Here is a 72,089-nt window from a genome sequence, read left to right on the forward strand (position 1 = left end):
CATAGCAGGGCTCTAGACTCAAACAGGAAAATATGGATTTTTGCTGACCTGAATTGGCAGACATGGATTTTTGGTGCCATATCGCATTTAAAAGATACCTGAGGTCCCCAGAAATTAAAAACCCCAAGAAGTGACCCCATTTCAAAAAGAGCACCCCCGTACGAACATTTTAAGACACTATTTTAGACTCTAGACACTATCTTAGACCCAGATTGCTGGAATCTGCCATACAGACATGGTTTTCCGATGTATTACACAGTGAACTACAGAACGCCACAGATTATAGACACTATAGAAGGTCCAGGGTTTATTTTGGTTTGGTTTAGGTTTTGCGGTGCTGGACTTTCACCTTACCCAGTGAGTTATAACTGGGTTTGCCTGTATTGCTGGAGTGTTATAAAAGAATAAAGCAACGTTTGGACCCTGTGGTCTGCACGAGAATCTGTCATCGCCGCCCTACCTGAGAGTGTAATATATATATATATATATATATATATATATATATATATATATTAGTGGTGGGACGAATCCAATTTTTTTCGAATCCGAATCCGAAAAGGTTCTCGAATATATCGAATCTTTCAAATCTCGAATCCTACGAATCCTGTACATAATTGTGTGAACGCACGGTGTAAGAAACAAAGTCAGACCGCGTCAGTTTTTCTGAACCTCCACCTCCCAGTTACGGTCGCACCCTATATGACCACGATGACCCCTGCTCCTATCACTACAGAACATACAGGGTAATACAGCCACATACCTCTTACATCCAGTGACGTCTCTTGTAGATGTTCTCTTTCCTCATCTTCTCCTTTCAGACCTTCAGACCAGACCACCATTTTTCAGCCATTTTTCGTCTCTGCAGCTTGACAAAAAAAAAATCTTAGTTTACTACTTTTCCATCATCCTCCCATCTTCTGGACAAATCATCCTAACACCCCCAATACTGTGCAGCTGTGCTCCCCAATAATATACTGCAGAAACAGATAATACCCCTGATAATACTAGTACCACACAGAGCCCCCCATATAAAATACCCCTTCTTTGTGGCCTCAGTAGATGCCCCCATAGTGCCCCCCAATAATGTACCAATAAGAAGTGGCCCCACAGTGCCACCCAATAATGTGCCAGTAAGTGTCCCCATAGATGCCCCCCTAATCATGTGCCAGTATCAAGTGCGGAGTGCCTCTCTCCTCCCCCCATGTGCCGGTATCATAGTGCCATCTCCCCCCCAATGTGCCCGTATCATAGTGCCAACTCCCCCCATAATGTGCCCGTATCATAGTGCCACCTCCCCCCATAATGTGCCCGTATCATAGTGCCATCTCCCCCCATAATGTGCCCGTATCATAGTGCCTCCCCCCAATGTGCCAGTAGTATCATAGTGCCTCTCACCTCTTCCCCTGGCATTCACAGACCCCCCACCCCATAACAGTGCCATCCACAGACCCCCCACCCCATAACAGTGTCATCCACAGACCCCCCACCCCATAACAGTGCCATCCACAGACCCCCCCACCCCCTAACAGTGCCATCCACAGACCCCCCCACCCCATAACAGTGCCATCCACAGACCCCCCCACCCCATAACAGTGCCATCCACAGACCCCCCCCACCCCATAACAGTGCCATTCACAGACCCCCCCACCCCATAACAGTGCCATCCACAGACCCCCCCATCCTATAACAGTGCCATCCACAGACCCCCCCATCCTATAACAGTGCCATCCACAGACCCCCCCCACCCTATAACAGTGCCATCCACAGAACCCCCCACCCTATAACAGTGCCATCCACAGACCCCCCCACCCCATAACAGTGCCATCCACAGACCCCCCCCACCCTATAACAGTGCCATCCACAGACCCACCCCCCACCCCTTAAAAGTGTCATCCACAGACCCCCCCATTGCCGCTCCAGTAGTAATAAAATGTGTAATTCTGATTAATAATCATGCTGCCCCCTCTGTCTGTAGCATAACATTCAATGAATCTTACTTACAGGGCTACTGCTATCGTAATGCAGGCCGGCCGGGCAGACGAGCGGCAGAGTGACTGACTGACGTCACCTGCCTGCGCCGCCTGCTTTATGAATGAAGCAGGCGGCGCAAGCAGGTGACGTCAGTCAGTGACGCTGCCGCTCGTCTGCCCGGTCGGCCTGCATTACGATAGCAGTAGCCCTGTAAGTAAGATTCATTGAATGTGATACTACAGACAGAGGGGGCAGCATGATAATTATTCAGAATTACACATTTTATAACTGTACTGGAGCGGAGGGGCCGGAGCACAGTGAACGCACTGGCCCCCAGCTCCGCCTCCCAGTCCCTCCCACCGGATTCGTCGGATTCGTTTCAGGCAAATTACGTCGGGATTCGAGTCCACGAATCCCACGAATCCAGCAAGATTCGAGGGATTCGTGGATTCGACAAATCCCCCGTCCCATCTCTAATATATATATATATATATATATATATATATATACACACATACACTCACCTAAAGAATTATTAGGAACACCATACTAATACAGTGTTGGACGCCCTTTTGCCTTCAGAACTGCCTTAATTCGACGTGGCATTGATTCAACAAGGTGCTGATATCATTCTTGAGAATTGTTGGCCCATATTTGATAGGATAGCATCTTGCAGTTGATGGAGATTTGAGGGATGCACATCCAGGGCACAAAGCTCCCGTTCCACCACATCCCAAAGATGCTCTATTGGGTTGAGATCTGGTGACTGTGGGGGCCATTTTAGTACAGTGAACTCATTGTCATGTTCAAGAAACCAATTTGAAATGATTCAAGCTTTGTGACATGGTGCATTATCCTGCTGGAAGTAGCCAACAGAGGATGGATACATGCTCTCATTCTGTTTACGCCAAATTCGGACTCTACCATTTGAATGTCTCAACAGAAATCGAGACTCATCAGACCAGGTAACATTTTTCCAGTCTTCAACAGTCCAATTTTGGTGAGCTCGTGCAAATTGTAGCCTCTTTTTCCTATTTGTAGTGGAGATGAGTGGTACCTGGTGGGGTCTTCTGCTGTTGTGCGTGTTGTGGCTTCACAAATGTTTTGCTGCATACCTCGGTTGTAACGAGTGGTTATTTCAGTCAACGTTACTCTTCTATCAGCTTGAATCAGTCGGCCCATTCTCCTCTGACCTCTAGCATCCACAAGGCATTTTTGCCCACAGGACTGCCGCATACTGGATGTTTTTCCCTTTTCACACCATTCTTTGTAAACCCTAGAAATGGTTGTGCGTGAAAATCCCAGTAACTGAGCAGATTGTGAAATACTCAGACCGGCCCGTCTGGCACCAACAACCATGCCACGCTCAAAATTGCTTAAATCACCTTTCTTTCCCATTCTGACATTCAGTTTGGAGTTCAGGAGATTGTCTTGACCAGGACCACACCCCTAAATGCATTGAAGCAACTGCCATGTGATTGGTTGACTAGATAATTGCATTAATGAGAAATAGAACAGGTGTTCCTAATAATTCTTTAGGTGAGTGTATATATTTACATACAGACAGAGTGGATATAAAAAAAGTCTACACACCCCTGTTAAAATGTCAGGTTTTTGTGCTGTAAAAAAAATGAGACAAAGATAAATAATTTCACAATGTACCACTAAACTGTAAACTGTACCACTCAATTGAAAAACAAACTGAAATCTTTTAGGTGGAGGGAAGAAAATAAAAAAATAAATAAAAAAATAATGTGGTTGCATAAGTGTGCACACTATCTTATAACTGGGGATGTAGCTGTGTTCAGAATTGTATATACGTATAAAACTACCACTAACTGCAGATCTTTTTTCACAAAAAAAGTAAAAAAATATATATATATAAAAAATGTGCAGATGTAAATGAGCACAGATGTGGAAAAAAAAAGTGCAAATAATAATCCCCAAGTGTAAAAAAAAAATAAAAATGGCATGGACCAAATGGCGTCAGTAAAAAAAGGATGGGTGTGGGACAGGGGTGGACGGGCAGAGGGAAGGGTCAGGGACGGAGGGTGGTTTAAGGATCTGGAATAGCTGCAAATGAAAATAAAATATAAAAGTGCAGCAATTCCAGATGTTGTTCACAGAACCTCTCTGCATGCAATCACCAGCTATAATGGCTGCACGCAGGGAGGTTCTGCCCTTTCCTGTGAAGCTATAGTGTTGCCATTGGCTGGAGTGTTGCTCCAGCCAATTGCAGCACTGGCAGGGGACCCCAAACACTGTTGTTCCCTGCCTCACCTCGGAGGAGACCAGTGCTGACCAGTTAAGCTAAGTTCAACTCCCCCTGACCCCCACAGCTTCTGGCACTGCAATGTGATATTGACATTATCAACTTTAACAGTAACGTTTACAGTACCCCACCCCTTTAACAGTGACCTCAATAGCGGCCTTCCCCCTTAACAGTAACATCCATAGCACCCTCTCCTTTTACAGTGATCTCCACATCGGTGGCCCCTTTATTAGCGACCTCCATAGTACCGCGTCTCGTTAACAGTGATTGCCACAATAACCCGCCCCCTTAACAGTGACCTCCACAGAACTCTGTTCCCTTAAAATGTGACCTCTACAACACCCCGCCCCTTAACACTGACCTGCATACCGGACCATCCCCTTAATTGTGACCTCCACTGTTACCAGAGACCTCCACAGTGCTCGCCCCCTTTAACAGTGACCTCCACAGCATCTCGCCCCATAACAGTGACCTCCACAGCAGCCTGTCCCTTTAACAGTGACCTCCACAGTGGATGCTCCTTTATTAGTGACCTCCACAGTACCCCATCTCCTTAACAGTGATTTCCACAACACCCCATCCCCTTAACAGTGGCCTCTACAGCAATCTGCCCCTTAACACTGACCTCCATAGTGGACCATCCCCTTAACTGTGACCTCCACAGCAGCCTGCCGCTAGGGTGGCCAGAGGTCCAGTTTTAGTCCGGACAGTCGGGCTTTCAGACTTCCTGTCCACCGTCCGGCGCAGGGCCTGGACGGAAACAGGGATGTCCTTTTAAACTACTCACTCTCAGATAGCAGCACTGTGTTGTCTGAGCGTGAGCTGCAGGGAGATAGTCACCCTCCCTCCCACCCCTGCAGCTCACAGAACAAATTTTTCCTAAAATGGCTGCTGCACGTGTGAGGACATGGAGTGAGAAACTCTGGGAAGGTGGGATCACCCACAATGCCATGCATGCAGCCAATTAGTAGCCAGCCCTGTAATGTCACAGCCTTATAAATAGGACAGCCACCTTATATTCTGCCATTCACCAGCGTACTTCGTGTAGGGAGAGACATGTCTGCATGCACTAGGGACAGTGATAAAAAAAAAGTCATTGTGCTGAAAAAAATTATTTACAAGTGCAGGCTAAAATTATTCAAGGTGTAGGGAAAGGATAGGGAGGAATCAATCCACAGCATTTCTGTTGAACAGGGTTCAGTAGGGGAAGTTACAGCCTGGGTAATAGGAACATTCTCATTAGACCTTGCAGCACTGACTGGGGATCCAAATTGCCATTATACAGGTCTGTAATTCCAGCAAACCGTTGTTATTAGGGTGCAAGTGCTGTTTGATACAGGCATTAGCAGGGGTTATTACAAGGAAATTTTTCCACGTTTTATTTGCCCTAGTGCGGTGCAGTTATATGTTCTAAAGCATTTTTGGGCTTGTATTAGTGGAAAGAAAGGGCTCATTAGCCGTTATGTGGTGAAGTGTGAAAATTACATCCCTTTTTGTCATGTATTAGTGGCAAAAGTAAAATATATTTGCCGCCTAGTGGTGTAGTTATCTGTTTTAAAACCCTTTTTTGCTTGTATTAGTGTAAAAAGGAAAAACATCTTTGCCGCCTTGCGGTGCAGTTATCTGTTTAAAAGCCCTTTTATGCGTGTCTTAGTGGAAAAAGAAAAATATATATTTGCCGCTCAGCGGTGCAGTGAAATATTTTACAGCCCAGTTTGCCGTGTTTATTGGTGAAATACAAATATATTCGACTTTCATTGTTGCACTTATCTGTTGAAAAGACTTTTGTGTAAAAATTTAAATAAATTAGGGCCTAATTGTCATTCAACGATGCAGTGAGATATTTTACAGCCCAGTTTGCCGTGTATTACTAGTGAAATATAAGTATGTTCCCCTTTCATCGTTGCACTTATCTGTTAAAAAGCCTTTTGTGTAAAAAGTAGAAAACAATTAGGGCCTAAATGCCGTTCAGTGGTGCAGTTATATGTGATGATGCACTTTTTGCGGGATGGACCGAATTACGTAGTGGTAAAATTTTGGGGGGAAAATTGATGGGTGATAGACTTTTTCCTGTATGAACCGAATTCCATTATCCTTTCATTGGTGATTTTTTTTATTTCAACCATGTTTTCATTGGGAAAATTGATGGGTAATTGTACAACTCCTTTTACGGTATGGACTGAATTAAGTAGTGGTGGAACTTTTAATGTGAAATTAGCTTTTTTTGGAAAATGTGACGTGGCGCATAGATAGATGGCGGCAGACTTTGATACGTTTGTCTGTCAATATCTCTGTTTACAATCAGTGAACGGGAACTTAATTTATCGCTTGGATATGCAAATACCAACCGATGGGGTGTTAAACGCCTGAAGTATGTAATCGGCATGAAGGAGCAGCCATTTTCACAGCTGAGGGTTTCCTCCCAGAAGCTTGTCTAACAGAAAAATCCTGCAGTGCACCCACTTGGAGGAAACTCTGGATCTGGCACAGGCTGCTTTGCGCCTTCAAAAACAATGGACTCTGTACAGCGTGACACCGATTTATAATTTCTCATACACCAGACAGAGTTTTCCAAGCACCTGTCTGCCCACATAGCTGCCGAGAAGCAGAAGGGTCTTGCCTTTGAAGTGGACTCAGAGCTGAACCTAAAAGCCAATTTTTTGGTTTACCTGGACTCAAAGGAAAGGACAGAGATCCACTGGCTGTACTCATACAGATTTTATCAAAGCCTCCACTCACCAAGGCAAGCACAGAGGACCGGATTGTGTGGACAAGTTGGTTCTGTGGGACGTACACAGAGGACGATCTATTGGAGGTGTTACCAAAGACATTTACTTGCCTCCCGCTTTTCCTGTATAACGGCTCTGAGGCGCTCACAGCTATCGTAGGGACATGGTTCCAAAGAAACTTTGATTGTTGTTTGGGTGAGCTGGTGAGGTGATCAGTTCTCAGGACCTTACTTGACTAGCAGCGATGACGTGTCTGGATCAGTGTCGGCTACAGAGCTCGTTTTGTCTGTGCCCGTTGAACCTTGCATGGACATTTCTTATGCCATCCACGCAGAGGAATTCAAAACTTTATGGAATGATATTCCTAAATCAAAGGACGAGGTCACTTTGGAGGGAGTGGACAATTTATTCCTATGTCTTTACTCGCATTTCTTCAGACACTTTAGAATCCACTTATCAGAAACCCATCTCATCACGGAATGAGCTGGAGTCGGCTTGTTTGCTGGACTGTCCTCCATTATCAGCCATAACCCCATACATTTCTATATATATATATAATTGGTTTGTGATTTGGTAGCCAAAAGCAGGAGTTGGTACAAAACACAGAAGACATGCAACTATTCTGGCCACACGTCATCTCTGTTTTGGATCCAATCCTGTTTTTTTGGAATTAGCAATACTGATTGGTTACTGACCAAATGCTGACCAATGCTCCACAGACAGGATCTGTTTTTTTGGGGTTATTGTTCTGATGGATCGGAGGAAGGGCAAAATAATCAGTGATGTCAACACAAACTTACTGCTGACACCCTCTCCACTCTGTCGGGGGGCTCTGCTTGTATACGCGTTTAATAGAACAGGGTCTGTAGACATCTATGTGGAATCAGCCGATGACAGTGTAAAAGGAGTGTGCTTCTTCTTGGCGCTTACATCGACCTGTAAGGCTGAGTTCATACTTAATTTATTTGGTCAGTTTTGGCCCCATGACTGCCCAAATAAATTAAGCGTGCAGTGATTCTAAGAGCGACGTCTGTCATCTGCATGTCATACAGACTCAAAGTATTATTTCACTACCACAGCAGACTCCCTATGCATGTTACTGCAATGCACAGTGTTCTACACCATTATAAAGGCTCTCTGAAGCCAGGAAATTGCCGTTTTTTAAATGTAATTTGACGCAAATTTATTCAGATCAAACTTAATTTTTCCAAAAAATAAAAGTAGGCGAACCGGCAAATAGAATTTTTGAAAAATTCACTCATCTCAAATTTTTACCTTCATTTGTTAAATTCCCATCGGCTGCGGAGTGGGAAGGGGCGTGGCCTAACCAGTCAGGCATGGCTTAGCGGGAACTGAAGGTGGGGTTTTTAAGTCCGTATTTTGCCCCCTTAACTGTGACCTCTACAGCAATCCGCTCCCTAAAGAGTGTCATCCAGAGCGCCCTGCCCCTTTAAAGCTGAACTATGGCAGTGAAGAAAAATGGCTGGATTGTTATGGAAAACTCATGTAAAACTATGTGTATGTGGAGACTAAGGGCCTGCGAGCTTCTATTGGCTGAAAAGGTACATGTGATCAGACTTCTATTGCATTTTTTTGGGAACGGTGCTAGAGAGCTGAGACCCGGTCTAAAACCTTCCCGGACACCTGATGTACCTGTGTGCCAAATTTTGTGATTGTAAATGCGGACATACACACATACATATGCTCAGCTTAATTTATTTTATATATACCGTATTTTTAGCCCCATAAGGGGGCGAATAATAATGAGCCGCTTCCATTATGGAAGTGCTCATTAGTACCGAAGGACCCGGAAGCGGTGATGGCTCTGTACTCACCGCTTCCTGGTCCTCGGCTGTCGGCTGTGAAGTCAGCGCACAGCGTGAGTGCACTCTGTGATCTCACGCTGTAACGGGGTGCCGAAGGTGCACTCGGTCGCCCATTGCCCGCAGAACTGTTGCTTAGCTTTGGGGATGAGGATCTGTGTTTGACCTCATTCCCAGGGTGGCTTTACTAGCTGGGTGGCTCCCTGCTCCTAGTCTGCCTTGAGCGCCGAGCTGATCACTCGGTGCTCGACTGGTTGGTCTGTCGGTCATGTGACGCTGGCCACGTCACATGACCCTCACTCCCCACTATAAATACAGGCAGCCTGCTGGCCACAGGTTGCCTGTTAATTTAGGTTCCACCTGTGATTTGGTCTTTCCTGGCGTACTTACCTCCTGCTGAATTCCTGATGATACTCTGCCTGCTCCTTGTGTACTTTGCTGCTCTCCTGGTATTTGACCACGGCCTCCTCCTGACGATCCTCTGCTGACTCCTTTGGTACTTCATGTCTCTCCTGGTATTTATGACCCCGGCTTCTCCTGACAATTCTCTGCTTGCTCCATTTGTACTTTGTAGCTTTCCTGGTATTGACTCGGTCCGTTCACATCCTGTTATTTGTCTGTCTGTCATCCCTGCACTTATTCCAAGTTAGGGATTGCCGTCCAGTTGTCCCCTGTCATTAGGACTCGCGAGGCAAGTAGGCAGGGCCAGGGGTAAGGGTGGAGCGCAGTGGTCACTTCCCTCCCCCCTGTGTGTGTGTGTACGCGACCGTTACACACGATGTACGTAGCCTTCACAGCACAGCCGACGGCAAGATGAGGAGGATCACGCTGTGGGTGAGGAGCGGCGAGCAGGAGAGGTAAGTGTTTTTTTATTTTATGATCTGAGGCTGATGGGGCTGAAATATCACTGGCTGGCGGCTGATTATTCACGGCTGGGGGCCGATATGAGGCATGGGGGTCTCATCTGAGGTCTGATTGGGGATCTTCTTTATATTGGGCTTTGATCTGAGGTCTTATTAACATTGGAGATCTGATTGGGACTGTCAGATGAGTTCTGATTAATATTGGGGGTCTGATTGGTGATCTGATTAGAGATCTAATGAAAAATATTTTTTTTCTTATTCTCCTCCTATAAAACCTAGGTGCGTCTTATAGGACGAAAAATATGGTGTATACATATATTACATACTAGACATTTTGGGGAAGATTTACTAATCCTGTCTATAATGTAGATTGTGTAAACTGAGATAGCCTCTCTAGTGTTCCAGATTTATTATAGTAGCTCAGGCTGAATGATGAGTTTGGTACATGGCTAGATGCTTTTGTCTAAGTATATACCGTCCCACCTATTAGAATTTTGTGGCAGAATTTTTGCACAATATGTAGCTTTTCTACAAAGCCATGCTCCTTTCTTCCTAGGCTGACAAAGCACACTGAATTATTCTTTTTGGTTTAATTGCTTCATAAAATTGTCTAATATGAGATACATCAGCAGGTTAGGTGCAATAGATATATAGAAATCCGCAGCACTCTTCCAGTAGTGAAAAAATCCGGTCTTGCAGCATAATAAAGCAATGTTTTTGTCAAGCAAAGACTGGAGACGGTCGAAACGTCGCTTTATTATGCTGCTGGTTTAATTAAAGACCTAAGTATTTTCTGTCCTCCGACAACCACTATCAATATGTAACAGTTGTTAAATAAATTGTCTTGATAGTTGCACCAATCTAATATGATAATCAATTTGAATAAAATGTTTGTGATTTAGTCATTGCTCTCACTTAGCAATAGTAATAGAGATCAGAAGGTTTCCCATATTTGGGACTAGCAGGAATTTCATGTAAATGGAGAGCTGACAAAAATGTCATAATTGTTAAAGGGGTTGTCCAAGTTATTTTTATTTATAACTTGTCCTTAGGACTATACTGTAGCAATGGCAAGCAGGTAAACAATGAAGAGAAGGCATTGCTGGCATGGTGCGCACCTTCTCTTCAACCAGCTGATCAGTGGGGGTGCCAGGAGTTTGATCCCTGCCAATCTGATATTGATGGCCTATCTTCAGGATAGGTCATCAATAAAAATAACTTGGACAACCTCTTTAATGAAGTCAAGGTTCAAAACTAGATGACTGGTCATGATAACTGGAATAAAAAATAAAATAAAAACTACTACTTTCTTCAATCTGCAAAACGAGAGATATATTAACATAAATTAACAGTGAAATTATGATAATCATGTAACTAAACTGTTCGGCTTCAGCACATGCAAATTAAAAAAGTGCAATATTTTCACAAAAAGAACATCTGCTCATGTGCTCATTGATGAACAGTGAAGAGTTCTAGCTCAGGTAATACAAGCAAAGGATCTAACAACTAGCACTGTAAAAGGATTTGTGTAACCCGACTGTAAAGGGATTGTTTTTAAGTGGCTTAAATGGAAAATCCTAAATCACCTTTGTTATTCAAAGCCACAGACCTTTAAAATGAAGCTTGGAAGGCTTGAGCCATTCTGTATTTTCTTCTCAAAGACTTTATATTTTACTTTAATCTAAAGTCTTTATCATCACTATCTAAATAGAGAAATCACATAGGCTAAACTTAGGTCAATTGCCATGAGAGTATATACATGAGAATTAGAAAATAGCTCTGCTCATTTGCCCAGTGGCCTTTGCAAGTCAACTAATTAAGTGATTAAGTCATTAGAAGGATATGTGCATCTCAATAGGCATGACTGAAATCAAAGGAGATAAAGACAAGATACTTTTTTTATTCTCTTTTATCGAAAAGGTAATTAATCCCTTTACTTTGTCCTGGCAGTACTTTTCTTTAGTGTGGTGGAAAATGAAGGAAGATAGCCTTTCAAAAGGCCTTTCAAAACATGCTAGTATGACAAGTGATCCATTCTTTGGCACATTATACAAAAGAGGATCATTTTAACCATTGTAGATAAAACTTAGGCAAGAAATCATCAAAACTGGAATAAATTTAGCAAAGCTCAGGAATTTTGATTACCTGTACAAACTGTAATTGAAATTCCCAAGAAATTGAATATAGAATTTCATAGAACAGGTTAATGACTAATTGCCATTTAATTTAGACAAGTTAATATGTTGCTTTTTAAAACAAGATTTGGGTTCACTTAAAATATAGTGCAAGACCAAGTTCACATACCATGGATGTTATTCAGCTTTGTTTTTTACATCGTGCTCTTTTGTTGTAAAATTGGGATTAATTAACATATTAGTGATGAGGAAATCAATTCTAAATTAACTGGATGTGTTTTTCTGATTCTCTTCAGATGAATCTTTTAAGATAGTGTGCATTGCTAGAATCTGAATTGAGCCTCCATGCCCCATCTATAGTCCCTCACACTACCCATTCCTAGTTCCTCCCTTTGTCCCTGTCTGACCATTCCTCCATGAATAGAGATGTCGCGAACATAAAATTTTCAGTTTTCGAACGGCGTATGGCCCAGAAACAACCTCTGTGCTCTCACCTGTCCTGCAACTGCCTCTATTTTTTGCTGCTCCTTCTGCTTGGGAAGTAATACATAATGCCAGCTCTGCTCCGCTTTTCAGCATGGACAAGCTTACTGAAGACAGTCAGCAGCTACAGGCTGTTCTAGACTTGGAGAAGAGGTCAACTGTGTCCTCCCTTATGCATGCAACTAGTGATGATGACAGTTGGATGGGAGCACATGTTGCAAGTGGTCAGGAACGTGTGAGACATGTGAGGGTGACAAAAGTGATGAACAGACAGTAGTGGATGATGATGTAGGCAATAGAGATGTCGCAAACATAAAATTTTCCGTTCACGAATGGCGAACGTGAATTTTCGCAAATGTTCGCGAACGGGCGAACTGCCATAGACTTCAATAGGCAGGCGAATTTGAAAACCCACAGGGACTCTTTATGGCCACAATAGTGATGGAAAAGTTGTTTCAAGGGCACTAACACCTGGACAGTGGAATGCCGGAGGGGAATCCATGGCAAAACTCCCATCGAAAATTACATAGTTGACGCAGAGTCTGGTTTTAATCCATAAAGTGCATAAATCACCTAACATTCCTAAATTGTTTGGAATAACGTGCTTTAAAACATCAGGTATGATGTTGTATTGATCAGGTAGTGTAAGGGTTATGCCCGCTTCACAGTAACAGACCAAACTCCCCGTTTAACGCACCGCAAACAACCGCAAACAGTCCTTTTGCACAACCGCAAACTCCCCATTTGCACAAGGTTGGATACCAAGCTAGTCATGTCCCGGTCCTTGTCCTCACTGACGTCATTGAAGGTCTCTTCCTCCACCCAGCCGCGTACAACACCAAGGGTCCCCGAAATGTGACAACAATCCCCCTGAGACGCCTGCTGTGGTTGGTCTTCCACCTCCTCAAAGCCACCTTCCTTCTCTGACTCCTCTTCTTCAGACTCCTCTCTCTGCGTTATTATAAGGTTTGTTAACTAGTACTATTCCTATCAGTTTGATACCTGTTACGTCCCCTATCAGGGGACATGTACAGTACAGACCAAAAGTTTGGACACACCTTCTCATTGAAAGAGTTTTCTTTATTTTCATAACTATGAAGGCATCAAAACTATGAATTAACACATGTGGAATTATATACATAACAAACAAGTGTGAAACAACTGAAAATATGTCATATTCTAGGTTCTTCAAAGTAGCCACCTTTTGCTTTGATTACTGCTTTGCACACTCTTGGCATTCTCTTGATGAGCTTCAAGAGGTAGTCCCCTGAAATGGTCTTCCAACAGTCTTGAAGAAGTTCCCAGAGATGCTTAGCACTTGTTGGCCCTTTTGCCTTCACTCTGCGGTCCAGCTCACCCCAAACCATCTCGATTGGGTTCAGGTCCAATGACTGTGGAGGCCAGGTCATCTGGCGCAGCACCCCATCACTCTCCTTCATGGTCAAATAGCCCTTACTTTCAAAGTTTTCCCAATTTTTCAGCTGACTGACTGACCTTCATTTCTTCAAGTAATGATGGCCACTAATTTTTCTTTACTTAGCTGCTTTTTTCTTGCCATAATACAAATTCTAACAGTCTATTCAGTAGGACTATCAGCTGTGTATCCACCTGACTTCTCCTCAACGCCACTGATGGTCCCAACCCCATTTATAAGGCAAGAAATCCCACTTATTAAACCTGACAGGGCACACCTGTGAAGTGAAAACCATTTCAGGGGACTACCTCTTGAAGCTCATCAAGAGAATGCCAATAGTGTGCAAAGCAGTAATCAAAGCAAAAGGTGGCTACTTTGAAGAACCTAGAATATGACATATTTTCAGTTGTTTCACACTTGTTTGTTATGTATATAATTTCACATGTGTTAATTCATAGTTTTGATGCTTTCAGTGTGAATCTACAATTTTCAAAGTCATGAAAATAAAGAAAACTCTTTGAATGAGAAGGTGTTTTCCAAACTTTTGGTCTGTACTGTATATGGAATCGATTTTAGGAACCGGGAGATGGAAAAAAGATGCTTGGTCGGTCCTCCTACCTCCAATTTGGGGCACTGTGCGTGCAATCTACTGTGCCACCAGATAGGAGTTGTGTGTTAAGTAGTACTATTCCTATCAGTTTAATCCCTGTTACGTCCACAAGTAATAATAATAATAATAATAATAATAATTATTATTATTATTATTATTATTATTATTTTTGTTATTATAAGGTGTGTTAAGTAGTACTATTCCTATCAGTTTAATCCCTGTTACGTCCCCTATCAGGGGTATGGAATAGATTTTAGACAACCGCAAAGAGTTGTCAATATACAGTCAGGTCCATAAATATTGGGACATCAACACAATTCTAACATTTTTGGCTCCATACACCACCACAATAGATTTGAAATGAAACAAACAAGATGTGCTTTAACTGCAGACTGTCAGCTTTAATTTGAGGGTATTTACATCCAAATCAGGTGAACGGTGTAGGAATGACAACAGTTTGCATATGTGCCTCCCACTTGTTAAGGAACCAAAAGTAATGGGACAGAATAATCATCATAAATCAAACTTTCACTTTTTAATACTTGGTTGCAAATCCTTTGCAGTCAATTACAGCCTGAAGTCTGGAACGCATAGACATCACCAGATGCTGGGTTTCATACCTGGTGATGCTGTGCCAGGCCTCTACTGCAACTGTCTTCAGTTCCTGCTTGTTCTTGGGGCATTTTCCCTTCAGTTTTGTCTTCAGCAAGTGAAATGCATGCTCAATCGGATTCAGGTCAGTTGATTGACTTGGCCATTGCATAACATTCCACTTCTTTCCCTTAAAAAACTCTTTGGTTGCTTTTACAGTATGCTTTGGGTCATTGTCTATCTGCACTGTGAAGCGCCGTCCAATGAGTTCTGAAGCATTTGGCTGAATATGAGCAGATAAAATTGCCCGAAACACTTCAGAATTCATCCTGCTGCTTTTGTCAGCAGTCACATCATCAATAAATACAAGAGAACCAGTTCCATTGGCAGCCAAAAATGTCCACACCATGACACTACCACCACCATGCTTCACTGATGAGGTGGTATGCTTAGGATCATGAATAGTTCCTTTCCTTCTCCATACTCTTCTCTTCCCATCACTCTAGTACAAGTTGATCTTGGTCTCATCTGTCCATAGGATGTTGTTCCAGAACTGTGAAGGCTTTTTTAGATGTCGTTTGGCAAACTCTAATCTGGCCTTCCTGTTTTTGAGGCACACCAATGGTTTACATCTTGTGGTGAACCCTCTGTATTCACTCTGGTGAAGTCTTCTCTTGATTGTTGACTTTGACACACATACACCTACCTCCTGGAGAGTGTTCTTGATCTGACCAACTGTTGTGAAGGGTGTTTTCTTCACCAGGGAAAGAATTCTTCGGTCATCCACCACAGTTGTTTTCTGTGGTCTTCCGGGTCTTTTGGTGTTGCTGAGCTCACCAGGGCGTTCCTTCTTTTTAAGAATGTTCGAAACAGTTGTTTTGGCCACACCTGATGTTTTTGCTATCTCTCTGATGGGTTTGTTGTGTTTTTTCAGCCTAATTATGGCTTGCTTCACTGATAGTGACAGCTCTTTGGATCTCATCTTGAGAGTTGACAGCAACAGATTCCAAATGCAAATAGCAGACTTGAAATGAACTCTGGACCTTTTATCTGCTCTTTGTAATTGGGATAATGAGAGAATAACACACACCTGGCCATTGAACAGCTGAGAAGCCAATTGTCCCATTACTTTTGGATCCTTAACAAGTGGGAGGCACAAATGCAAACTGTTGTAATTCCTACATCGTTCACCTGATTTGGATGTAAATACCCTCAAAATAAAGCTGACAGTCTGCAGTTAAAGCACATATTGTTCATTTAATTTCAAATCCATTGTAGTGGTGTATAGAGTCAAAAATTTTAGAATTGTGTTGATGTCCCAATATTTATGGACCTGACTGTAGTTGACACACATGACATAAATTTTATACCTCTATGCGTCAATCTTGGTGTAGTGATGACTGTGCTCGTGCGGACGTTTGGGATATTGCAGGCGATGGGGTTTTTTCAAAGCCTATGGTCGTGCTGAGGTAGTTCAGTGACAGTTAAGTGACCCAGAAAACAATGATTCTGCAGTGTGGGCCCATTGTTGACCTAGTAGGCTTTAATGATCACCTTAGATGATCACAAAGAAAATTAATGTTTTTTCTATGCAAAATTATCCAGCCGATCGCTTTTGGTCTGTTCACAATGAAGCAACGACCTTATCATCTGGGGTGTGCCAACATTGCCAACACACTCATAGAGATGATCGCTTCATTGTAATACGCAATAGTGTTGATAACGAATATTCGAATTTCGAATTTTTATCGCGAATATAGGTACTTCGAAAATTTGCGAATATATCTAATATAGTGATATATATTCGTAATTTCGAATATTCGATATATATATATATATTTTTTTTTTTTTTTTTTTTTATATTCAATTTTTTTTTTTTAATCAGTACACATGATCCCTCCCTGCTTCTAGCTTGTGGGCCAATAAGAAGGCTGCAATATACTTGACTTTAGGAGTAGTGTTGTTTGCGAATTTTGCTCTATATTCTTTTTTTTTCGAATATTCGCTATATTGCTATATATTCTTGTTTTAGCAATATAGCGAATATTCGAAAAAAAAACCTAATATAGAGCAATTTAGCTAATATAGTGCTATAATCTTTTTTTTATAATTGTAATTTTTTTCCAATCTGAACTTCAGATGAGAAAAAAATTACAACTAATAGACAAAGAAGATTATGCACTATATTAGCTAAATTGCTCTATATTCGTTTTTTCGAATATATGCTATATTGCTATATATTCTTGTTTTAGAATATTCCGAATATTTAAAAAAACTAAGTTATAGCAATATAGCAAATATTCAAAAAAAACGAATATAGAGCAATTTAGCTAATATAGTGCTATAATATTCTTTGTCTAAAAGTTGAAAAATTTGCAATAAAAATTCGAAAATTGGAAAATTCTAATAAGAAAATTTGCATATTACACGATCATTACCTTGCCGATATTTTTGGGAAAAAAATCGTAGAATATAACGAATATTCGAATTTGCGAATATTCTACGAAATATTCGCGAAATATCGCAAATTCGAATATAACTCCTGCCGCTCATCACTAATACGCAAGCCCCTTCACCACAACAAGGTAACGATCACGAAGGGGAATTGACACATGTATGTGCCTTTTTTTATTTTGGTTTTTGAAGCCACAGTGCAGCACAAGAGGCCCGAAAAATTAGGCATGTACACATGCCTGAAAAATTAGATATTGTTGCAGCCACTGTAGCAGCGCCCAGAAAAATTGATGTTTCCCAGGCAGAAAGTGCCCTAAAACATTGCGGCTTGAACCCTAGTTGGTGGCGGATAAGTCACGCAAGTCATCCGGCATTCAGAGATAAAATACAGCAGCGTGTGGATCATTTTTAGCCCAAGGCAGCTCATCTCATCAGGCCTTTTTTAGTTGAATGTATCGCCCACTGTCAGTCCCTTCGGGATCCATCCATCATTCATCTTAATAAAGGTGAGGTAATCTAGACTTTTTTGACCTAGGCGACTTCTCTTCTCAGTGACAATACCTCCTGCTGCACTGAAGGTCCTTTTTGACAGGACACTTGAAGCGGGGCAGGCCAGAAGTTCTATCGCAAATTGGGATAGCTCAGGCCACAGTTCAAGCCTGCACACCCAGTAGTCAAGGGGTTCATCGCTCCTCAGAGTGTCGATATCTGCAGTTAAGGCGAGGTAGTCTGCTACCTGTCGGTCGAGTTGTTCTCTGAGGGTGGACCCCGAAGGGCTGTGGTGATGCGTAGGACTTAAAAAGCTCTGCATGTCCTCCATCAACAACACGTCTGTAAAGCCTCCTGTCCTTGCCGGCGTGGTCGTGGTAGGACGAGGATTACTTTCACCTCTTCCCCTGTTAGATTCCCGTTGTGCTGTGACATCTCCCTTATACGCTGTGTAAAGCATACTTTTTAATTTATTTTGGAACTGATGCATCCTTTCCGACTTCCGGTAATTCTGTAACATTTAAGGCACTTTCTGCTTATACCGGGGGTCTAGTAGCGTGGCCACCCAGTACAGGTCGTTCTCCTTCAGCCTTTTTATACGAGAGTCCCTCAACAGGCACGACAGCCTGAAAGACCCCATTTGCACAAGGTTGGATGCCGAGCTACTCATGTGCCGTTCCTCGTCCTCACTGAAGGTATGTTCTTCCCCCCCAGCCACGTAAATACCACGAGTACCAGATAGGTGACAATGAGCACCCTGGGATGCTTATTGTGGTTGGTCCTCCTCCTCCTCCTCAAAGCCACATTCCTCCCTTTGACTCCTCTTCCTCACACTCCTATTCCAGCGTTGCCGCAGGTCCAGCAAGCGATGCTGATAAGGCTGTTTCTGGTGGTGATGGTGACCACAACTCTTCCTCTTCACGCTCATCTACGGCCTGATCCAGCACTCTTTGCAGGGCACGCTCCAGGAAGAAAACAAATGGGATGATGTCGCTGATGGTGCCTTCGGTGCGACTGACTAGGTTTGTCACCTCATCAAAAAGGACGCATGAGCTTACAGGCATTGCACATGGGCGTCCAGTAATGTGGCAAAAAAATTCCCAGCTCCGCAGAGGCTGTCCTAGCACCCAGGTCATACAAATACTCGTTGACGGCTTTTTCTTGTTGGAGCAGGCGATCGAACATTAGGAGTGTTGAATTCCAACGTGTCGGGCTGTCGCAAATCAAGCGCCTCACTGGCATGTTGTTTCGCCGCTAGATATCTGAAAAGTGTGCCATGGCCGTGTAGGAACGCCTGAAATGGCCACACACCTTCCTGGCCTGCTTGAGGACATCCTGTAAGCCTGGGTACTTATGCACAAAGCGTTGTACGATCAGATGACACACATGTGCCATGCACAGCACATGTGTCAACTTGCCCAAATTTAATGCCGCCAACAAATTGCTTCCGTTGTCACACACCACTTTGCCGATCTCCAGTTGGTGCAGAGTCAGCCACTGATCCACCTGTGCGTTCAGGGCGGACAGGAGTGCTGGTCCGGTTTGACTCTCTGCTTTCAGGCAAGTCAACCCCAAGACTGCGTTACACTGTCGTATCCGGGATGTGGAATAGCCCCTGGGGAGCTAAGGGGGTGCCGCAGAAGAGGACAGAAGAAGAGGACTCAGCCGAGGAGGTTATGGAAGAGGATTGAGTAGGAGGAGTAGAGGAGGTGGCAGCAGGCCTGCCTGCAAGTCGTGGCGGTGTCACCAACTCCTCTGCAGAGCCACGCATTCCATGCTTGGCAGCCGTCAGCAGGTTTACCCAATGTGCAGTGTAGGTGATATACCTGCCCTGCCCGTGCTTTGCAGACCAGGTATCAGTGGTCAGATGGACCCTTGCCCCAACACTGTGTGCCAGACATGCCATTACTTCCTTTTGCACAATCGAGTACAGGTTGGGGATTGCCTTTTGTGCAAAGAAATTTCGGCCGGGTACCTTCCACTGCGATGTCCCAATAGCCACAAATTTTTGGAAGGCCTCAGAATCCACCAGCTTGTATGGTAAAAGCTGGTGGGCTAAGAGTTCAGACAAGCCAGCTGTCAGACGCCGGGCAAGGGGGTGACTTTGTGACATTGGCTTCTTACGCTCAAACATGTCCTTGACAGACACCTGACTGTGGGCAGATGAGCGTGAACTGCTCAAGGCGAGAGACGGAGTGGCGGATGGTTGAGAGGGGGCAAGGAGGACAGCAGTGGTTGACATGGCTGAAGATGCTGGACCAGGAGGAGGATGGCGGCTTTGAGTTTGTGTGCTGCTTGTACTCATGTTTTGATCCCATAGGCGTTTGTGATGTGCGATCATGTGCCTTCGCAAAGCAGTTGTACCTAGGTTGGTGTTGGACTTCCCACGACTCAGTTTCTTTTGGCACAAGTTGCAAATGGCATCACTGTTGTCAGAGGCAGACACACAAAAAAAATGCCACACGGCTGAGCTCTGCAATGACGGCATTCTGGTGGTGCCAACAGCATGCGTTGATTGGCGTGCTGTCTGGCTGACCCAGGGTGCCGATGCATGCTGTTTGACTGTGCCACTAGCTCCTTAGGACGACCTCCCCCTGCTTCCAACTCGTCTCCTCCTCCTCTCTGTCTCCCCATCTGAACTTTCCCCCTGTACTTCTTCTCTTTGAGCGGGCACCCACGTGACATCCACGGACACATCGTCATCATCAACCGCTTCACTTGTATCTGACAACTCAGCAAAGGATGCAGCAGCGGGTACAACATCATCATCATCACACCGTATATCCATGTGTGTAATGCTGCCTGACTGAGACATATCCCTGTTATCTACATCCTCTGGCAATAATGGTTGCGCATCACTCATTTCTTCCAACTGATGTGTAAATAACTCCTTTGACAGATCAAGTGAAGCGGCTGTGGTGCTAGTGTTGGTGGTGGCGGCAGGCGGGCGAGTGGTAACTTGAGAGGTGTCCGAAGCTGAGCTGGAGGAGGATGGTCCGTCAAGGTTCCGAGCGGAAGCTGTAGAAGATTGGGTGTCCTGTGTTAGCCAGTCAACTATGTCCTCAGAACTTTTCGAGTTCAGGGTATGTGAAGGGAATCACAGCACCACGACCAGGCAAGTGGGCACAGTATACGCTGTGAGCCTGACACACACGCTGGCAGGCAGGCACCTGCAATTAGATTACACAGGGGAAAAAAAAAAGCAGAATGATGTTCTAGCCCTAAAAAGGGCTTTTTGGGGTGATGTCCTCACAGCAGAGATCAGATGAGTCTTTCAGGACTGTAGTGGACACTGAATACACTAGCCTAGCTATCAATTTCCCTATTAAATCAGCAGCAGCTACACTGTACCTCCTCTCACGAAGAATGCAGCTTCCAAATGAATCTAAAATGGATGCTGTCCAGCAGGTGGGAGGGTCTGGGAGGGAGGGTCTGCTGCTGATTGGCTGGAATGTGTCTGCTGACTTTGAGGTACAGGGTCAAAGTTTACACAATGATGACGAATAGGGGGAGGACCGAACATTGCATGAGTGCTCGTTTCCTTACTCTTATTCATATTTGCTACATTGAGGCGGGGTGTCCTCAATTTTTAGCTTGTAGCACCGTACCACCCACTAACAGCAGTGAGCCAATTTATCTAATTAACTACGAACATTGCATATGTTCGCCCGCCGCGGCGAACAAGCTATGTTCGCCGGGAACTATTCGCCGGCGAATAGTTCGGGACATCTCTAGTAGTCAAGTGCATGTGAGAGCCAGAATGAAGAGGGGCATTATCATCATCAGGGGTTGAGGGTGGCAGCAGGTCCGTGAGACAGCAGCAGTGTGGCAGCATGCCGATGAGCCAACAGGGTGGTGGATGCAGTGGGAGATCTGGAGCCAAACGCATCCGGTGTAGACAATATGCTACTCAGGAGTCTACCTGTCAGGAAAAGATTTGTGTTGCACCAGTTCATAAAGGCAGCCGTAGGGAATCAGCATGAAGTGGTGGGGGTAAAATGCCATACTCAGCAGTGTGGGAATTTTCAAGTCGCTGGAGGACATTAGCATTGTAGTATGCAGGATATGTGAGCAGAAGGTAAAGTGCAGTCAGAGTGCTAATGTTGGCACCACAGCCCTGCGTCAACACATGGAGCGTCGCTATAAAGTGGCCTGGGAAAACCGTGGCACTAATGTAGTGGTACAGCCTGAGATAGCAACTGCAGCATCTCCTAGCGGCCCGCATGCATTCTTTAGCAGTCAGGGCTCCTCAACCTCAGCAGAAGAAAGCTGCTGTTCGTTCCCTTTGTCTATTGCTCCTGATGCTCCTCCTCCTCATCACGTGTTTTGCCAGCAATTGATCAATGAGGTGATGGCAAAAAAAACAACAGTATGCGTGCACTCATCCAACAGTGCAGAAGCTAAATGTGCACCTGGTCAATTTGCTGGTACTACAGTCGTGGCCAAAAGTTTTGAGAATGACACAAATATTAGTTTTTTACAAAGTTTGCTGCTAAAACTGCTTTTAGATTTTTGTTTCAGTTGTTTCTGTGATGTAGTGAAATATAATTGCACGCACTTCATACGTTTCAAAGGCTTTTATCGACATTTATGCAAAGCTTCAGTATTTGCAGTGTTGCCCCTTCTTTTTCAGGACCTCTGCAATTCGACTGGGCATGCTCTCAATCAACTTCTGGGCCAATTCCTGACTGATAGCAACCCATTCTTTCATAATCACTTCTTGGAGTTTGCCAGAATTAGTGGGTTTTTGTTTGTCCACCCGCCTCTTGAGGATTGAACACAAGTTCTCAATGGGATTAAGATCTGGGGAGTTTCCAGGCCATGGACCCAAAATGACAACGTTTTGGTCCCCGAGCCACTTAGTTATCACTTTTGCCTTATGGCACGGTGCTCCATCGTGCTGGAAAATGCATTGTTCTTCACCAAACTGTTGTTGGATTGTTGGAAGAAGTTGCTGTTGGAGGGTGTTTTGGTACCATTCTTTATTCATGGCTGTGTTTTTGGGCAAAATTGTGAGTGAGCCCACTCCCTTGGATGAGAAGCAACCCCACACATGAATGGTCTCAGAATGCTTTACTGTTGGCATGACACAGGACTGATGGTAGCCCTCACCTTTTCTTCTCCGGACAAGCCTTTTTCCAGATGCCCCAAACAATCGGAAAGAGGCTTCATCGGAGAATATGACTTTGCCCCAGTCCTCAGTAGTCCATTCACCATACTTTCTGCAGAAGATCAATCTGTCCCTGATGTTTTTTTGTTGTTGAGAGAAGTGGCTTCTTTGCTGCCCTTCTTGACACCAGGCCATCTTCCAAAAGTCTTCGCCTCACTGTGCGTGCAGATACGCTCACACCTGCCTGCTGCCATTCCTGAGCAAGCTCTGCACTGGTGGCACTCCGACCACGCAGCCGAATCCTCTTTAGGAGACGATCCTGGCGCTTGCTGGACTTTCTTTGACGCCCTGAAGCCTTCTTAACAAGAATTGAACCTCTTTCCTTGAAGTTCTTGATGATCCTATAAATTGTTGATTGAGGTGTAATCTTAGTAGCCACAATATCCTTGCCTGTGAAGCCATTTTTATGCAACGCAATGATGGCTGCACGCGTCACCATGGTTAACAATGGAAGAACAATTATTTCAAGCATCACCCTCCTTTTAACATGTCAAGTCTGCCATTTTAACCCAATCAGCCTGACATAATGATCTCCAGCATTTCAGTAATCGTCTTGTTAACTCAGGTGAGAATGTTAACGAGCACAAGGCTCGTCAACATTCTCACCTGAGTTAACAAGACGATTACTGAAATGATCTCAGCAGGTCCTTTAATGACAGCAATGAAATGCAGTGGAAAGGTTTTTTTGGGATTAAGTTAATTTTCATGGCAAAGAAGGACTATGCAATTCATCTGATCACTCTTTATAACATTCTAGAGTATATGCAAATTGCTATTATAAAAACTTAAGCAGCAACTTTTCCAATTTCCAATATTTATGTCATTCTCAAAACTTTTGGCCACGACTGTACAATCCCTCCCTTTCCATATTGTGAACATTTCAGAGAACTAATGGCTTGTGCCGAGCCAAGGTTAAGAGTCCCAAGCTGTCATTACTTCTGTAATAAAGCTACACCAGTACTGCACAAGTATGTTGAGCAGAACGAAGGCTAGTCCTTGATCCTGTCGGCATCTGGTACAGTTCAACAATGAAGATGATGCAGAGGACCCTGACAGACCATTGCAGTATGCAGCGAAGAGGGAGACAGAGAATCCCTCCTAGTTGCAAATTGCGAGATGCATGCTGAGTTGCTTGTGTAGCGACAGCCGCATTATCACCATTTGGCATATGGATGATTAATGGCTCTCCACAATATTAGACCCTCGCTACCAGTCCAAAATGAGGACCTTTTTTATACCTTTTGAGAGGAATGAAAAACTCAACGATTATCGAGACATCCTTTGTAGTTGGTTGGTCGCTGACAATGCAAGCCATCACCCATCCTCACTAAGGTCTATCCAGGGGAATACTCTGAGCTTGCACTTCACTGCCATGACTGCTGGAGGGGGCGGGGAGGCAGGAGCAGCACCAGCTCTATCAGCAGCAACTTAAGTCTTGAGACTCTTATGGGCACTTTTCTTCACCCGCCAACTTAAAAAACTGTCCAGCAGCAGGACATGGAGCAGAACCAGTCGAGTTGGTGGAGCAATTTGTGTGGTTCATTTTGATAACCAACGAGACTCCTCTTCGAAGGACAAGTGGCGTTCAGCAATAACAGCTCTTAGATGTCCAGGGCTGCACATGCGCCACACTGAAAGGATTACGCGTGTCTACCCTTTGCCGACAGGTGCGGGTAATGCAGTTTGTCATAGGGATAGGGGATTGCAATATGGACACAATAATCTTTTCGTTAACAGATCATATTAGCAATGATGAACTTGGGTCCACTTCACACTTGTACAAGTCAAAATATTTAACAAAATGTATAATTAAAATAATGGACTAAGGCCTCATGCACACGACAGTATTTTTTCACGGTCCGCAAAACGGGGTTCCGTTGGTCCGTGATCCGTGACCGTTTTTTCGTCCGTGGGTCTTCCTTGATTTTTGGAGGATCCACAGACATGAAAAAAAGTCGTTTTGGTGTCCGCCTGGCCGTGCGGACCCAAACGGATCCATCCTGACTTACAATGCAAGTCAATGGGGACGGATCCGTTTGTCATTGACACAATATGGTGCAATTGCAAATGGATCCGTCCCCCATTGACTTTCAATGTAAAGTCAGGAGTCCCTATTATACCATCGGATCTGAGTTTTCTCCAATCTGATGGTATATTTTAACTTGAAGCGTCCCCATCACCATGGGAACGCCTCTATGTTAGAATATACTGTCGGATATGAGTTAGATCGTGAAACCCATATCCGACAGTATATTCTAACACAGAGGCGTTCCCATAGTGATGGGGATGCTTCAAGTTAGAATATACTAAAAACTGTGTACATGACTGCCCCCTGCTGCCTGGCAGCACCCGATCTCTTACAGGGGGTTGTGATCCGCACAATTAACCCCTCAGGTGCCGCACCTGAGGGGGGTTAATTGTGCATATCATAGTCCCCCTCGGCCCCCCTCCCTCCCTCTATTGTATTAATTTCATTGGTGGCCAGTGTGCGCCCCCCCCCCGGGCCCCCCCCCTCCCTCCCTCTATTGTATTATTTTCATTGGTGGCCAGTGTGCGGCCCCCCCTCCCTCCCTCTATTGTATTATTTTCATTGGTGGCACAGTGTGCGGCCCCCCTGTCCCCCCCTCCCTCCCTCTATTGTATTATTTTCATTGGTGGCACAGTGTGCGGCCCCCCCGGCCCCCCTGCCTCTATTGTATTATTTTCACCCGGCTGGTCACAGACAGCGCAGCAGGTAAGTATGATGCTTCTGATATTGCTAAGTAACCATGGCAACCAGGACTGCAGTAGCGTCCTGGTTGCCATGGTTACCGATCGGAGCTTCAGCGATTAAACTGGGACACCGATCAGAACTCTCCGCTGCCACCAATGATCGGGGGGGGGGAGGGGAGGCCGCACACTGTGCCACCAATGAAAATAATACAATAGAGGGAGGGGTGGCCGCACACTGTGCCACCAATGAAAATAATGCAATAGAGGGAGGGGGGCCGCACACTGTGCCACCAATGAAAATAATGCAATAGAGGGAGGGAGGGGGTCTGGGGGGTCCGCACACTGTGTCACCAATGAAAATAATACAATAGAGGGAGGGAGGGGGGCCGCACACTGTGCCACCAATGAAAATAATACATCAGAGGGAGGGGGGAGGGGGGCCAGCACAATGGCCACCAATGAAAATACTACAATAGAGGGAGGGAGGGGGGTCCGGGGGCCACACTGGCCACCAATGAAATTAAAACTGGGGAGGGAGGGGGGTCTGCCCCCTGCTGCCTGTCAGCCCCTGATTTCTTATAGGGGGCTATGATATGCACAATTAACCCCTCAGGTGCAGCACCTGAGAAGATAATTGTGCGGATCACAGCCCCCTGTAAGAGATCAGGTGCTGCCAGGCAGCAGGGGGCAGTCATGAAGTGAAAACTCAGCTCTGAAAAAGCTTTTATGCAGACGGATCTTCGGATACTGGCACTGCACTATGAAACGCAACAGCTAACAGAATGCATTTACTATGATAAATTTGTCTCCACTGCTCATTTGAAGGTGGCAAAATATTTAAACCATGGCGTAATACTGACACTATGTCAAGCAACAGCTAAAGGAATGCATTCGTAATGATAAATTTGGCTCCATTGCACAGTTAAACAGGGCAAAATATCATACTGTCTTGGAAAACATAACTGTTTCTCTAACATATCTGTTTCACTAACATAACAGATTAACTCAGAATGTGGGTGCCGTAGAACATGCTGCACACGATGATACAGTACACCGCCTTACATGCTGAGGCACACTGGGGGAGATTTATCAAAATTGGTGTAAAGGAAAACTGTCTTAGTTGCCCATAGAAACTAAAAGAGGTCTGCAAAATGAAAATTGGAATCTGATTGGTATTAGACCGGCCTTTAACGCTGCGGCACAGTAATTCTATATATAAAATAAGAGATTAACTGGATTTGTGGCAGCAGGTGAACAAGATGCACATGGTGATATATTAGACTGACCTTTAATACTAAGGTGCAGTATTCTATATATTAACTAAATGATTAACAGGGATTTTGTCAGAAGTTGAACAAGATGCAAGCGGCAATATATTAGACCACCCTTTAATCCTGAGGCACAGTGATTCTATATATTATATAAATAATAAGAGATTAACAGGGATTGTGTCAGCAGTTCAAAAAGATGCAGAGGCAAGATGCAAGGTTCAGCAAGTGGATCCCCTTCTATTTAATATTAACATAGAGTACCCTTTCCTTCACCTTTTTTGTACACACTTTTCTCTTTATTTTGTGAAGCAAGTTAAAAAGCATTCAAGGTTTTTTTGTCTCACACTATTTATACATTTGACAATGGAATAAAATGATATTATTCACACATTGCAAATCCACCACAGAAAGATGCTGAAGATCAATCATATTTCTTTGGTAAGGATGACAAGCCACCAAAAACATTGTTTTCAGAAAAGTGCCTGCTAGAATGATCAAGCTTTCAGTAGAAGTTGATACTGGCAATGTAGAAGCTCACCTGTAGACGTGTCTGCAAAATGCTAAGAAATCTGAAATACATACAAAATACTTTCAAAGGCACAAATATGCATTATCCCATCAATGTTCAACATCCAGGATCCTAGCTGCAAAAACAAAAGGGAATAGAAAAGACTAAAAGACAGGACTTTGAAATGCCTTACAACACAGGGCTTCACATGCAACTTGTCATCCCTTGCTGATTGTATGCATTCACATTTTCAGGCTTTCAAGCACTGCAAAATAATTGGTTATATATCTACATGGTGTGTCATTACTGTTTATAAGGGCTACATATATTTATGTTTGGTCCATGTTGTGTAATGTGGCATGTTCAACGCTGTCAGTCTGGTCTTTTTTGCATCAGGAAATATAACTATGGAATCATGTACTAACTTTCTTCACTTTTTGCATAGAAAAAAAATAAAAAATCACAAATTTTGTGCCATTTGGGACAAAACGTGTGACTTTTTTAACTTTTTCCAACAGCCATACCACGGAGTGTGGGTGGGAGGTGACAGGATGAGGGCTGGTAGCTCTACGTCTAGTTATTTAACATGTGTGCTAATAAACTGGTGCACATTACACCAGAAAACGACTACAGCTCCTGGATGGAGTAGATTTCTGTTCTGGCACATAGACAGCAGAAGAGGCAACACATTTATTAAGAGGTGTGCACATCTCAATAAATTCCTCATTTCTTCCACCAGTGTGGGGGGGGGGGGGCTGTTGTAAGACCACCAGTCTTTAGTAAATTAATTCCATTCAGTATATCATATTAGACCAGGGATCAGAAACCTCTGGCACTCCAACTTTTGTGACGCTACAATGCCCAGTATGCTTACTTGCTCAACTATTCCCAAAATGCCCATAGAACTGAATAGAAGATGCTAGGAGCTGTAGTTTAACAGCAGCTGGAGTGCTGTACAGTAGGTTGCCGTCCCCTGTATTAGACTATTAGACATACCAAATATACAACATATAGTGTACTGCATACCCTGCCTTTCCCTGTTTGTTGTTTTGTGGCATAATTCAGTAATCTTAATAGTTGCACCAGGAGACATGGAGGTAAAGTATTGGCACAGTAGGTCATAATATCTATCTACAGGGTGGGCCATTTATATGGATACACCTTAATAAAATGGGAATGGTTGGTGATCTTAACTTCCTGTTTGTGGCACATTAGAATATGTGAGGGGGGAAACTTTTCAAGATGGGTGGTGACCATGGCGGTCATTTTGAAGTCAGCCATTTTGAATCCAACTTTTGTTTTTTCAATAGGAAGAGGGTCATGTGACACATCAAACTTATCGGTAATTTCACAAGAAAAACAATGATGTGCTTGGTTTTAACATAACTTTATTCTTTCATGAGTTATTTACAAGTTTCTGACCACTTATAAAATGTGTTCAATGTCCTGCCCATTGTGTTGGATTGTCAATGCAACCCTCTTCTCCCACTCTTCACACACTGATAGCAACACCGCAGGAGAAATGCTAGCACAGGCTTCCTGTATCCGTAGTTTCAGGTGCTGCACATCTCGTATCTTCACAGCATAGACAATTGCCTTCAGATGACCCCAAAGATAAAAGTCTAAGGGGGTCAGATCGGGAGGCCTTGGGGGCCAGTCAACTGGCCCACGACATCCAATCCACTTTCCAGGAAACTGTTCATCTAGGAATGCTCGGACCTGACACCCATAATGTGGTGGTGCACCATCTTGCTGGAAAAACTCAGGGAACGTGCCAGCTTCAGTGCATAAAGAGGGAAACACATCATCATGTAGCAATTTCGCATATCCAGTGGCCTTGAGGTTTCCATTGATGAAGAATGGCCCCACTATCTTTGTACCCCGTATACCACACCATACCATCAATTTTTTTGTTCCAACAGTCTTGGAGGGATCTATCCAATGTGGGTTAGTGTCAGACCAATAGCGGTGGTTTTGTTTGTTAACTTCACCATTCACATAAAAGTTTGCCTCATCACTGAACAAAATCTTCTGCGTAAACTGAGGGTCCTGTTCCAACTTTTGTTTTGCCCATTCTGCAAATTCAGTGCGCCGATCTGGGTCATCCTCGTTGAGATGCTGCAGTAGCTTGAGTTTGTAAGGGTGCCATTTGTGAGTAGCTAATATCCGCCGAAGGGATGTTCGACTAATGCCACTCTCCAGTGACATGCGGCGAGTGCCACGCTGTGGGGTCTTGCTGAATGAAGCTAGGACAGCCACTGATGTTTCTTTATTAGAGACAGATTTCATGCGTCCACATTTTGGCAAATCCAACACTGAACCAGTTTCACGAAACATAGCCAGCAGTTTGCTAACTGTAGCATGGGAGATGGGTGGTCTCGTAGGGTGTCTTGCATTGAAATCTGCTGAAATGACCCGGTTACTGCGTTCACCAGACATCAACACATCCACATCTATCCGCTCCTCACATGTTAACCTCGGCGACATGTCAATGGCTGTAAACAAAGAGAAACTTGTAAATAACTCATGAAAGAATAAAGTTACGTTAAAACGAAGCACACCATTGTTTTTCGTGTGAAATTCCCAATAAGTTTGATGTGTCACATGACCCTCTTCCTATTGAAAAAACAGAAGTTGGATTCAAAATGGCCAACTTCAAAGAGGCCGCCATGGTCACCACCCATCTTGAAAAGTTTCCCCCCTCACATATTCTAATGTGCCACAAACAGGAAGTTAATATCACCAACCATTCCCATTTTATTAAGGTGTATCCATATAAATGGCCCCCCCTGTATAATATGGCTGTGTGCATGGACACTAATTTAGTAAAATCTCCTTGCGCAATATCATGATTGCAATATTCAACTCTACAAATCATAATTGTCAGCTTAGCCATATTTATTTTCTGTAAAGCAAATTTGTCAAAAAGACAAACTGTATTTAGAAATTATACAAATCTATATATTCAATATTACTGTCCATGTCGATTAAAAAATATGTCTTTAATCAAATCATATGAATGTCATTTTCTCATTGTCCATGCCTCATATAGCTTCTAAAAGGGTGCCCTTTTTTCTATTTACTTAATTAAATATTGACATAAGTTAATGATCTTATATATTATTTCAAAAAGCACATCAATTGTGTAAACTGGAGCTTGAAATGTATGTTTTTCTTGAAATTACTGATAATAATATACTATATATTATTATCAGTATCAACTAAGCAACCAGTTAGTTCAATGTACTGCATATTATAGTAGACAATTCCACCAACCATCAAAGCAAACGTCACACTGGCCAAAAATACATTTACAGCTTCTAAAACAAAATTATACAATTTATTTGCACAAAGAGATGAAAGGTAAATATTTAAGTATCTAAAATAAATTTCCTTTCAGACACAGTAATCATTTGAAACCATTATTTGTATATCCTTGGGCAAAATAACTTGTTCACAAAAAACGCTTTATCAAATATTGACACTTTTTACATTACTTTAACCCCTTAAGAACCCTGCCATATTTCACCTTAAGAACCAGGCCATTTTTTGCAAATCTGACATGTGTCACTTTATGTGGTGATAACTTTAAAGCGCTTTTACTTATCCAGGCCATTCTGAGATTGTTTTCTCGTCACATATTGTACTTCACAGTGGGAAAATTGAGTCAAAAAAGTTTATTTTTATTTTTATTTATAAAAAAAAATTAAAAAATACCAAAAATTGTGAAAAATTTACAAATTTACATTTTTCTACTTTTATAATAGATAGTAATACCTCCAAAAATAGTTATTACTTTACATTTCCAATATGTCTACTACATGTTTGGATCATTTTGTAAATGCCATTTTATTTTTTGGAGACATTAGAAGGTTTAGAAGCAAATCTTGAAATTTTTCTGAAAATTTCCAAAACCCACTTTTTAAAGGACCAGTTAAGGTCTAAAGTCACTTTGTGAGGCTTATATAATAGAAACCACCCAAAAATGACCTCATTTTAGAAACTACACCCCTCAAGGTATAAAAAAATGGATTTTACAAACTTTGTTAACCCTTTAGGTGTTCCATGGAAAAATGGAGATGAAATTTCTGAATTTCACTTTTTTGGCAGATTTTCCATTTTGATAAAAAAAAAAATTCCACTAACAAAGCAAGGTTAACAGCCAAAAAAAACCTCAATATTTATTACCCTGATTCTGTAGTTTACAGAAACACCCTATATGTGGTCGTAAACTGCTGTACGGGCACACGGCATTGCGCAAAAGGAAAGGAACGCCTTATGATTTTTGGAAAGCAGATTTTACTGGGATAATTTTAAGCTGCCATGTCACATTTGAAGACCCCCTGATGCACCCCTAGAGTAGAAACTCCCAAAAAGTTACCCCATTTCAGAAAATTTCCAAAACCCACTTTTTAAAAGGACCAGTTCAGGTCTAAAGTCACTTTGTGAGGCTTACCTAATAGAAACCACCCCAAAATGACCCCATTTTAGAAACTATACCACTCAAGGTATACAAAACTGATTTTACTAACTTTGTTGACCCGTTAGGTGTTCCACAAGAATTAATGGAAAAATAGAGATGACATTTCAGAATTTAATTTCTTTGGCAGATTTTCCTTTTTTTACACAAAATGGTTTTTTATTTTTATAATAGAATACGACAGCAGTATATAACGCTTGAATATCACACTGACAAATGCAGCAAGGGCTGCAATATAAAGTACTATGCCCAAAATGGTTGTTTTTATTTTTTATTTTTTCAATGCTTTATTGAAAGCAATAATATATATATATATATATATATGTGTACAAACTGCAGCATTAAACAATATGCTGCATTCAAATTATAGGTAACAAAAGTTGATGTCATCTCTGAGCGCATCACATGTTCAAAGTCAACAAATCTCCTGGATCTAAGTACACCTGGATCTAAGTATAGGGGTCAAAGCACGGTCAAAGACCTCTCTAAAACTGTCTAAAATCTTCCCAACATTTCCACTGAACACAAAATCTATTGCGAGTATGGTTTTCCCAAGCGGCTATTTCGTCAAATCTGTAGATGGTATCGACCTTGTTTATCCAATGGTCAATTGGTGGGAGGTCATATGACAGCCAACTACGAGGAACTAAAAGGTGAGCTGCCATTAGTAGTTTTTTAAACAACAATCAGTGTCAGTGCCGGAAGGGGAAAGGCCTAGGAGAGCTGATTGAGGCGAAGGTAAAAACAATGTTTTGCATACCAGATTGCTGTATCTAAAAATCTCCGTCCACCACTTGTGGATTGGTGGGCAAGTCCACCAGATGTGGAAAAAGTTACCTCTCCCCTTCCCACACCGCCAGCAGGTGTCCGACCTTGCTGCATCAAACCTAGAGGTAACATCAGGGGTTTTGTACCACCTTGTGAGAATTTTATACCCATTCTCCTGTATTCTGACACACCTGGAGGAAGTTTGTGGCTCTCTGAAGAGTTTTAGTTGGTCTTCTGGAGAGAGAGACAGAGACAGAGAGACAGGCATAGAGACAGACAGACAGACACAGACTCCTAGATCTTTCTCCCAAGAGCCAACAAAAGCTGATTTTGGCACAAGAATAGGTGAATTGAGTCTCTTGTATAGTTGTGAAATTAGTTTTTTGGGGAGGATTGTGAGAAGATCAGGCTTTCAAACCAAGTTAAAAGATCTGAGTAATGTATGGTATGGAATGTATTTATATATATATATATATATATATATATATATATATATATATATGAATGGATGAATGAGAATAAGGATGGGAAAGGTTTAGCTTCAGGAAACAAAGAATAAATGAAGTTTCTTCTATCTATTTAGCCCCTTCATTGAACAGGGAGAGGACCTGAAACCTAGAGTTGCGAATCGAGGAGGGGAGACCCTGTCTCAGTTCCACCGAAGCAAGGTCAATTAGGTCCCTTATTTGAATAAGGGGGAGGGTAGTGGAATACCCCAGGCCGAGTTTTGGAATTTCTTCCAGGCTTTAAGGGTAGCTTTTAGGTTTGGGCTAATATTTTTTATATTAATGTGATTGTTCTGGGAGTTGACCAGAAGTACTCGAAAGGATGATTGGGATAGAGTTGTCTCCATTCCTATCCATGACTTATGTGGCGTCTCTCTGAACCAGTCTATGACCCTATTTAGTAGAGTAGGATTATTATAAAGTGATGGGTCTGGGAGGTTTATACCACCAAAAGACTTTGGTCTTTGAAGTACAGAAAGGGCTATGCAAGCTTTTTTCCTGTTCCATATGAAGGCTCTGATTTGCTTAGTGAGGGTTTGGAAATATGAGTTGGGGATGGGGAAGGGTAATACTTGTTGTAAGTAATTTAATCTGGGAAGAACTAATGAGGTAAACAGGTTTTTATGGCCAAACCAAGAGAGTGTTGGGAGTTGTAGGTTAGTCAGTTGGTTTTGCATGGACTGTAATAATAGGGTGTAATTGAGGTGGAATCATTTTTGAAGATCGGTACCAATTTTTCCCAGCTCTGGTTATGTATGGTGTATCCCAATAAAAGGGAAAGGCTGCTAGATCAACTCTAATTGATGCCCTTAACCCCATGCTCAAGATATGCGATTTTCTTATATTAAATTTGAAAGTTAGAAAGTGGACTAAATCGTTCCAACTGGTTGTAAATGTGAGGTAAGGAGATTATCGGGTTAGTGGTTAGTATTAGGAGGTCGTCGGCAAATGCAGCGACCTTGTGTTCGTGGTTCCCTAATTTAACACCTTCAATTTTGTTGTCCTGACGGATGGATTGGAGAAGTGGTTCCATAATCATCACAAAGACCAGAGGCGAGCTCTGGCGAGTTCCGTTCCTGATAGGAAAGGAAGGCGAGATAGATTCGTTCACAAGCACTGATGCCGAAGCATTTATATAAAAAAATAGCTTGGATAAAGGGGTCAGGAAGGTCGAATTTTACTAGGGTAAGACGTAAGAAGTCCCAGCTAATCCTATCAAAGGCTTTTTCGGCATCGTTGCTAAGAAGGATCAAGGGATGTGAATACTTTTTAGCGTGGCATATGGCATTGACAATCCTTGCCAAGTTATCTTTACCTTCTCTGCCCACAATGAATCTCATCTGGTCTCCATGATTCAATGAAGGGTGAGGAGAGATGGTTGGCCAGCATTTTAGCCAGGAGCTTTAAGTCCATATTCAATAAGGAAACAGGGAGGTAGTTTGCACGGTGAGCCGGATCCTTTCCCTCTTTAGGGATGATGGAGATATGTGCTTTCGTTATATCGAGGGTCAGGGGACAACCTTGGAGAAATTGGTTAAAAACAGCTAGTAGATGGGGGATAAGGGATTTACTGAATGTACGGTAGTATTGGGCTGGAAGGCCGTCGGGGCCCGGCACCTTACCATTAGGAAGTTGCTTGATAGCTTCATTTAATTCATCAGATGTAAAAGGGGCTCCTAGATGTCACTCTGGGACTGATCTAGTTTGGGGAGTGTTACTGATTGAAGAAATAGGTTTATGGCTTCTAAATTAGAAGGGGCACCATCTTTTGGTGTTGTCTGGGGAATGTTATATAGCGATTGGTAGAAGTCCTGAAACTGGATTGCTATGTCTTTGGTTGTTATAGCTATGTCACCTCCATTTTTTATAGATTTTGCAGATATGATTTTGTGCCTTCCTTTGTCTAATCCTATTCATCATAAATTTTGAGGTTTTGTCCCTACGGGCAAAATATTTATATTGTGAATTAAGGAAATATTTGGCCGAGGCTGTGCTCAAGTGATTTTTCAGTTCAGCACGTAGTGTATTGAGCTTGGAAAGGTGCTGTTCCAAGAGGGATTTTTTATGTAAGGCTTCTAGTTTCTGTATTTGACAGGAGAGCATCAATCCGGGCCGATTTCTATTTTTTAAGGAGAGACCCAAGCCTAATAAATTGGCCGCGAATGTACGCCTTGTGGGCATCCCACAGGATGTAAGGGGAGGTGTCAGGGAGAGAGTTTAGAGAAAATAAATCAGCAAGAGTTTTTTGAACTTTAGCCCTGCTTTCAGTTGAGGAGATTAGTTGCTCATTGAGTCTCCATTTGAAGACTTTTGGGGATACTAGAGGTGTGGTGATAGATATAAATATTGGGGAGTGATCTGAGAGGTGAATAGAATCTATACGTGGTCTAGAACATAACTGGAGATGCTCTCTAGATATTAGCAAATAATCTAGTCTCTGGTATGAACCGTGGACATTTGAGAAGTAGGTATAGTCCTTTTCGGAGGGGTTTAGGATTCTCCAAATATCAACTAAGTGTAGATTACATATCACTTTACGAAGGGAGCTAAGGGCTCTCCGTGACAGAGCGGACTTTTGGGATTAGGAGTCCAAAAAAGGGTCCAGTGTAACATTTAAGTCACCACCCATGATGACGATGCCCTCTTTGAAGGATTCAATGATCATAAAAAGATTGCAAAACCATGTGACTTGATTGACATTGGGAGCATATTTGTTGATAAATGTATACATATGGGTAGCTATAGAGCCTTTTAACATTATATATCTTCCTTCAGCATCTTGAATATGAGAGCAATATTGAAATGAAGTATGTCTGCTAAATCCTATGCTTACCCCTCTAGAAGCAGAAGAATTTGATCCGCAGTGGAACCAGATAGGGAAATTGGAGCGAGAGAGGTCCGGATAGCAGTTAAACTTGAAGTGTGTTTCCTATAGGTAGAGAATAGTACCATTTTTTTTAAGAAGGAAAAAGTTTGGCATCTTTTGGAGGGGGCATTAAAGCCCTTGACATTAAAAGAGGCTACTACCAGATCTGTCATCTCGCTTCAGTTTGAACAATGGGCCAGCCATGGTTAGCGTCAAAAGGTCTGAGTTATGCATCTGAGGAGGTATACCATTATGTGCACAAGACATTTCCCAAAAGGTGAGCATTAGATCCTCTAACAAAAGGGGGGGGGGGTGTATGAGCGTCTAGGAGGTCATCAACATAAGTGTTTTGCAATACAAACAAAAAATAAACATAAACAACAGGTTGACATAGGTATAAGAAATATCAATTGCGCAAGTGCGCGATACTTTGAGGATGTGAGTGACAGGGGAATGTTAGTGATATGTAGATATCACCCTATGGCAGGACAGTGATCCAGGTAAAACAATAGGAGGATTAATAAATGTAGGATATATATCCATATAAGGCACTAGGAAATGATGTCAGAAGTATAGAATAGATCGAATAAGGAGTTAGGAGACATAAGAACATCTAAGCTGACTCTGAGAGTGTCGTATATAGAAGAACATACACGTAAGTCATTCTCACTCTGCCATGGGTAATCTTCTGGGGGTACAGATCGAGACATCTCTCTTGTTCTTGTTGGATCTTGGAGTACGTTGCCTTTCCCATTCGACGGGTGCTGGTAAGTTTGGGAGAGATGTTAAGTCCTGGATGGGATCCCAGTTCTGTATATCCAATGGACCGATGTTTAGGTGCTCGTAGGCTTAAACCAAGTCCGCAAATGTTGATACGGTCATTCTGCGACCTTCATAGAAGAATGAGAGACCGAAAGGAAAGGCCCATCTATACGGTGCTTTATGTGATCTGAGCCAGTCGGTCAAGGGCTTTAGGGCTCTCTTCTTTTTAAAGGTTGTTTGAGCCAGATCTTGGAATATAGAAATGTCATGGCCTTCCCACATCACTTCTCTGGCCATACAAGCTTTAGACAGAATCGCTTCTTTCACCGGAAAGCTCAAACATTTGCATATTATATCTTTTGGTGGGGCAGAGGTTGCCATTTGGGTCGCAGAGCCCTGTGTGCCCTTTCCAGGATTACTTTGTGGGCTGAGTCGGGTCCCAGAAAGGACAAGCAAATCTGGATTATGGTGTGCGGGATATCGTTTGCGGCGATAAATTCTGATACGCCGCGGAAGCGGAAGTTGTTGCGCCACCCGCGATGTTCTTGGTCTTCTATAGCACAGTAGAGAGAGTTCAGATTGCTCTGGATAGAGCTTATATGGTTGAGAGACCGTCAATTGATGTCTCACTATGGCCATTTGGGAGTCTTCAAGGGATTATACCCTCTTCCCGATTTGCCGGACATCTTGCTTAATCACCGCAACATCAATGCTTAGGGGTTCGAGTGCTGAGGCTAGAGAAGAGGCTAGCATTTATTTTAGTGCCATGATTCTAAAATATAACTTTTAATATATATAAATAAAATAGTCAATGAATCCCTCTAAGTAATAGTTAATCAATCAATATAGAAAGAAAAAAGGAAAAATAAATTTGAAAACTAGGGTCAGGATGATATAAGTTGTTTGTTAATGGTTAGTAGATGTTAATGAAACCTATATTAGGGAGGTAATAGCCCTATTAAGGACCCTAACGTAGTAGCCCTACCTATTACGGAATAGCCGCCCCGATAGGGGCGATCCCGTTTCTCGTGCCTCCTAGAGTCCCTAGTTGACCCTGCAGGGACGGATGCCTATATAAGGGGGACCCTATAGAGATGCCTGGGCTATTCTACACAAGAAAAATAATAAATGTACACAGATAATAAAACCCGGTGACAAACTAGACCCAAATATGAAAATATGATATATAGAAAATACAGAAGTGAGATGTCCCTACGCGTTTCGCCTGGTTGGTGTCAGGCTCATCAGGGGACATATTTAGCAAAGAATACCTATCACCATAGAATAATACAAATATTATTACATATATATGTATAGAGATTTTTATTTCCTTTTTATATTTTTCTCCTCCGTTTGAGGGTACGTAAAAAGATTTTAGGAATTAGGATAGAATAGGCCAGTACTTTAGATTAATACTGATCAATAAAGTCAATAGGATGATTAGATCAATTGCCAACAGCTGGAGAGAAGTCGTGAAAAGATGAACAAGATGAACAAGAGGCGGTAACGATATTGATGAAAAGCCCCTGCTCATTCATCCAACTCGTGCTGAGGGCTGTGGCCAGACTGAGATACACCGAACCGTATATTTAGATATATACTAGTCTGTCTGTTACATTGAGACTCTGCCTCTAAACTGTTAACGTCACCACAAATAATGCCCATAACGGACATTAAATATCAATCAAAAATTAGAGATGGTCCTCCTGATATTAGTTAGCTATAGACAATGGCTAACATTTCAAACGGTATATATAGATAGATACCAACACCATTCAATATAGAAACTGTGGACTAGTAGCAGCTGATTTGTATCAATAATACTTGCGTGCCCAGTCGGGGCAGGATGAGTCAATGATAATGTCCACAGCTCCGGGTGTATATGGCAGTAGTAGCTTCAGAGAAGACCCTGTGGTGATGGCGTCCGGTGGATAAGCTTATCCACCGGACGCCATCACCACAGGGTCTTCTCTGAAGCTACTACTGCCATATACACCCGGAGCTGTGGACATTATCATTGACTCATCCTGCCCCGACTGGGCACGCAAGTATTATTGATACAAATCAGCTGCTACTAGTCCACAGTTTCTATATTGAATGGTGTTGGTATCTATCTATATATACCGTTTGAAATGTTAGCCATTGTCTATAGCTAACTAATATCAGGAGGACCATCTCTAATTTTTGATTGATATTTAATGTCCGTTATGGGCATTATTTGTGGTGACGTTAACAGTTTAGAGGCAGAGTCTCAATGTAACAGACAGACTAGTATATATCTAAATATACGGTTCGGTGTATCTCAGTCTGGCCACAGCCCTCAGCACGAGTTGGATGAATGAGCAGGGGCTTTTCATCAATATCGTTACCGCCTCTTGTTCATCTTGTTCATCTTTTCACGACTTCTCTCCAGCTGTTGGCAATTGATCTAATCATCCTATTGACTTTATTGATCAGTATTAATCTAAAGTACTGGCCTATTCTATCCTAATTCCTAAAATCTTTTTACGTACCCTCAAACGGAGGAGAAAAATATAAAAAGGAAATAAAAATCTCTATACATATATATGTAATAATATTTGTATTATTCTATGGTGATAGGTATTCTTTGCTAAATATGTCCCCTGATGAGCCTGACACCAACCAGGCGAAACGCGTAGGGACATCTCACTTCTGTATTTTCTATATATCATATTTTCATATTTGGGTCTAGTTTGTCACCGGGTTTTATTATCTGTGTACATTTATTATTTTTCTTGTGTAGAATAGCCCAGGCATCTCTATAGGGTCCCCCTTATATAGGCATCCGTCCCTGCAGGGTCAACTAGGGACTCTAGGAGGCACGAGAAACGGGATCGCCCCTATCGGGGCGGCTATTCCGTAATAGGTAGGGCTACTACGTTAGGGTCCTTAATAGGGCTATTACCTCCCTAATATAGGTTTCATTAACATCTACTAACCATTAACAAACAACTTATATCATCCTGACCCTAGTTTTCAAATTTATTTTTCCTTTTTTCTTTCTATATTGATTGATTAACTATTACTTAGAGGGATTCATTGACTATTTTATTTATATATATTAAAAGTTATATTTTAGAATCATGGCATCACTGTGACTATGTAATTTGTTGACCATATTCTACTATAGAATTCCCTGAACAGGAATTTGTTCAACCTGTGAATATAGCATTTATTTTAGGTAAGATCGGAAGACTATCTATTTCGTCCTCACCTCCTTGTGCTGCATTCGACAGTTCTCTTTGCGTCATCTTGTTGTCTCAGGCTGCACAAGCGGAGGCTGCTTTTTTAATGAATTTATCCATGTCTCCTCTACTTATCGCCGACCTCTGTTCTGAGGTGTCTCTGGAATTGGATCCTCCGATTTTCACCATAGCTGGATCTCCAGGCAGTATGTACAGGCTGTTAGGGCGATTTTGTACACGGAGCAGCAATCTCAGGCAGCCATTTACTGCAGGTGCTAGCTCTGCCCCCCCGGCAGATTTTCCATTTTAATCAATTTTTTCCAGTTACAATGCAAGGGTTAACTTAACAGCCAAACAAAACTCAATATTTATGGCCCTGACTCTGTCGTTTACAGAAACACCCCATATGTGGTCGTAAACTGCTGTACAGGCACACGGCATTGCGCAGAAGGAAAGGAAATCATTATGGTTTTTGGAAGGCAGATTTTGCTGGACTGTTTTTTTTTACACCATGCCCGATTTGAAGCCCCCTTGATGCACCCCTAGAGTAGAAACTCCAAATAAGTGACCACATTTTGGAAACTATGAGATAAGGTGGCAGTTTTGTTGGTACTATTTTAGGGTACATATGATTTTTGGTTGCTCTATATTACACTTTTTGTGAGGCAAGGTAACAAAAAATAGCTGTTGTGGCACTGGTTTTATTTTTAGTTATTTACAACATTCATATGACAGGTTAGATCATGTAGTATTTTTATAGCGCAGGTTGTCTCGGATGTGACAATACCCCAAAAAAATAACTTTTTGGGGTTGTTTCAGTTTTGCATAGCAAAGCATTTCTGAAAGCCGTATTTTTATTTTATTTTTTGGGCGACTGTCTTGTGTAGGGGGCTTATTTTTTGGGGATGAGATGCTGGTTTGATTGGTACTATTATAGGGACTTTTTGATCGCTTGCTATTACACTTTTTGTGATGCAAGGTGACAAAAAAAATTTTGGACACCGTATTTAATTTTATTTTAAGGTATTCACCTGAGGGGTTAGGTTTTATAGAGCAGGTTATTACAGACTCGTCAATACCTAATATGTCTACTTTTTTTATTTATGTAAGTTTTACACAATGATATCATTTTTTAAACAAAAAAAAAAATATTTGTGTCTTCATAGTAGTCTGAGAGCAATAGTTTTTTTATTTTTTGTGCGATTCTCTTAGGTAGGGTGCTATTTTTGCGGGTTGAGATGATGGTTTGATTGGTACAATTTTGGGGTGCATATGACTTTTTGATTGCTTGCTATTACACTTTTTGTGATGTAAGGTGACAAATTGGCTTTTTGATAGAGTTGAGCGAACACCTGGATGTTCGGGTTCGAGAAGTTCGGCCGAACTTCCCAGAAATGTTCGGGTTCGGGATCTGAACCCGACCTGAACTTCGTCCCGAACCCCATTGAAGTCAATGGGGACCCGAACTTTTCGGCACTAAAAAGGCAAAAGGCAGCAAAATGTAGTTAAATCCCCTGCAAACAAATGTGGATAGGGAAATGAATTAAAATTAAAATAAAATAAATAAAAATTAACCAATATCAATTGGAGAGAGGTCCCATAGCAGAGAATCTGGCTTCATGTCAGCAGAGAATCAGTCTTCATGTCATAGCAGAGAATCAGGCTTCACGTCACCCAACACTGGAACAGTCCATTGTCAGATATTTAGGCCTCAGCACCCAGAAAGAGGAGAGAGGTCCCATAACAGAGATTCAGGCTTCATGTCAGCAGAGAATCAGTCTTCATGTCATAGCAGAGAATCATTCTTCACGTCACCCAACATTGGAACAGTCCATTGTCATATAATTTAGGCCACGGCACCCAGACAGAGGAGAGAGGTCCCATAACAGAGATTCAGGCTTCATGTCAGCGACTCAGCAGAGAATCAGTCTTCATGTCATAGCAGAGAATCAGGCTTCATGTCACCCACCACTGGAACAGGCCACTGTCAGATATTTGTAGGCCCCGGCACCCAGACAGAGGAGAGGTTCATTCAACTTTGGGTTGCCCCCTCAATATAATGGTAAAATGAAAATAAAAATAGGATTAAATGAGGAAGTGCCCTGGAGTACAATAATATATGGTTAAGGGGAGGTAGTTAATGTCTAATCTGCACAAGGGATGGACAGGTCCTGTGGGATCCATGCCTGGTTCATTTTTAGATTTCATTATTTTTATTGAAAATTTTCATATAAAGTATAACAGAGTATGACAATGCAAAGCGATCTGCAGTGGACGCAGCCACTGAAAAATGATATTGTACAAATCATCCAAGCGTTAATTAACATATAAGATATTTTGCCATAATATCTGAAGAGTAGGGACAATATATAATGAGATTGCATGTAGACTAACAACATTGGATTCTATAATAACATTACAGTTGTTTACAGGTCACATTTGTTGTCTTCTTCAACCTGTTTGTTCACAAGGTAGCTATGACATCTTTAATAACCCAACCTGGGCACTTTGAAGACACTAACTAGGTGTTAAATTTCCAGTATTCTAACACGGGAACAACAGGTAACTGAAACTAATAAAGTTTTAATTAATTAAATTAAGGATCTGTCTAATAATGAGGCTTAGCAGCAAGAGGGACCTAGAAATGGAGACACCAAAAGGCATTCACGAACCTTTCCCATAGTAGGGGTTAGACTCATGAAGGTCAATCTAGTGGGAGAATCTCGGATGGACCATCCAGGGACTCCATGTGTGTTTATATTTCACAGGAGAGAGCATTGAGGGTGGAATCATCCTTTCATATCGACAAGTTGTGTTTAAGTCAGTTATTACTCCTGAGATATCTGGGGGAATCACTTTTTTCCAGTGGCGAGTTATAATTAGCTTAGCGCCGAGCAAAACATGCCCCATTATGGGTCTATATGCAGGGTGTATGTGCTGAATGCCCAAGAACAATAGAGCAAATTCTGGTGTTGGGGAGACTTTATGTCCAGATAATTCTTCTAGTAACTCGAATACTTGATTCCAGAAAGTAGTGATGATTGGGCACGACCACAAGACGTGGAGCAGTGAGCCTATCTTTCCACATCCCCTCCAGCATAAGGGAGAAGTAGAAGAGTATATAATGTGGAGTCTTTGGGGTGTGAAATACCAATTTAGGAGCGTCTTAACTCCTGCCTCATAATGAGTGACACATTTAAAATTAGAGGTCAAGAAGCCAATGGCGAGGGACCAGTTCTCTTCAGAGTATACACTACCCAGTTCCTGTTCCCATTTCTTAAAAGGTTTGGATTTGACAAATTTAGTTTTATCACCCATAAAATCATAGATACGTCCAGTTGCTCCTTTTTTCAGTAAGTTCTGTGAGCAGTATAATTGGAGGATTCCCACATGAGTAGGAGGAGGTGTTTTGACAATAGTCATTAATAGGTGTTTAATCCTAAGGTAATTAAATATTTCGCCAGGTGGGAGTTGGAACATTTGCTGAATGGTATTGAATGGAAGAATCCCATCAGCATTAATAAGCTGAGAGATCTCTCGATCCCCTTCTCACGCCATCTGCGCAAATTTATATCCTGAAGCAACAATTCCAGGGAATGGGTGTCTGAATGGAAGAATAAGGCACCTTCAGAGTCTGTGGATATGTTGTGGATTTGTAACCAAAGCCTCCCTACGTGTTTTAAGGTCATAAGGGAAAGGTCAGGAACCTTCCTATTCCATACAATACTAACTAACAAATCTCTCAAGGAGCCCACATTAACTGAGTATGATTCAATTTGATGCCAAGCCTTGGTGCAATCCCTTTTCCACCACTCCCTAGCTAGTGATAATCCAATAGCTTTGTGATAGTCACTAATACAAGGTAAGCCTATCCCTCCTGCTTTTTTCCGTAAGAAAAGTTGATTCTGGGCAATTCTAGGTCTAGACGATTTCCATATATATTTGGATAGGATTGACTGCGCCTTTTTAAAGAATAGAGTAGGGACTGACATAGGGAGAGCTCTGAAGACATAGATTAATTTGGGTAGCGTCATCATCTGAAATGTTGCCACCCTTCCCATCCATGAAATCTCTTTCATAGAATATTGGGAAAAATCAATAGACATGGTTGAGAGGAGGGGTTCATAGTTCCGTTTGTATAAAAGGGAGCAAGGGTATGTTAATTTGATTCCCAAGTATGGAAGTTCTGAGTTTTGCTAGTCTAGGGGATATCGAGATTTTAACGCTATGACATCTTTTTGGGGAATGTTAATAGGTAAGGCCTGGGATTTGGAGTTATTAATTTTATAGTAGGAAAGTGTACCAAAATGCATTATTATGTTAAAGGCAGAGCGTAATGATTGGAGAGGGTTTGATAGGGTGAGGATGATGTCATCCGCATAGAGAGAAATTCTGTGGTCCCGTCCTTCAATGTCTACACCTTGGATGAGGGGAGCATTCCTAATGTGTTGAGCTAAAGGTTCCAGAGCCAAGATGAACAAGAGGGGTGACAGTGGGCACCCTTGGCGTGAACCATTGGAAATCTGGAAAGGGTCAGATAGCACCCCGTTTACCCATATTCTAGCCATGGGGAAGGTGTATAAGCTGTAGAAAGCATTCAGTATGTTACCATTGAAGCCCATCTTTTGGAGAACCGAGAATGCGAACGACCAGTGTAATCGGTCGAACGCCTTCTCGGCATCTATAGTCACCGCTAGCATAGGGAGACTATTCTGCTCAGCATAATCGAACAAATCCACTAATCTTCTGGTATTATCCGATGATATGCGGCCTTTAACAAATCCAGTTTGGTCATCTTTGATTAGGGAAGGGAGTATGGATGACAATCTACCTGCTATTAATTTGGCGAAAATTTTTATATCCGAATTAAGTAGTGAAATTGGTCTGAAATTTTGGGGTACATCTGGAGATTTTCCAGGTTTGGGCAATGTGACTATCAAGGCTGTAAGCATCTCGGGTGGGAACGGGGACCCTTCCAGGGCGTGATTAAAAACGTCTAGGCTATAAGGAGACAGTATGTGGAGGAAATGCTTATAATATTCATTGGACAAACCATCTGGGCCTGGGGATTTACCTGGGGGGAGGGTTGCAATTAGTTTTTGGAGCTCCATGGACGTGAGCGGGGTGTTTAGTGAATGGAGCTGTGCCGAGGAGAGGGTAGGTAAGTCAGATTGAGCCAGGAAGTCCTCCACTAGCTTGGGGTAATTGTCAGGTAAAGCAACTGTGTCTTTGAGATTATAAAGGGTGTGGTAGTAGGTACGAAATTGTTCTGCGATATCCCTAGGGTCTAGTAGTTTTGCTTTAGAGGATGGGTGGATGAGAAATGGGATTTTTGTTTTGGATTGCTGAATTTTTATTTGGTTAGCCAGTAGTTTACCAGCTCTGTTTCCCTGAGCATAGTACCTCGATTTTAGTCTTAGCAGGGACTTGGAATAATTGTGAGATAACAGACTCCTCAATTTATCCCTCTCCAGTCTCAGTAAGGTGGATGTTTGAGATGTAGGTGACGTCTTGTTGAGATTCTCAAAATCAGCAATGGTCTTAATTAGCTGAGAGATTTCTTTTTCTCTGATTTTCTTCAGTTTGTGCTTCAGTCTAATTAGGGAGCCTCGAATGAACACCTTATGAGTCTGCCATAGAATATATTTATCCTCGACAGAGCCATCATTAAAAGTGAAAAACTCTAGTAGTTTGCTAGACAGCTCTTTAACTGATTCTGGGTTAGAGTATAGAAATGTGTCATTACACCAAATGGGAGCACGTGGGGATTGATAAAGGTCTTCTAGGGTCAGTGTTATTGGGGCATGATCAGACCATTGAATGAGTCCAATGCGTGTAGATATTGTATGTAGCAAGGTGGCTTGGTCTACTACAAACATATCAATACGGGAATATGAGAGATGAGTTGGTGAGAAGAAAGTATAATCCCTCTCCACACTATGTTGTGCTCTCCATATATCTATGAGACCCTCTGAGTGTAGTAGAGAAGCTACTCCACTCCCTGAGCGACGAGTTGGGCTAGTAGAATCCAATGACCGATCCATCACCGTGTTAAAGTCACCACAAATAATGACCTTCCCTTGTTTCAGAGAATTTATCTGTTTCAATAATTTGCGTAGGAAGGTGAGTTGATGGTCATTAGGTGCATAAATGTTGACTAACGTGTAAGTGATGTTGTTAATTGAACATACCAGGATGATGTATCGGCCATTGGAGTCCACTTTTGATGAAATGGTAGTGAAGGCAACTGAATTCTTGACAGCAATAAACACCCCTCTAGATTTCTTGCTAAAATGAGAATGCAATATGTGAGGAAAAGAACGGTTATGAATACGTTTAGCATCCTCCTGCAATAAAAGGGTCTCCTGGATACAAATAAGGTCCGCTCCAACTTTGGTTGCCTCCCGCCAAACATATGATCTTTTCTGGGGGCAGTTGAGCCCTTTAACTTTCAATGATAGAATTTTAAGACCCATATGACTGAGGGGAGGAACCAATCCTTATACAGATAAACAGATAGTCAAAGATTATCTAATCAACCTTAACAACAGTAAACTATTGTCTAATAATAAGCAGATTTTCAATCAGCCACAGAAGAACAGCTTGTAGGATTAGCAGTTGGAGGGGTATAGGCGAAGTAGAGAGAAACAGCGGGAAAAGAAGGGAAGTAACACAACCCCAGACGATTAGAATCCGTCTGTGTAGTATTGGTGACGTAAGTCCAGTGGTGAGGCTGAGAGGCGCCTCAACTATACGGGATGTTCAAGTATACAATCTGCACCTAAATATAAAAATGGATTAAACAGTAGGCCCCATACAAATAGTGCAATAATATCTCCACATTCTTTTAACCTTATATATTTGTGGTAAGATACCAAAAAAGATACCCGTATCCTGGACCAACATTAATCCTGTTGAGGAAGTTAAGCGTCTTAAGTTCCAGACGAGGATGGATGGTCATTTCGTCTGCGATTTCCTCGCTTCTCCAGTTGAAGTTGAATGTCCCAGGACTGTAGTAGGTCCTGGCCCTCAGTGACGGATTTCACCATATGGGTCTTGCCGTCTCTCCGGATTAGCAACTTTTGTGGATAGCCCCATTTGTATTGGATGTAATTTTCCCTGAGAGCAAGGGTGACCGGTTGCAATTCTCTTCTTTGTCGTAGAGTCGCCATAGAGAGGTCAGCAAAGAGTCTGACCGATTGAAAAGGAGCAGGTAATTTATCGCAATTCCTGGCTGCCAACATTAAAGCCTCCTTAGTGTGGAAAAAAAGGATACGAGCCAGAGTGTCTCTGGGGACATCAGCACTGAGATGAGATGGTTTCGGGATTCTATGAGCCCTGTCAATAATCATGTCTGGGACAGGGATTCTTGGTAGCAGCGTTTTGATGAGACTTTTGAGGTATGACTGTAAGTCCCGGGGTGCCACATCTTCTGGTATACCCCGGAATTTCACATTGTTCCTTCTGGAACGATCTTCCATATCCGCAATTTTGCTTTTAATGGATTCAAGTTCATCTGCCATATCATTGTAGGCATCTATTATGTTGTTTTGTGAGGTCGCAAAGTCTGCCATCTTATTTTCCACATGCAGAATCTTATTTTCAGTCTCTTTGACCTTGGCCGCTAAAGGGTTAATCAACCCTGCCATATCTGCGCATAGAGACTGATGCAGCGCTAGAAGCATATTTTTAATTAAGTCCTCACATAATGGCTTATTTGAGGTCTGATATGCGATTATGGGGACCGCTGTGCAGGTCTCCAGTGTCTGCGCCCATGTCAGATTACTGACCTCAGGAAGGTGAGATGATTCCAGACGCGGCTTCTGCTTCTGGGGAATGGAAGAAGGTGAGAGTCCAGTAAGATTATTGGCTGCACCATTTTGTGGAGCCATATTCACCGAAGCTCCTGTATCGCTTGGGGTTGGTGGAAGTGAAGGGAACTCCGCTTCATTTAGGGAGAAGATGTCGGGCTCCAGTGGAGGTGATGAGGAGCGGGAGCTGCATTTCGGCGAGGCGCTGTTGTGGGGAGAGGAAGTAGAAGCTCCGGTGTGGGAGCCGGCGCCATCTTTAGCCGGGCCTCTTTCAAAGAAGCCATCCAGGTTCCCGCTCTGCAGCCTAGGGAGCTGCCTTTTAGACTTCCCCATTTCGTCTTGGAGGGTGTCCAGCTTCACTACAGGCAGGAATGTGGTGATGATGGTGATAATAGCCCTGGGAAGCTCTTCTATGATCGCTGTGGTGCAGGAGCTGTCGGATCAAGCGGCCATTCCTCTCAGCGGCCAAGCCACGCCATAAATTTTTAACTTTTAAGGCAAGATATAGATTTGGCTAGTTATCTTCTGACATTTTAGAACAGTAGATTAAATATGACACTGTCTCTTTAAATCAAGGAATGCAGAGGGGACAAACTTTGAATAGCCAGTACTCCTCTAAATTGATTTTTGATTTGTCAGGAGGGCAGGTAAGGCGAGAGGCAGTAGTACCCAGCGCTAGGCAGAGACTGGGAGTATGAGGAGGCTGTTATAAACTGGATGCAGGTTTGACTGGGAGCGATCGTATAAGTCTCTAGCAAGCAGCCCCTGCAGCTATCCGGCTCCCTCGGCAGAGATCTCCCACTGGCTGTTACTGGCTTTATCGATCTTGAGGAAGAGTATACCTCCGGTAACAGGCAGTTGATCTAGCGGGTTAACAAGATGGCGCCCGCGCCGGGAACACTGATCTACAGGACGCTGCAGCGGTCCCCTTTGCCACCGGATTGAGGTGGGATCTATTTGTGGGGCAGATTACCTTTCAGCCGAACTGCGGCACCGTATGTCCTGCCGATGGGAACGGGGTGAGTCTCTGTCTTTTCCTTTATGCCGCTATAATTCCAGGCTGGGGATTCTTCCTCCGCAGGGCCTCCTGCTTAGATCCGGAACGGAGCTGTATTTAGACTCCAGAAGAGGCTCAGGTCAGAGCAGATGGTAGTTAGAGTCTCAGGGGATCTAAGATGAGGTCTGTAGACCTAGATTATAGGGCAGATGGAGTTAGATTTATTTTATAATGACGGAGCTGCTGTGAGGTGCGTCCTTCCAGATCAGCAGCTAGCCACGCCCTCGAATGTCCTACATTTTAAAAAGCCTGGTTCATGTTTATGAACGTCAGCTTGTCCACATTGGCTGTAGACAGGCGGCTGCGTTTGTCTGTAATGACGCCCCCTGCCGTGCTGAATACACGTTCAGACAAAATGCTGGCCACCGGGCAGGCCAGCACCTCCAAGGCATAAAAGGCTAGCTCTGGCCACGTGGACAATTTGGAGACCCAGAAGTTGAATGGGGCCGAACCATCAGTCAGTACGTGGAGGGGTGTGCACACGTACTGTTCCACCATGTTAGTGAAATGTTGCCTCCTGCTAACACGTTCCGTATCAGGTGGTGGTGCAGTTAGCTGTGGCTTGGTGACAAAAATTTTCCACATCTCTGCCATGCTAACCCTGCCCTCAGAGGAGCTGGCCGTGACACAGCTGCGTTGGCGACCTCTTGCTCCTCCTCTGCCTTCGCCTTGGGCTTCCACTTGTTCCCCTGTGACATTTGGGAATGCTCTCAGTAGCGCGTCTACCAACGTGCGCTTGTACTCGCGCATCTTCCTATCACACTCCAGTGCAGGAAGTAAGGTGGGCACATTGTCGTTGTACCGGGGATCCAGCAGGGTGGCAACCCAGTAGTCCGCACACGTTGAAATGTGGGCAACTCTGCTGTCGTTGCGCAGGCACTGCAGCATGTAGTCGCTCATGTGTGCCAGGCTGCCCAGAGGTAAGGACAAGCTGTCCTCTGTGGGAGGCGTATCGTCATCGTCCTGCGTTTCCCCCCAGCCTTGCACCAGTGATGGGCCTGAGCTGCGTTGGGTGCCACCCCGCTGTGAACATGCTTCATCCTCATCCTCCTCCACCTCCTCCTTATCCTCGTCCTCCTCGTCCTCCAGTAGTGGGCCCTGTCTGGCCACATTTGTACCTGGCCTCTGCTGTTGCAAAAAACCTCCCTCTGAGTCACTTCGAAGAGACTGGCCTGAAAGTGCTAAAAATGACCCCTCTTCCTCCTCCTCCTCCTCCTCCTGGGCCACCTCCTCTTCCATCATCGCCCTAAGTGTTTTCTCAAGGAGACATAGAAGTGGTATTGTAACGCTGATAACGGCATCATCGCCACAGGCCATGTTGGTGGAGTACTCGAAACAGCGCAACAGGGCACACAGGTCTCGCATGGAGGCCCAGTCATTGGTGGTGAAGTGGTGCTGTTCCAAAGCGCGACTGACCCGTGCGTGCTGCAGCTGAAACTCCACTATGGCCTGCTGCTGCTCGCACAGTCTGTCCAGCATGTGCAAGGTGGAGTTCCACCTGGTGGGCACGTCGCATATGAGGCGGTGAGCGGGAAGGCCGAAGTTACGCTGTAGCGCAGACAGGCGAGCAGCGGCAGGATGTGAACGCCGGAAGCGCGAACAGACGGCCCGCACTTTATGCAGCAGCTCTGACATGTCGGGGTAGATGCGAATGAACTTCTGCACCACCAAATTCAGCACATGCGCCAGGCAAGGGATGTGCATCAAACCGGCTAGTCCCAGAGCTGCAACGAGATTTCGCCCATTATCGCACACCACCAGGCCGGGCTTGAGGCTCACCGGCAGCAACCACTCGTCGGTCTGTTGTTCTATACCCCGCCACAACTCCTGTGCGGTGTGGGGCCTGTCCTCCAAACATATGAGTTTCAGAATGGCCTGCTGACGTTTACCCCGGGCTGTGCTGAAGTTGATGGTGAATGTGTGTGGCTGACTGGATGAGCAGGTGGAAGAAGAGGAGGAGGAAGCTGAGTAGGAGGAGGAGGAGACAGGAGGCAAAGAATGTTGCCCTGCGATCCTTGGCGGCGGAAGGACGTGCGCCAAACAGCTCTCCGCCTGGGGCCCAGCCGCCACTACATTTACCCAGTGTGCAATTAGGGAGATATAGCGTCCCTGGCCGTGCTTACTGGTCCAAGAATCTGTGGTTAGGTGGACCTTGCCACAGATGGCGTTGCGCAGTGCACACTTGATTTTATCGGATACTTGGTTGTGCAGGGAAGGCACGGCTCTCTTGGAGAAGTAGTGCCGGCTGGGAACAACATACTGTGGGACAACAAGCGACATGAGCTGTTTGAAGCTGTCTGTGTCCATCAGCCTAAATGACAGCATTTCATAGGCCAGTAGTTTAGAGATGCTGGCATTCAGGGCCAGGGATCGAGGGTGGCTAGGTGGGAATTTACGCTTTCTCTCAAATGTTTGTGAGATGGAGAGCTGAACGCTGCCGTGGGACATGGTTGAGATGCTTGGTGACGCAGGTGGTGGTGTTGGTGGTACATCCCATGTTTGCTGGGCGGCAGGTGCCAACGTTCCTCCAGAGGCGGAGGAAGAGGCTGAGGCGGCAGCAGCAGAAGAGGCCGAGGCGGCTGGCAGCAGAAGAGGTAGCAGGGGGAGCCTGAGTGACTTACTTGTTTTTAAGGTGTTTACTCCACTGCAGTTCATGCTTTGCATTCAGGTGCCTGGTCATGCAGGTTGTGCTAAGGTTCAGAACGTTAATGCCTCGCTTCAGGCTCTGATGGCACAGCGTGCAAACCACTCAGGTCTTGTCGTCAGCACATTGTTTGAAGAAGTGCCATGCCAGGGAACTCCTTGAAGCTGCCTTTGGGGTGCTCGGTCCCAGATGGCGGCGGTCAGTAGCAGGCGGAGTCTCTTGGCGGCGGATGTTCTGCTTTTGCCCACTGCTCCCTCTTTTGCTACGCTGTTGGCTCGGTCTCACCACTGCCTCTTCCTCCGAACTGTAAAAGTCAGTGGCACGACCTTCATTCCATGTGGGGTCTAGGACCTCATCGTCCCCTGCATCGTCTTCCACCTAGTCTTGATCCCTGACCTCCTGTTCTGTCTGCACACTGCAGAAAGACGCAGCAGTTGGCACCTGTGTTTCGTCATCATCAGAGACGTGCTGAGGTGGTATTCCCATGTCCTCATCATCAGGAAACATAAGTGGTTGTGCGTTAGTGCATTCTATGTCTTCCACCGCTGCGGAAGGGCTAGGTGGATGCCCTTGGGAAACCCTGGCAGCAGAGTCTTCAAACAGCATAAGAGACTGCTGCATAACTTGAGGCTCAGACAGTTTCCCTGGTATGCATGGGGGTGATGTGACAGACTGATGGGCTTGGTTTTCAGGTGCCATATGTGCGCTTTCTGCAGAAGACTGGGTGGGAGATAATGTGAACGTGCTGGATCCACTGTCGGCCACCCAATTGACTAATGCCTGTACCTGCTCAGGCCTTACCATCCTTAGAACGGCATTGGGCCCCACCAAATATCCCTGTAAATTCTGGCGGCTACTGGGACCTGAGGTAGTTGGTACACTAGGACGTGTGGCTGTGGCAGAACGGCCACGTCCTCTCCCAGCACCAGAGGGTCCACTAACACCACCACGACCATGTCCGCGTCCGCATCACTTACTAGATGTTTTCCTCATTGTTACCGTTCACCACAATAAGAAAAATATTATTTGGCCCAATGTATTGAATTCAAATTCAGGCCTTTTTTTACAGACATATAACACTATCTGGCTATCTATTTAGGTACCGTATTACACTAATACAGGCACAGCAGTAATGACAGATTTAGCTGAATAAAAATTTGAGGCCTATTATTTAGGCGCTGGGTGACAGGTATACGTTTACAGACGTATAACCACACTGCAGCAGCTCTGACATATTGGGGTAATTTTTAAGGAACCTCTGCACCACCAAGTTCAGCACATGCACCAGGCAAGGGATGTGCGTCAAACCGGCTAGTCCCAGAGCTGCTACAAGATTTTGCCCATTATCGCACACCACCAGGCTGGGCTTGAAGCTCACTGGCACCAACCACTCATCGGTCTGTTGTTCAAGGCCTGTCCACAGCTCATGCGCGGTGTGGGGTTTGTCCCCCAAACAGATAAGTTTTAAAACTGCCTGCTGTCGTTTACCCCTTGCTGTGCTGAAGTTGGTGGTGAAGGTGTTACGCTGACCGGATGAGTAGCCGGTAGAGGATGAGGAAGTGGAGTAGGAGGAGGAAGCAATAGGAGGCAAAGAGAAGCACCCTGCAATCCTCAGTGGTGGAAGGACATGCGCCAAACTGCTATCCGCCTCAGGCCCAGCCGCCACTGCATTTGCTCAGTGTGCTGTTATGGAGATATAATGTTCTTGACCGTGCTTACTGGTCCACGTATCCGTAGTTAGGTGGACCTTGCCACAGATGGCATTGCGCAGTGCACACCTGATTTTGTCCCCCACTTGGTTGTGCAGAGAAGGGATGGCACGCCTGGAAAAGTAGTGGCGGCTGGGCACGACGTACGTAAGCCACCGCCATAAGGCTTAAAACTCTCAGTCTCCACCAGATGGCGCAACTTTTCTCCAGCGGTATATCCGCATGTCATTTTCCCTACTGTGCCTCCCTCCTCCTGGTTTTCTCTAACAGCAGCAATAGTCTGATGAAAGCGCATAGTCGCCGAAACGTTACCCTGCAGCAGCAACCTGCACTGAACAAAATAAACAAGTTGCATCCGATATTGTTGAACTGGAGTCTTTGTATTTATTGATGTAAAGGTGTGGGAACCCTACTCCAGCAACATACCCACTGAGTGCTACATGGACTCTGCTCCAGGTGGAATAACAGCATTTCAAAGTAGAGTCATTTTGAAATGCTGGCGTTCAGGGCCAGGGATTGTGGGTGGGTAGGGGGGTACTTCCTCTTCCGCTCCAGTGTTTGGGAGATGGAGAGCTGAACGCTTCCGTGGGACATTGTGGAGATGCTTGGTGACCCAGGTGGTGGTGTTGCTGGCAGATTCTCTGTTTGCGGGGTGGCAGGTGGCACTGTCACTCCAGAGGTGGATGAAGAGGCAGAGACTGCAGCAGAAGAGGAATCAGGAGGAGCTAGAGACGTTTCTTGTTTTTGAGGTGTCTACTCCACTGCAGCTTGTGCTTTGCACTTAGATGTCTGGTTATGCAGGTTGTGCTCAGGTTGAGAACATTTATGCCTCACTTCAGGCGCTAAATGCACAGCGTGACACTTATGTCTTGGCGTCAGCACATTGTCTGAAGAACTGCAACACCAGGGAACTCCTTGGAGCTGGCTTTGGTGTGCTCGGTCCCTTTCTGCGGTGGGCAGTAGCAGGTGTACTGTCTAGGGGACGGCCGTTCCGCTTTTGCACCCTGCTCCCTCTTCTGCTATGCTGGTGGCTCTGTGCGACCACAGCCTGTTCCTCCGAATTCTACAGGTCACTCACATGATCTTGATTCCAGCGTGGACCGTGGCATAGAAGGGGTTAATCTGCCGGTATCTGCTTTTACAGCGATGCCTGCGGATACAGCAGGGGCCTGGCTAACAGGGACTGCCAGGCCCCTACAGTGATCGCGCACACCGCTCCGGTGACCACCCCATCAGCCCGCCGTGCATGTACGGCGTTTTGCGCTAAGGGGTTAAGGACTATTGTATGTGGTGGCAGCAATTTAATGTTGCAAAGTAGTCTTCGATTTTTTTTCCATACTTTGCGATTCTTTTCTATATGGGGTGTCTGCAGTGACATCTGTTCAGCAATACCTTCTGTGTGTGTCAGGGGCAGAGATAGGAAGATTATTATTGAAAACTATTTAAATTTTTTCCATAATTTATCCACATTTTTCCTATAAACGGTCCCTGCAGTGAATTGTCACATCTGCGCTGCAATAGCGTGTGTGTATCAGGACAAGAAATAGTAAAAATGTAAGTGAAATCTATTTTCCTTTTTCCATACTTTTACGTACTTTTTCCATATACTGTGCTTGCTGTGAACTGTGACATCTGTGCTACATCTTGTGTGTCAAGCGTGCATATAAGATTTAATATGAAGAAGGCGAGCATTAAGGGACGGGGAAGTGGCCGTGATGCAGATAGTACACGCAGAGGCCATGGCACTGGGCGCGTTGAAACTGTGCCTGCTGCCAGAGCACAAGAAAAACAATCATCCACGAAACCTAGCTTCATGTCCCAGTTTGCAGGGCGGCGCAGGACACCACTCTTGAAGTAAGCCCAGTGCAAGCAGGTGGTCAGTTGGATTGCAGCAGATAGTGCTTCCAGTCAGTTAAGCACCACCCTATCTTCAACCAAGTCCAGTCTCAGTAGCCAGGAGTCTGGTCCACACAATCATCACTCTGATCCTCCTTCCTCCCACCATTTACAGTCAGTCCAAACAAGTGATCCCACACTCGGATATTCAGAGGACCTCTTTCCATCTCCGTTAATTAATTTGGCCCTCTCTCGAAGCACGCTTGAAGAGGGACCTGAGATCTTGTGCCCCAATTCCCAACCTCTTGAGCATCCAGAGTCACAAGAACATGACGCTGGGGAACGGCAATTAGTGTTTTATGAGGTGGATGATGATGAGACACAGTTGCCAATGACTCAACAGCAATTACTGGCTCAAGAGGTTGAGGAAGAGGATGACACACAGTCAATCACTGCGGTTGTGGTTAGGTCAACAAATCACGAGGATGATCAGAGTGAGGAAGTGGAAGAGGAGGTGCTGGACGACAAGGTCACTGACCCAACCTAGGAAGGTGGCAACAAGCCGAGCGAGGAGAACAGTACAGAGGGGGCTGGATCTGCAGCACTGCAACAGGCTGGAAGAGGCAGTGGGGTGGCAAAAGGTAAAAGGCAGGCACCACTGAACAGGCCCGCAACTGTTCCACGGAGCACCCCTTGCGTAAATCTCCCTTACCAAGCGGTAGGTATTCGGCAGTATGGCGCTTCTTTGAGGAAAGTGCGGACGACAAAAGAATAGTAGTTTTCAACCTGTGCCACACCATAATGAGCCGGGGCGTGAACACTTGCAACCTCACCACCACCAGCATGCTCTGCCACATGGCATCCAAGCACCCTAATAAGTCGGCCGAACGCCTGGTTCCGCAATCTGTGTCTGAGGATTACACCACTGCCTCTTCTTCCCCTGTGTTACAAGCTGGCCAATCCCCTGTCCAAGACACAGGCCCGGATGCCTCCCACCCTGAACCTGGACCTTTGCAAGCACCATCAGTGACAACATCCACTTCCCTGTCCCAGCGTAGCATCCAAATGTCATTACACCAGGCATTTGAATGCAAGCGCAAATACCCAGCCACCCACCCACAGGCCATAGCAATAAATGTGCAGCTTTCCAAATTACTGCCCCTAAAATGTTGCCATTTAGGCTTTTGGACACCAAGGCCTTCTGCAGCCTGATGTCAGCGGCAGTCCCTCGTTACGCAGTCCCCAGCCGCCACTATTTTTCAAGGTGTGCCGTGCCAGCCTTACTGTCACAGCCAGACAGCTAAGAAGCGCTCACAGGAGCTTCTCAGATCCTCCTCCTTGAATTTCTTTGTTTTGGTTTAGTTTCTCATCTCGTTAGTCTATCTCAGCTGTCATGCAGTTAGACTGATCGCTACCCTTTAAGTTCCTCCCCATAATGCAGTAGTGTGCGGCTGATACAACTTCCTGGAGTGTGTGTGCATGCTGTTCCCAGTTCCCAGTTCCCAGTTCCCAGTTCCCTGTTCCCTGTTCCCTGTTCCCAGTCATCAGTCGTCATTCGGCTGCAAGATAAGTGCTGTTTATGTATTTATGATTTTGTCTTTTCTGGATCCAGGTGACCCTGACTCCCTCCGTGTCAGTGTAGGGAGCCGGTGGTCGTGTCCCTTCACTATTGTAGGGTCTTCAGGTAATAGATAGCCGAGGAACGTGGATATGCGGCCATCCACCTTTGGGGTGTTCGCATAGGCTGAGCAGTGAGGGAGAGCGGCAGGTCTATTGCAGGGGTCTCCCTTTGTTCCTTAGTTGTGGATCCAGAGAGACATTGTTTATATGGTATTGTCTTGTTTCCTGTACACCATCCGTGACATTATCAGCCGCCAAAACCGTCTCAAGCATGGATCCGGTTTCACTTTTGGCTGAACGCTTTCAGGGTCTTTCTTTGGAGGTAGCTGATCTCCGTAAGACTTTTTATCAGTTTCAAGTGACCGGTTCAGCTTGCGTTCATGGAGTTTGTGCTGAGCCTAAGATCTCGCTCCCGGATACGTTCTCCGGGGGTAGTGAGAATTTTGTGCGTTTTAGAGAGGCTTGCAAACTCCATTTTCGCCTTCTTCCCCATTCTTCTGGTGATGAAGAACGGAGGGTGGGGATCATTATATCGCTGCTCAGGGGTAACGCTCAGTCCTGGGCCTTTTCGCTGCCGGAGGGGGCACGGCCCCTTCGTTCAGTGGATGAATTCTTTTTAGCCCTGGGTCAGATATATGATGATCCGGATCGTATTGCTCTGGCTGAGTCTAGACTACGTCTGTTATGCCAGGGTAAACAATCCGCAGAGATATACTGTTCAGAATTTCGGAGATGGGCAGCAGATACGGGTTGGAATGATGCTGCACTCCGAAGTCAATTTTGCTATGGTCTTTCAGAGGGATTGAAAGATGCATTTGCCTTTCATGAAAGACCTACCTCCTTGGATTCTGCTATGTCTCAGGCTGTTCGTATTGACAGGCGTCTTAGAGAGAGAGGAGAGATCTCTCCTTCCTGTCATACTCAGTCCCGGGACAGTGCAGCGGTCTCATTCTGTGCACAGGGGTCTCAGTCGCTGTCAGCCCCTTCTGAGCAGGAGTCCATGCAGCTGGGGTTGATTGCCTCTGACAATAGAAGATTCAGCCCGCAGGGGAGGGTTTGTTGTTGTGGAGGTATAAATCATCTGGCAAATGTTTGTCCCTCTAGGAGATTCAGGCAGTTTTCTGGGAGTAATAAAGAGACAAAAAGGAAAAAATCTTTTAAAAATGTTCCGTCTGTTACTATTGGCAGGGTTGAGGCGGAAATTGAAGGTTTTCCGTTTGCTTGTAGTTCCCGTTTTGTCCTGCCTGCTAGGGTGGCGCTAGAGAGCAAGAGCATTTTTTGTGAGATTTTTGTGGATAGTGGAGCAGCTGTCAACCTCATTGATAATCAATTTGCAATAACTCATGGTTTCCAGGTATGCACTTTGGGAAAGGATATTCCTGTTTTTGCTATTGATTCAGCTCCACTTTCTCAGAAATCATTAAAGGGCATAGTTCACAATATCCGTTTAATTGTGAGTGATGCTCATGTTGAGGATGTGTCATGTTTCGTCCTTAGCGGTTTGCCTACTCCTCTAGTGTTGGGGCTACCCTGGCTCACTAAACATAACCCCACCATTGATTGGCAAGCGAGGCAAATAAATGGTTGGAGTAACTTTTGCAGAGAGAATTGCCTCATAACATCTGTTTCTGAGGTTTCTACTAAGACTGTACCACCTTTCCTCTCTGAATTTTTGGATGTCTTCTCTGAGAGTGGAGTTCAGGGTTTGCCTCCGCACAGGGAGTATGATTGCCCTATTAATCTCATCCCAGGCGCCAAGCTGCCTAAATCTCGTTTATACAATCTCTCCCAACCTGAGAGGGTCGCTATGCGGGCTTATATCTCTGAGAGTCTGAGAAAAGGACACATACGACCCTCGAAGTCACCTGTTGCCGCTGGTTTTTTCTTTGTTAAGAAAAAAGATGGTTCTTTAAGACCTTGTCTGGATTTCAGGGAGCTGAACAGTATCACTATTCGTGATCCTTATCCGCTTCCTCTGATCCCGGACCTGTTTAACCAGGTTGTTGGGGCTAAAGTCTTTTCCAAATTAGACCTAAGAGGGGCATACAACCTGGTTAGGGTCAGAGAAGGAGACGAATGGAAGACGGCTTTCAATACCCCTGAGGGCCATTTTGAGAATTTGGTTATGCCTTTTGGTTTGATGAATGCCCCAGCCGTTTTTCAGCATTTCGTCAACAGCATTTTTTATCATTTAATGGGAAAATTTGTATTAGTGTATTTGGATGACATTTTGATTTTTTCTCCTGATTTCAAGACTCATAAGGAACACTTACGTCAGGTCTTGCTCATCCTGCGGGAGAATAAATTATACGCGAAACTGGAAAAATGTGTGTTTGCAGTTCCAGAAATCCAATTTCTGGGGTTTCTTGTCTCCGCTTCTGGTTTTCGCATGGACCCCGAGAAGGTCCGCGCTGTGCTTGAGTGGGAGCTTCCTGAGAATCAGAAGGCGCTGATGCGTTTTTTGGGCTTTGCCAATTATTACAGGAAATTTATTTTGAATTATTCCTCTGTTGTTAAACCACTCACTGATATGACCAGAAAGGGGGTAGATTTTTCTTCCTGGTCGGTAGAGGCGCGTAAGGCCTTTTCTAATATCAAGGAGAGTTTTGCTTCCGCTCCCATCCTAGTACAATCTGATATTTCGTTACCCTTCATAGTTGAGGTTGATGCTTCTGAGGTAGGGGTGGGTGCGGTCTTGTCTCAGGGTTCCTCTCCTGCCAAATGGCAACCGTGTGCCTTTTTCTCAAGAGATAGGGAATTGTTGGCCATCAAGTTGGCTTTTGAGGAATGGCGCCATTGGCTAGAGGGAGCCAGACACCCTATTACCGTGTTTACTGACCATAAAAATCTGGCCTACTTGGAGTCAGCCAAGCGTCTGAACCCGAGACAGGCCAGATGGTCTTTGTTCTTTTCAAGGTTTAATTTTGTTGTTACGTTCCGCCCTGGGGTTAAGAATGTGAAGGCAGATGCCCTGTCACGTTGTTTTCCGGGAGGTGGGAATTTTGAAGACCCGGGTCCCATTTTGGCTGAAGGTGTGGTGGTCTCTGCTCTTTTTCCTGAATTGGAGGCAGAGGTGCAGTCAGCCCAGTCAGAAGCTCCTGATCTTTGTCCTCCTGGGAGGTTGTTTGTGCCTCTCACTTTGAGACACAAGATTTTTAAAGAACACCACGACACAGTCCTTGCTGGGCACCCGGGGGCAAGAGCCACAGTGGATCTCATCGCTCGGAGATTCTGGTGGCCTGCACTTCGTAAGTCGGTTGAGGGTTTTGTGGCAGCTTGCGAGACTTGCGCTCGTGCCAAGGTCCCTCATTTACGGCCATCAGGTCCTCTCCTTCCTTTGCCCATTCCTTCCCGTCCTTGGACACATCTGTCCATGGACTTCATAACGGACTTGCCTCGTTCCTCGGGGAAGTCTGTGATTCTGGTGGTGGTGGACCGTTTTAGCAAAATGGTGCATTTTATCCCTTTTCCTGGTTTGCCCAATGCTAAGACGCTGGCGCAGGCATTTATTGACCACATTGTCAAATTGCATTGGATTCCTTCAGACATAGTCTCTGATAGGGGCACGCAGTTTGTTTCCAGATTCTGGAAGGCTTTCTGTTCTCGCTTGGGGGTTCGGTTGTCATTCTCTTCTGCTTTCCATCCGCAGTCGAATGGCCAGACAGAGCGCGTCAATCAGAATCTGGAGACATATCTGCGCTGTTTTGTGGCGGAGAATCAGGAGGATTGGTGTTCTTTTTTGTCCCTTGCAGAGTTTGCTTTAAATAACCGTCGTCAGGAGTCCTCTGATAAGTCACCATTTTTTGGTGCATATGGGTTCCATCCGCAGTTTGGGACTTTCTCGGGAGAGGGCTCTTCTGGTTTGCCTGATGAGGACAGATTCTCCTCGTCTTTGTCATCTATTTGGCAAAAGATTCAGGATAATCTAAAGAGCATGAGTGAGAGATATAAGCGTGTGGCGGATAAGAGACGTGTGCCTGGTCCGGACCTGAATGTTGGTGATCTGGTGTGGTTGTCTACCAAGAATATCAAATTGAAGGTTCCCTCCTGGAAGTTGGGTCCTAGGTTTATTGGGCCTTACAAGATTCTGTCTGTCATCAATCCTGTTGCCTACCGTCTTGATCTTCCTCAGACTTGGAAGATCCATAATGTTTTTCATAAGTCCTTATTGAAACCTTATGTTCAACCTATTGTACCCTCGCCTTTGCCTCCTCCTCCAATTATGGTTGATGGAAATCTTGAATTTCAGGTCTCTAGGATTGTGGATTCTCGTCTTGTCCGCGGTTCCCTCCAGTACCTCGTTCATTGGGAGGGTTATGGTCCTGAGGAGAGGATGTGGGTCCCAGTGACGGACATTAAGGCCTCTCGTCTCATCAGGGCTTTCCATAGGTCCCATCCTGAGAAGGTGGGCCCTGAGTGTCCGGAGTCCACTCCTAGAGGGAGGGGTACTGTCACAGCCAGACAGCTGAGAAGCGCTCACAGGAGCTTCTCAGATCCTCCTCCTTGAATTTCTTTGTTTTGGTTTAGTTTCTCATCTCGTTAGTCTATCTCAGCTGTCATGCAGTTAGACTGATCGCTACCCTTTAAGTTCCTCCCCATAATGCAGTAGTGTGCGGCTGATACAACTTCCTGGAGTGTGTGTGCATGCTGTTCCCAGTTCCCAGTTCCCAGTTCCCTGTTCCCAATCGTCAGTCGTCATTCGTCTGCAAGATAAGTGCTGTTTATGTATTTATGATTTTGTCTTTTCTGGATCCAGGTGACCCTGACTCCCTCCGTGTCAGTGTAGGGAGCCGGTGGTCGTGTCCCTTCACTATTGTAGGGTCTTCAGGTAATAGATAGCCGAGGAACGTGGATATGCGGCCATCCACCTTTGGGGTGTTCGCATAGGCTGAGCAGTGAGGGAGAGCGGCAGGTCTATTGCAGGGGTCTCCCTTTGTTCCTTAGTTGTGGATCCAGAGAGACATTGTTTATATAGTATTGTCTTGTTTCCTGTACACCATCCGTGACACTTACAGAAACATGTGTCCATTAACATCACACGTGCCCTGACCAACGCAGTTACTGGGAAGGTCCACTTAACCACAGACACATGGACAAGTGCTTTCGGCCAGGGACGCTACATTTCCCTGACGCCACACTGGGTGAATGTTGTGGAGGCCAGGAGTGACTCGTACCCTGGGATGGCAAAGGTGCTATCGATGCCAAGGATTGCGGGCCCCAATTCCATCATGGTTTCAGCCACCACCTACGTTAGTGGATCCAACCCCCACTTCTCCTCCTCCTCCACCTTCACCTCATAATTATCCTCTTACAGCACCAGTCAGCCATTAGTCAGTAGCTGGAAGCAGTGTAGCACTGCAGTGAGGAAGCGGCAACAGGCCTTGCCGAAGCTGATCTGCTTAGGTGACAAACAGCACACCGCCGCAGAGCTGTGGCAGGGGATAAGAGACCAGACTGAGCTGTGGCTCTCACTGCTCAACCTAGAACCAGGCATCGTTGTGTCTGATAATGGCCGTAACTTGGTGGCGGCTTTGGAGCTGGGCAACCTTATACACATCCCATGCCTTGCCCACGTATTCAACCTTGTGGTTCAGCAGTTTCTAAAAACATACCCCAATTTGCCTGAGCTACTGGTAAAGGTGTGCCGCGTGTGTGCACATTTCCGCAAGTCACCGACAGCTTCAGCCGGTCAATGCTGCAGCAGCGCTTAAAATTGCCAGATCACCGGCTGTTGCGCAATGTGAGCATGCGCTGGAACTCTATGTTCCACATGTTGACCAGGCTTTGTGAGCAGCAGAGGGCAGTTGTGGAATACCAGCTGCAACATAGTCGTCGCTTTTCAGTCAGCTTCTGCTATTCACAAGCGAGGAGTGAGCATGGATGTCTGACCTCTGTGAGGTTTTAATAAACTTTGAGGAATCAACACAGCTGGTGAGCGGCGATAACGCTATTATCAGCATCACCATCCCACTTCTGTGTCTTCTCAAACGCTCGCTGCTCACAATTAAGGACGACGTTTTGCATGTGGAAGAGGTGGAAATGGGGTAAGATATTACAAAGATTGATGATAGCAAGGCCACCCTCAGTTCGTCTTCTCAGCGTGAATTGGAGGCTGAAGAGGAGAAGCAGGAGACGGTTGCCTCAGCTACAGAGGGTAGTACCCATGGAAGTTTAATTCCATCTGTTCTGCGTGGGTGGGCAGAAGAGGAGGAAGAGGATGAGGAGATTGGGAGAGATCCTCCTGATGACGACAGCGAAGTCTCGCCTGTTGGTACCCTGGCACACATGGCTGAGTTCATGTTAGGCTGCCTTTACCGCGACCCGCGCGTTATACGCATTTTGAACAACACAGATTACTGGTTGTTCACCCTTCTCGACCCCTGCTACAAAGAGAACTTCTCATTTCTCATTCCTCTGGTGGAGAGGACAAGCAAAATGGTGCAATACCAGAAGATCCTTGTTGAAAAATTGCTCCAAAATTTTCCATCTGACAACGCCATGGTTTTACAATTTTGGCGTGCAAACATGTGGAAGGGCATATTATAGTCAGGGAGGCCCAGCCCTGGACTCGACATGAGCGAACATTTCAGATAATCAAATGCATTGTACATTTCAGAAGACCATTTAATCAAATCTGGATTTCCATCCAGAGTGGCTTGCCTCAAAACATTGTCAATAGTGGGAGCAATCAGTAATCCATTGTCTACCGTTTATCATACCAAGGAAAGATAACATTTCCTTCTTGGTGTGCGGGGCGACCAAACCCGCAATAGACTGGACTCTTTCTGTGCTGATTCTCCGTTCACCTTTTGTGAGGACAAAGCCCAAGTATTCAACCTGCATTTTACACCATTGCATTTGCTTAAGTGTCACTTTGTGACCACATCCTGACAACCATTATAACAGTGATAAACCATCCTGAATGCTGGCCTCCGCTGACATGCTACACAGTAATAAATCATCGACATATTGCAGCAGCACAGAACCTTGGGGGGATGTACCATGACTCTAATATCGCTCGGAGGACTATGCTGTACACTACAGGTGAATCAGCATATCCCTGGGGCATCTCTGCACCAGGTCAGTTGGCGTCTGTCAAAGGAAAAAGCAAAAAGTAGTCTGGTTATCTTATCAACTGGGATAGAAAAGAAAGCATTTTTCAGATCTATCACACTGAACCAAACAGCGTCTGCTGGAATGGCAGATAATAATTAAGTGACATCAGGTACAACAGGGGCTATAGGCACAATGATGTTGTTGATGGCCCTTAAATCCTGTACAAAGCGGGCAGCACCATCTGCCTTTGTCACTGGATTCACGGGCGTGCTGTAGGGTGAAATCACCTCTGCCAGGATTCCCTTTTGTAGGAATTCCTTTATCATTGGCCTAAGCCCATCAAGTTTCTCTTTTAACAGCAGGTATTGTTTCTGGAACACTGAGATGACACCTGGTTTCACAGTAGCTGTGTAATGTGTGCAATCTATGAATCCTGTGTCATATTCATTTGAGGACCATAATGCAGGGTTAATGTTATTCTGGGTGGTCCTGTATGTTTGCAAGAATCAGTGGCACTGGTGTAGAGACTGGAATGAGACTTGAGTGTACTCTTATGTCCTGATTCTTTGCTGATACCTGCAAGTTAAGCCTAATGAACAAATCTCTCCCTAATAGGCTGACTGGGTAATCTAGTATAATGCTAAATACATGACATGATGTATTCCCTGTCCATGGTTTCTACTGGTAAGGAATCTGTTCTGTATGACCTTGTCAGTACCCCATTTATTCCCATAGAGGGCTCACATTTCCTTCCTGACACTCTGAGTCACCTAAGTCCGCCCCTTTTGGTGGACGCTTTGGTCTGTCTTCTGTTCTGCCATTAGTATCTTAGCTGTCCATACGAGCAGAGCTCTGATGTTAAGCACAACACTGAACATGTAACATGTAACTGCAAACATTGAAACAAACAGATCTGACAATACAGACATGAACACACAAAGGGCCCATAAAAACTTTTCATTGAAATAAAAATGTACAGCTTGATCAATGCTGTTGGTACCAATAAAAAAAAAAAAAAAACTTCCAAGAAAATAAAATAAAATTCTTAATGCGCATATTTAAAAACAAATACCGTATTCCATACGCATTCATATACATTTTCATGTACTCATCTTCACAAACCAGCTCATAACCACGCCCTTATACATAAAATATGAATTACACACACACAGCTCTGCTACGTACATACAACTCAGAGCCACACCCATTCACATTCCACTGAATCATGTATCTTTCACCCAATCACACAATCTCTTTGTTACATCCCAAAACTTGCAGCACAGACAAACACAGCAATTGCTGATGGTCTGTCGCTGTAAAACAATATACATGTTAATCATACAGTCATTTTGTTAAAATTAACAAATCATCTTATATGCCATGTAGTTTTTTTGTTTAGTGTTACACACATCGCCACTTATTGTATATAACTAACCCTTCCCCCATTTCCTCTGCCTTGCGTCTCCTATTTCAGGAGTGTTCAAACAGGGGAAGTAAAGCAATACATCAAGACGTTCAGCTGTACCACATGTTCCTCAAACTTTTACTCGCATCTGAATAAGAACTTATTGGGTGCAACCTTAGATTGATACGAGTGGACACTTCTAATTAGCATCATCACTGCAGGCACATTTTAAACCATCAGAACATACAATTGGGAAAGATACAATTAATACTGGAGCCCTGTCTGGAATATCTTATAGATAACACAGGTTAGTATCTTCACATTGCTGCTTATGCATTACCAATTAGCAGCCCCCCTCCCCCCTCAACCCCCATATGAAATTCCTGAGCAGAGGAGAGGGGTGAGATGGGAGGGAGTTCTCTCTGAAAACACATCTCAAACAGGACAGGAAGAAGTTTTTTGTAGGACTACAAGTGACATTTTGGAATGGGGGGGGGGGGGGGGGGGATGCCTCATGGCAACCTTTGTTCTCTATAGGATTCAAAATCCTCCATCTTGAAATAAGAAATGCTGCTCATTTCATTTCTCTAACTTCAAGTTCTCTCAGTCACTTCCATATACACTTTTTCACCATTACTCAGCTTGCACCAGGCTATTATTATCCTTTAACAACTTCTCTCTTCAACTATCAATACACTTATGCATTAACTGTCCATCTTTTAGTGCTGTAATCTCTACTCTACTCATGTGTTAACTAGAAAATAATTTGTGGGACTAGACCGTGCAACAAAGTTTACATGTTGGCAGTGATAGAAATAGAATGATTTCAAAGCGGGATGTGACCGTAAACTTACCACCCGGCCAACATCTCACACAGACAGATAATCTTAATACTTCTAAAATACTTATACTATATATACATAAGAGTTAATTCAAGCTTGTATCCTTCTGTTCCCGGAACAGATATCCTTATATAGTGCACTATCTCTTAACGATACGGACTCAAATGAGCCTCTTACAATCAACATTTTATAACGATATGGACTCAATGATATGAGCCGCTTACAATCAACATTTTATAACGATATGGACTCAATGATATGAGCCGCTTACAATCAACATTTTATAACGATATGGACTCAATGATATGAGCCGCTTACAATCAACATTTGCGTGAACCCGACATCGCAGTCCACTGAAATCATAAATTGATGGTTCGACTTACTTGAATGAGATTTTGGTCATTGCTCCCAGGTCCAAGGCGGACAAAAATTGATGTCTTTCACGGTAGACCTGAAGAGTTGACCCTCCCAATCCCGGAAGCTGAGCCCCCAAAGCTGTTAGGCCTAATTTACTCTCTCGCCTAACGTGTGTCCCTGACACATGATTTCAGTGGCCAGCTTGAATTAAGTCTTACCGGTACCGGGAGAATGAAGAAGATAGACCACATGAACACATGTCTATTTCCAATCCATTCTGGTTTATTCACAGCTGGCAAACAGTTTTAATAGAGGGGGTTGAGCTTCCTTTACATCCAATCATATGTTAGCATTAGTATTTGACCAATAGTATGGTCACACATAAGCTCTGCATTAACATAATAGCTGACTCATAGTAACAGCATTTGACCAATCAGGTATATACACATAGGCTGGCATACAGTTGAGCCAGATGTCCTTTTATGGCTAGAAGGCTGTTCATACTTTCAACATGTATGGATTTCCTGAAACAGTTTAAGGAAGTGTCTCACATTCCATAGGGGGGAGGGAGGTTTTGTAGTGCACTAACCAAATGTAATACACGTGGCTAAATGAGACAAAATGGAGTCACATATATCCCATCAGTGGCCACAGCCCCTCCCCCTGTCCCTCCTCTTATTGGCCGCGGCAGCACAGGGGGAGGGAGAGACTCTTCCACTGCGCTGCTGATAAGAAGTGAACATGATAGTTCAGCTTCTTTCTGTGCCCGCCGCTGTATTCAGAGCTGCGGCGCGGCTCTAGTCGCAAATGGAGCCCTGGGGGATAACATTAACACATAATGTTATTCTGTGGCGGGCCCCCATCCCGCCCGGGCCCTCGGACCATGCCCGAAGTGCCCGACTGGTCAGTCCGCCCCTGAACATATCTCCAAAAGCCTTGCTGTTCATCAGTCCACGGTAAGACAAATTATCTATAAATGGAGAAAGTTCAGCACTGCTGCTACTCTCCCTAGGAGTGGTCGTCCTGTAAAGATGACTGCAAGATCACAGCGCAGACTGCTCAATGAGGCGAAGAAGAATCCTAGAGTGTCAGCTAAAGACTTACAAAAGTCTCTGGCGTATGCTAACATTCCTGTTAGCGAATCTACGATACGTAAAACACTAAGCAAGAATGGATTTCATGGGAGGATACCACAGAGGAAGCCACTGCTGTCCAAAAAACATTGCTGCACGTGCAAAATATTCTGTGGACAGATGAAACCAAAGTTGAGTTGTTTGGAAGAAACACACAGCACTATGTGTGGAGAAAAAAAGGCACAGCACACCATATCAAAACCTCATCCCAACTGTGATGTATGGTGGTGGGGGCATTATGGTTTGGGGCTGCTTTGCTGCATCAGGGCCTGGACGGATTCCTATCATCAAAGGAAAAATGAATTCCCAAGTTTATCAAGACATTTTGCAGGAGAACTTAAGGCCATCTGTCCACTAGCTGAAGCTCAACACAAGATGGGTGTTGCAATAGGACAACGATCCAAAGCATAGAAGTAAATCAACTAGTGGCGTCTCTAGCTTTCAAATTTTGGGGGGGCACACTGGGGGCCAGGACAAAAGTAGGGGGGGCAGCTATAACAACGATACATTTACACAAGTACACTTAGAAATGCTGTGATACTTTACCCAATACCTAAAACCGCAACAGAGAAGAAAAGTCCTGCTGTCTATGGTTTAAAAAATAAATAAAAAAATCACTCAGATTTCAACATGTCCTAGCTGCCTATGGATGACACTTTTATAGGGAGGGGGATCTGTGGATGACACTGCTATGGGGGGGGGATCTGTGAATGACACTGCTATGGGGGGGGATCTGTGGATGACATACCGTATATAGCATCTTATGCTATATGTGTCATCCACAGATCCATCCCATGACAGTGTCATCCCCATTTCCCCCTCTATAACAGTGTCATCCACAGATCCCCCTCCCCGCCTCTCACAGGAGTGTACATTTGACATTTCTAAACTGTAATCCATATCCTGCAGTAACTTTAAATCCGGATTCAGCGGCCACTCATCTCTACTAGTACCTTAACCTTACACCACTCGGCTAGCTTCGGTAACAGGGCCAGGCTACAGCCTTCAGGTACTGCCTGTTAGTTGTTACCGAGTGAGTGCTGATTTCTGCAGGTCAGAGAATACGGATTACAGTTTAGAAGAAATGTACACTCCTGTGAGCGGTCCAGTGGCGGATCCAGAGCCTGGTCTCGGGAGGGGCACTTCCAGATTATTTTCTGTCCGCCGCCACAGAACAAGGGTGCTTATAGAACAGACTACATAGTGTAGCGATATACTGTACATTGTGTGGCACAGTGTAGCGGTATACTGTACATTGTGTGGCACAGTGTAGAGGTATACTGTACATTGTGTGGCACAGTGTAGCGGTATACTGTACATTGTGTGGCACAGTGTAGCGGTATACTGTACATTGTGTGGCACAGTGTAGCGGTATACTGTACATTGTGTGGCACAGTGTAGCGGTATACTGTACATTGTGTGGCACAGTGTAGGCTATATGTGTATAACAAACATATTTCACATGAAAACTTACAAATACTTGGCTTGGCCCTTGGGGATTTCGGACACCACTTCAACACTTGGCTGGGGGGCTCGGCGGAGCTGATGTTTTGTTTCATCCTAATGAGAAAAATTTCATAATAAGGATTTGGAGAAGGGGCAGAGGGATAGCAGAGCAGGGAGAGGCTGGTGCTGCTACTAGGGGTCATACCATGGGGGAGTAATAAAGCCCACCATAATTCCCCCAGTAGAAATAATTCTCCTTATAATGTGACAGTGCAAAAAATACCCCTTTGTAATGCCCCTAGTTGAGCTAATGTCCCCCATAATGTGCCAGTATAAAATACCCCTATATAGTGCCCCCAGTAAATGCCCCCATAGTGCTCCTCTCCTCCCTTCCTCCTAGTGCCCCCCATAATGTACCAGTATAAAATGCCCCACATATCGTGCCCCAGTAGATGTCCTCAGTGTCCCCCATAATTTGCAAGCATAAAATACCCTTTCTTAGTGCCCCCCGTAGATGACTCCATAATGCTCCTCTCCCCTCCCCATAGTACCCACCATAATGTGTCCCAGTATAAAATGCTACTGTACAGAGCCCCCCATATAAAATACCCCTTCTTTGTGGCCTCAGTAGATGCCCCTATAGTGCCCACCAATAACGTGGCAGTAATAAGTGCCCCCATCACGTGCCAGTAACAAGAGCCCCCATCACGTGCCAGTAATAAGAGCCCCCCATCACGTGCCACTAATAAGCCCCCATCACGTGCCATTAATAAGCCCCCCCATCACATGCCAGTAATAAGCCCCCCATGTGCCAGTAATAAGCCACCCCCTCAATGTGTCAGTAATATAAGCCCCCCCAATGTGCCAGTAATATAAGCCATGCCCCCCCAATGTGCCAGTAACAAGCCGCCCCCCAATGTGCCAGTAACAAGCCGCCCCCCCAATGTGCCAGTAATATAAGCCCCCCCAATGTGCCAGTAATAAGCCATGCCTCCCCAATGTGCCAGTAACAAGCCCCCCCCAATGTGCCATTAACAAGCCACCCACCCAATGTGCCAGTAACAAGCCGCCCCCCCAATGTGCCAGTAACAAGCTGCCCCCCCCCAATGTGCCAGTAACAAGCCGCCCCCCCCCCCCAAATGTGCCAGTAATATAATGACGTCATTGCGCCGTCTGTGCCGGCCTCTGATAGGCTGCCGGCCTAGTGCCTGCAGCCTATCAGAGGAAGGGGAAGGGACATGCCTCTCCCTTCCCTGCACCGCCACTAAAATCAACTTGGCTTAAATAGAAGAAAATACGCCTTCTGGAGTGGCCCAGTCAGAGTCCTGACCTCAACCCGATTGAGATGCTGTGGCTTGACCTCAAGAAAGCGATTCACACCAGACATCTCAAGAATATTGCTGAACTGAAACAGTTCTGTAAAGAAATACTCCTGACCGTTGTGCACGTCTGATATGCAACTACAGGAAACATTTGCTTGAAGTTATTGCTGCCAAAAGAGGTTCAACCAGTTATTAAATCCAAGGGTTCACATATTTTTTCCACCTGCACTGTGAATGTTTACATGGTGTGTTCAATAAAAACATGGTAACATTTAATTCTTTGTGTGTTATTAGTTTAAGCAGACTGTGATTGTCTATTGTTGTGACTTAGATGAAGATCAGATCACATTTTATGACCAATTTGTGCAGAAATCCATATCATTCCAAAGGGTTCACATACTTTTTCTTGCAAATGTATTATTTGCCATTCAGCGGTGCAGTTATATGTTCTAAAGCCCTTTTTGGCGTGTATTCGTGGCACAAAAATATATATTATTTGCCGTTCAACGGTGCAGTTATACTTTCTAAAGCCTTTTGTGGCGTGTATAAGTGGAAAAAAGTAAGGGCCTATTTGCCATTCAGAGGTGCAGTTATATGTTCTAACACCTTGTTTGGCATGTATTAGTGGAAAAAAAGGGTTTATTAGCCGCTGTGTGGTGAAGTAAGAAAAATACACTTTTTTGGGGTGTTTTAATTTCCTTTTTATTTACTTACTTACTTTATTTACTTTACTTTATTTGATCTAACAGTATGTGAGACAAAGAAGTGACAGGGCCTGCACAGGGGAGTGGCAGAGGCCAAAATGTTTCTGGCGCAGGCACAGGTCGCAGGAGAGTGAGAATGCGTAGCAGCAGGAGTCTCAGCGAGAGGCCTGTGCTATTAGTGTCAACTAGCGGTCGTGTCTTGACCAGCAACCCAGCGGTCATCCACTTCGTCCCAAGTGACATCAGACACAACCCTTAGTTGGCATGGCCCGGGAGCAGGCCCTGTGCCCTCACATGTCCTCAACCTGCCTCTTTCCTTTTCTGTTCCCTCAGCCACAGAAGTATTATATACTGTGGGCTCAGCTCCACTATACAGCGAGGACAAACTACTAGAGGACCAGTGGCGACTCTAGGAACAAAATATAGGGGGGGCACAAAGATATCAGTCAAAAATGGGGGGGGCAAAAACTAAATAAGTATATAAATAATGTAAAATAAGAAATGAATATGGCGGCACTGCTCACATTCAAATTTCAACCCCGCCACTGTTTGCTGCCGATCGCCGGTACTGCGGTATATCAAACTTCATATGTGGTGCTCAGCACTTAAGAGGAGGAGCTGGTTCAGATCGCAACAATGTAGAGAAAATAAGTAAGAGCGTGCGGCACTCACCGAAGTTGCAATTCAGTTTCTTCTTTATTATTCCTTCATAGGAAACAGTTACATGCGGGATCCTGGGGCGGACACTCTATTGCAGGTGGTAGCGGCTACGGCCGTTTCGCGTGTGCAATCGCGCTTCCTCTGGCCGCTGTGGACGTCATTGCGCCTCCTTGTGCTTTATAGAGGCGGCGCTCTGCAGCCGGGACCATCAGCAACAGCTGCTCGCCGCAGGTAAATGACAATAAAAACCATCAGAATGCGGGAGGGGACAAACAGCATACAAATTAGTACAGAAAGTTAATACAGGAGACATAATCATGATACATTATGCTACATATTGGCGAATGATCGATCATCTAACATATACAGAAGAACACTCGGCACTGGAGGAGCAAAAATCTCTA

The sequence above is a fragment of the Bufo bufo genome, chromosome 5 (genome assembly GCF_905171765.1).
Source record: "Bufo bufo chromosome 5, aBufBuf1.1, whole genome shotgun sequence".
In the NCBI taxonomy this organism is placed as follows: domain Eukaryota; kingdom Metazoa; phylum Chordata; class Amphibia; order Anura; family Bufonidae; genus Bufo; species Bufo bufo.